The sequence below is a fragment of the Psammomys obesus genome, unplaced genomic scaffold (genome assembly GCF_907164565.1).
Source record: "Psammomys obesus unplaced genomic scaffold, mPsaObe1.curated_primary_1811, whole genome shotgun sequence".
Lineage (NCBI taxonomy): Eukaryota > Metazoa > Chordata > Mammalia > Rodentia > Muridae > Psammomys > Psammomys obesus.
Genome location: NW_026587216.1, coordinates 24,440,441 through 24,511,443, shown reverse-complemented (window position 1 = coordinate 24,511,443; position 71,003 = coordinate 24,440,441). Strand labels below are relative to the sequence as shown.

At 44.3% G+C, this 71,003-nt stretch overlaps 3 protein-coding genes across 3 annotated transcripts; 1 reads left to right on the top strand and 2 right to left on the bottom strand.

Moving 5' to 3' along the window:
- Window positions 1–8,275: 8,275 nt before the first annotated feature.
- Window positions 8,276–17,452, bottom strand: CUNH8orf89 (chromosome unknown C8orf89 homolog). Its single transcript, XM_055603613.1, has 4 exons — window positions 17,326–17,452; window positions 14,832–14,964; window positions 9,609–9,664; window positions 8,276–8,545 (listed from the first exon to the last, which is right to left on the bottom strand). Exons 1-4 carry the CDS (start codon window positions 17,450–17,452, stop codon window positions 8,397–8,399), a joined length of 465 nt encoding a protein of 154 aa, XP_055459588.1. The 3' UTR covers window positions 8,276–8,396.
- Window positions 17,453–36,818: 19,366 nt separating this feature from the next.
- Window positions 36,819–39,700, bottom strand: Rpl7 (ribosomal protein L7). Its single transcript, XM_055603208.1, has 7 exons — window positions 39,622–39,700; window positions 38,879–38,987; window positions 38,602–38,768; window positions 38,216–38,353; window positions 38,008–38,117; window positions 37,250–37,459; window positions 36,819–36,895 (listed from the first exon to the last, which is right to left on the bottom strand). The coding sequence occupies exons 1-6, from the start codon at window positions 39,633–39,635 to the stop codon at window positions 37,251–37,253; spliced, it is 747 nt and encodes a 248-aa protein (XP_055459183.1). The 5' UTR covers window positions 39,636–39,700; the 3' UTR covers window positions 36,819–36,895; window position 37,250.
- Window positions 39,701–41,330: 1,630 nt separating this feature from the next.
- On the top strand, window positions 41,331–68,834 carry Rdh10 (retinol dehydrogenase 10). The gene is made up of 6 exons (XM_055603207.1): window positions 41,331–41,621; window positions 43,134–43,369; window positions 64,252–64,350; window positions 65,404–65,549; window positions 67,312–67,443; window positions 67,525–68,834. The coding sequence occupies exons 1-6, from the start codon at window positions 41,333–41,335 to the stop codon at window positions 67,646–67,648; spliced, it is 1,026 nt and encodes a 341-aa protein (XP_055459182.1). The 5' UTR covers window positions 41,331–41,332; the 3' UTR covers window positions 67,649–68,834.
- Window positions 68,835–71,003: the final 2,169 nt, after the last annotated feature.

The following is a 71,003-nucleotide window of genomic DNA, read 5'->3' as shown; positions in this document are numbered from 1 at the left end:
AAGTAAACTTCCTGTCCGCTCAGCTCCAACTTGGAGCCCGGTTCGGTTCTACTGTGACTCTATCCTTAGACTATTCGCTTCTGACTGAAAACCAGAAAGTGCTCTCTCAACTCCATGCTGTTAGTCTTTAAAGACGGAGCCTGCCGGTTAAGACCAGATTCCTTCTGCCAGGCCACGAACCAAATCCGGCTGCTGACTTCATCTTCTTGGGTCTCCCATCTCTTTCTCACTCCTCAGAAAACACGCTGGCAGCTCCTGTCTCTTTCATGTTATTCAGAGCTCAGAGTCTCTGGTCTGAACTGTGTCGTTATCAATGGCCTTCCAGCTTGGACATTTTGTGAAAAATAATAAAACTCTTCTCCATTCACACTATGCACTAAGCATAACAGTGAGTATACAGTGAGAATGCAGAGATAAACAGTCATTAGGGTCTGCCTTTGAGGAGTTCAAATCCCAGGCATACCACTTAACAAAGCTCTGTAGAAGCATTGGAGAAGGGACCAGAAGGCAGAGAGAATAATAATGCCTGGAAGCACTCCCCTTTTGCTCCTAGAAGAAGGAAGGCGAGATCGGAGATAGCAAATGCCCCTTTGGTTGGTCAAGTATGACAACTCTCACTTGCTTGGCGACAGGTCGGGTATCAGAAAGCGTGTCAGGGGCTGTTTTAGTGATGTAGTTGAAATGAGTTGTAAGAGAAAGGAGGCTGAGTCAAAGAAGCAGAGGCCGTACATGGGTGAGACACTTAAGTTTTGCTGTAAAGGAAAACATACAGGAGAGCCTCACAAGTGTTGTGTTGTGCTTGCTCAAGACAGGTGCATTGCTGCACCACAGGAGCTGTGCGTGCATGTCAAGACAGGAGGAAAAACTGTGGAACTGGGAGGATGGCTTAGAAGTGTTTACTGTAGGCTAGAGAGATGGCTCAACTGTTAAAGGCTAGGCTCGCAACCATAAATATAAGTGTTTACTGCTCTTGCAGAAGACCTGTATTCAGCAACCAGCATCTGCGGTGAGGTTCACAGCCCTCTGTAAATCCAGTTCCTTCTGGCCTCTGCAGGTTCCTGCACATGGTAAATTCACTCTTGCACACACTTGAGCACATGCTCATGCTCTGGTGCAAACACCTGATCACACACACATACACACACACACACCATGACTTTTTCCACATGTTTTAGAGACAGAGTTTCTCTGTGTAGCCCTGACTGTCCTGGAACCCTCTCTGTAGACCAGATCTGCCTTCCTCTACCTCCTGAGTGCTGGGATTAAAGGCTTGCACCACCACCCCCCTCGATAAATCCTTAGGAGAAGATAATGATGGTTTAGGGTATGGCTGCTGGAGAGAAGCTAGATATGCAGATGAGGTTTTCTTCAGACCATTAACTGAACACACAGATGAGCCCAGGGGAATGTGGTTTCATAGCTTAGGAAAATGGAAATTTTTGTACTGCTTCTGCTTTTGAAATAAAATAAGAAGGGTCATAGTCTTGGAATGAGAGGTTGGAGAAGGCATTTGCCTGTAGGTATGAAGAGAGAAGGAGAGAAGAGAGAGGAGATGAGCTGTTGGGAAGATTCAGTAAGACACGAGATGAAAAGCACTTTGCACAGTGTCCTGTACCTAATGAGCATTTAAAAAGAAATGGTATGAATTAAATCAACCTGGAAACGATCACAACGCCACTTCAGAGGCATCCACACCCAGGAAAAAATTGTTAACCAACCCTAGAGGCAGGGAATTGAAAGTCGGTCTTAAAGAGGTGGAAGAGGAACATTCTAGCAATTACTGAATGAACACTATGTGCTAAACTGTTCTACAATTAGGAATAAATTAGACTTTTTTGTAAATAAAATTTTGTCAGCACACAGTCATACCTATCAATTGACAGATGACCTGCAACAGCTTTCTTGCTGCAATGGTTCCTTCCAGATTGTACAGCTCGTCAACCCTACAGTACTTAGGGTCCGGGCTTCACAAAGAGTGGATGGCCAATCTCTGCACATAGAATTAGATAAAGAGTGACCTAAAAACACATAAATTGAAAACAGGAATAATACCATTACAAATTAATAATTAAAAACATCAAGGAAGCAGAGCTGGAGGCTAGATTGCTGACCTAAAACAATGCTAAAATAATCAACATCCAGGAACAAAAAGCCCACAGATTAAAGCAATCAGAAAGAAAATACAAAATATTCACAAATTCCTATTCACCACCTCCAGATATTTTGAACAGATGATGATGATCCCAAATAAGGATATTCTTGTGTCCCTGGAAAAAAGAGGACTTAAAACCACAGAACAGAAAGAGTTAGAATTTCAAGGATTCAAAAAAAAAAGCTCCCCAAACTGAAGAAAGTATTGAAATCGTGGCCTTGAAATAATCCACTGTGTTTCAGGAGAAACTAGCTACCATGAAACATTTCTGATTCAGTTTTAAGGATCAAGAAAGTCTTCAGACATCCAAGCAGGCTTGACAAATAATTAACAAGAGATTACAGGACATAATTTACTCCTTATGAGGAGTTTGATGTGATATCATATGCCTGTAATCCCAGCATTTGGGAAGTTGAGGCGGAAGGACTGTGGTTCAAGGTCATCCTCAACCACGTAGTAACAATTTCATCTCAAAACAAAAACAAAAACAAGCAGACATTCTGGGAAATCCCAATCAGTGCCTGTGGAGTCCAAAACCAACAGACCCAACCAGGAGGGAAAACCATGGAGTGAGCCTTATTACTGCCTAAGAAAATGACAACACTGATTCCCAAGGCAGCAAGGCAGCATGAGGAAAAGAAGAAGAGGGATTTGTTGTCATACCTTTCTCTTTTAACTCTTTTGTTTATGTTTCTTATATCTTTTTCTCCCTACTCCACCCCAATCCCTTCCAACACCCCGACACAAGATAGGAGAAAGGGTTAGTGGGAGAAGGGCACAGTTCTCTTTTGTAGCTGCTTCCTGCTGGTTACGGTCGTCATTGGGTTCCTTGGAGCCAGTCCAATCCTTGTTTCAGGAGATCTCCAACATCAAGATGTCTCACAACAGCAACCAGGAGCAGCAAGAGAAAAGCAGGAGCAGCCTTATTCTTCGAGCTCTACACTCTCTGACTCTGGCATTTATCCTCTTTCCAGAGTTCTTAGATTTAAACTATCTGTGGCAGGCAAAGAGCTCCTCTCAGAGCCCTCATGAAGCAAATAGTCTGCTGCTGTGGAACATCTGAATCAGCCCCATATCCCACACCTGGGACCAAAAGGAATTGTACTAGGAAACTTGCTGTTTTATGCCAGGGAGGTGACTCCCTGGGAGTGTCTCAGTTGGAGATCATGCTTCTTCATACATATAAGAATGACAGAGAACTTAGTATTTTAACAGTTACAAGGAGAGCATGTCACTGTAGTTGGGAGACAAGATTAGGTCAGAGTGACTCCTTGTAGTTTTCGATTGACAGCCTGACCTGAAACATCAGCAACTTCAGAGAATCTCAGCGGTCATTAAAGGGACAGCCAGCATCCCCTTAGGAGCAGACGGGCTTTCCCCCAGACTTCCCAGCTAGCAACTGACAGCATCAGAAGACAAGAAACAGCATCCATGGAGTTCTGAAGGAGAGAACCATGCTTAGGGAAGAAAAGGGCTTATTTCAGTCCTAAATGTTTTCCATAATTTCTCTACCTCTAAGGTATTCTCATACCTAGATACATGCATATGGTACACCCACACACACATACACACTCATGCCAGCACACACATACACACAAAAGCAACGAAATAGTATGTTGTGAGGGAGGAAAATCTGATAATTAAGAGCTACAGCTGCTGGAGAGGAAATGGAGCTGCAAAGGGGGTTTGCCTCAAGATAGGGGTCACATATGGATGATCACAGGGACAGGAAGAGCTTTTTTAAGTCACCCATGTCCAAGAGGCACCCCAAACCAATTAGATCAGATTCTGTGGGATAGTGCCTGAATGGCGGTAGCTTGCAAAAGTTCACCCCATGACCCCGGATGCAAGAGTTGCTGGCAAAATGCTACTCATCGAAAAGGTGGTCCATCCAGTGACTCTAAGTGCAGGCCATGCTAGTGCAAGGCTACTGACATGGTCCATGATCGGCACCCTTAGCATCACCCGGTAGCTTTTCAGCATCACAGACTCTCCATCCCGACTGCTACATGAATGTGTAGTGCAAGAAGTTCTCTGGAGCCGGGCGTGGTTGTGCAGCCCTGCAATCGAAGCACGCAGGGAGGCAGAGGCAGGCGGATCTCTGTGAGTTCAAGGCCAGCCTGGATTACAGAGCTAGTTTCAGGACAGTCAGGGATACACAAAGAAACCCTGTCTCAAAAAGAGAGAGAGAGAGAGAGAGAGAGAAAAGAAAAAGAAAAAAAAAGAAATAAAGGCCTATATTAAGAGGTAACTCTAAAGATAGAGCCAGATGTAGATCTAATTTAAATAGGCAACGATAGTTATGATAATTTTAGTTAATACTTGAATCTAAACAATTCATGAGTTTCATGAATTATTATTATTTCATGAGTTATTATTATCTCAAGAAGAATTAAATTGAGTAACATAACTTTATTTAAGTGCAGCATACATAGAATTTTTTTTATTTTCACTTATTTGTACTGATGCAGATGTTTACCTGATTTTATTTATGACTGGTGAGATGAGGCAGTCTTCTGATCTCCTGTTTGTACTTTTTCTGTGCTTCTGAAACACTCTAAAATGCATTATTTTTCTAAAAGAACTGGTGATTATAAGTACTAGTGGCTAAAGTACTTTAGAAAGAAAGGATTTCTTAGAAAGAAAATCCTGGGACTAGGAATGAAGTTCAGTGGTAGAACATCCGCCTCACATGAGCTGAAGCAAGGCCCAGGACTTGGTTTCTAGCTCTGGGAGGGTGGTGGGATGGACCTGCATTTCAAGAATTTAACTACAGGGCTGGAATCTGTGTGTCCATTCACACTGACTAAATTCAGAAAGATGGTAAAACAAGGCAAACACACTATTTTCCAGGCATTGTGGCACATGCCTTTACTTCCAATACTCAGGAGACAGAGGCAGGCAGATCACTGTGAATTCAAGTCCAGGTTGCTCTACGTAATGAGTTCCAGGCCTACACAGTAGGGCTACATAGTAAAAACCCTGTCTAAGAAAGAAAGGAAGAAATGGAGGGAGGGAGAGAATAAATTCAGTTAGCATAGCCATTCTAAATCCAAGATATTTTATCTAGAGAAAGTAGTGTTTTTCAGAGGACATGTTTTTGAGAAATCTGAATTACATACAAGGAAGCTGCTTGACTTTGAAAGGATTAGAGAGAAGAAATAATTAGGAAAAAAATAATAATTTGGAATCATCGACTAGGAATTTGTCCTCTGATGGAGTAACTCTTTTGTGTAAAGGACTTTTTCTTGGGCTGAAGAGCACAAACTGCTCTGTCAGATGACCAGAGACCCGTATCAGGTGACTTACAGTTGTAAGTCCAGCTCCAGAGGGTCCTCCATGGCCACTGACCTCATATAAGCAAAAACCCCAAACTCCGCGCGCGCGCGCACACACACACACACACACATACACACACACACACACACACACACACACTTAAAACACTTTTTCTTTTTCTTTTTTTTAATTTTAAATTGGTTTTTATTACGGAGATAAACGATACACTAACTTTCTACATTTGAAGGTGTTTCCTATTAACCCGATGATATGCTAGATTACGTGTTGTTTTGTTTACTATTTGAGGTACTGGTGATTTGCTGTTGGCCAACTACACTGAAAGTGAACTTTTCCTCCAGTATAATAAAACCAAAGAGTGCTGCCACGATGTGTCTCCAGGTAGGCACGTCTGAACTCTGTGCCGGTTAAGTGAGGATGAATGGTTCTGCTTTCGAACTACAGACTCTCTGCATGCTTGGATGGGAATGGTCACCAGACAGTGAAATAGTTGAATGCTGGTCATTAGGGAGTGGAACTACTTGAGAGAGATGATGATGTGTGGCCTTGTTGGAGGAAGTGTCTCACTGTGGGGTGGGCTTTGGGGTTTCAGAAGCTCAAGCCAGAGAGATGGTATAGCGGCTGTCTTTCTCTTTTTCTGTTGCCAATGGCTACCTCAGCTACCTCTCTAGCACTGTCGGCCTGCACACTCCCATGCTTAACACCGTGACCATAACGGATTAAACCTCTGAAAATGTAAGCAAGGCCCAGTTAAGTGCTTTCTTCCATATCATTGCCATGGCTGTGGTGCCCCTTCACAGAAAAGGACACTAAGGCTGGAAGGTTGCATGAAATTTAGATTCTCGTTTCTTATGAAAAGCTGGGCTATCTGGCAGCTGTGGCACAAGAACTGAAAGTAAGCGTCTAGGCCCTTTCAAATGAATTTACTAGCGCCTCTACCTGACGGGACCGCACAACTTGAGAGTGACTTGAGGACTGTGGGCACGTGAGTTGATGATGCCTGCTCATAGTGCCGATGTGTGCCATCCACGACTGCAGAGTACACCTTCGCTGATGCTTTCCCACTTCTCTAGAAAGACCTCTCTTCCACATTGCCCATTTTTCTTTCCTTTTTTAAATTAATTAATTCTATTTACATCTCAGTCACAGAGCTCTCCCTCCTCTCCTCCCAGTCCCACCCTTCCTCCCTCATCCCCCTCCTCTATTCCTCAGAATAGGGAGCCCCCCTACCCAGACACCCCAGCTCATCTGTTCACATGAAGACTGAGTTCGTCTTCCTCTCCTGTGGCCTGGGAGGGAAGTCCCATTGGGGGAAGTGATCAAAAAGCAGGCAGCAGAGTCCATGTCACAATATCCCCCACTCCTCCCACTAATGGGCCCACATGAGGCCTAAGATCCCCATCGGACTTACCTTGTTGGGGTCTGTGCATTGTAGTTTGTCTATCCTGTGCTATATGACTGAGATCTGCTTATACGTGAGTATATACCATGTGTGTCTTTCTGGGTCTGTGTTACCTCACGCAGGATGATCTTTTCTAGTTCCATCCATTTTTCTTCAAGGCTCATTTCAAACACTACATCTTCCACAAGGCTCTCTCCAGCTGAGGGTTACTTATTGCCCGATTTCAAAACTCCGAGGAGACTCCATGATCCTCACTCTCCTGAACCAACTGTCGGTATCCTAGAGTGTTTCGTTGGAAAATCTTCCAATATATCAACACTAGCAACTAACTGGAAGCCAGCTACTGGATGGGCTGCAAAAAACTAGAAGTTCAAACTGGAGCTGGCTTCGATGTGGGTTAAATCTTTTTCACCCTCCTTCCCCCTCATAGGTCTGTCTATCTACACCATGGGGAGGCTGTTCTGCCTGGCAGTAAAGGTCTGGGGTGACCAAGGTAGGGGGTACTACTGTGTTCACTTGTGCCATTCTAAAGCTCAGTATCGGAAGGTCCACTGTTGTCTCACCGGCAAAGGCTGGATTACCCACCCAGGCTTCATCAGCAAACTAATCCAACGTTTCCTCTTTATCTGGCTGAATATTTATTTCACAGTGGTCTCCAAACATAAAAAAAAAAAAAAAAAAAAAAAAAACCTTTCATTGACCTTTTCTTCTTTAAATAAAAGGTTTCATTTTGCTTTTTAATTTTGCATGGGTGTGTGGCACAGCTATGGCAGAGCCCATGGAGGGAGCCAAATCCCCTGGACTTGGAGATATGGGTGTTTTGTAAGCAACCTGGTGTGAGTGCTGAACATGGGTCATTGGGAAGGGAAGCAGCTGAGCCATCTCTCCAACCCTGCTGGTCCCTTCTAACGCCAACAAGCACTCATTTCCCTTCAGTTGGTTTTGTTTGGTTGTTTTGTTTTGAGACAGGGCCTCACTAACAGTTTAGACTCCAAAATCCTTTTGCTTTAGCCTCCTGAATGATGAGATTGAAGATGTATGACACCATTTCTGGATTCTTCTTGAACCTTCTGCAACAACTAGCAAACTCTATTGAAAAGATAAGCCCTCAAAAGCATTTATCAAATAAATGGGCATAAAATTTATGGAATGTGATTTCTATCATGCATATGTTATTTTAATTCAAATGTTTCTGGGGGGGGGGCATTGCTCAGTAGATCTAGAACTCACCTATCACACATAAAGATTTGGGGTCAATCCCCAATACCATTTTTATTTAAAAAGTAAAATCATCTGTTTTAATAATAAAATATTCATTTCAAGACAAAAAGTAAAGTCAAAATAAAATAAAAAAAATTAAATGCCATGTTAACAAAAATGTAGATTTTACATACATAATATAAAATATTTATTTGCTATTTACATTTCCGTTTGTATGTATATCATATCACATATCAAAAATAATGAAAAAAAAAAAAAGAAAAAGAAACATGACAAGTGTGAAGTACAAACCCAGGGAAGAAAGCGTCGCATGGCTGGGGGTTATTAGCAGTCTCGGAGATCCCGCTTCTTGCCTCTTGTTGATTTCTTGCATGTTTCCTGCCGAATAGTGTCATACTCCAGGATGGCCAGTTTGGAAAGTCTCTGTAAGAACTGAGAGGGCGCCCCTGTGAAAGGGTCGCTGAAGACATAACCTGTGAGGAACACAGAAACCAGCTGTTACAGCTCGACTCAGAAGGCATGGGTGACGTTTGACAGATCTGCCCACAAAACACTGCCAAGTCTTCGCCCACATACCTTCAACTTCCAGAAAGGCCAATGCCTGCCTTGACATAATGCACCCCCCCACACACACACACACACACTGTAGATACCAGAGTGACTAGAAAATTCTCTGCAGTCTTGTAGATATCATTAAGTTACCTGACTCAGAAGAGTTTTTAGTGTCTACTCTCAAAATTCAAAATTCGTCAAGCGTGAGTAGGGAGTTGGGGATGTCTGATTTTAAAAGCTTCGAGGAACAAACTGTCCCTCCAAATATGGGAGAAATACTCAATGTTGAGAGCCAGTTTGGGGCTCTAAAACGTTTGTAATATAGATAGATTCTATAGTGAAATGTGTTCAGTACACATAATTTATTTATTTTTTTTTTTGAAAAAAAAATAGGAAGAAGAAGATAAGCATAAGAGGCTGGATCAACGACCCTGAAGTTAAGAGCACCGGCTGCTGTTCCAGAGGTCCCATGTTGATTCCCAGCATCCACACGACCGCTCCCAACCATCTGCAACCCCACTTGCGGGGATCCAACGCTCTCTTCTGGCCTCTGAGTGTACCACACACACACACACACACACACACACACACACACACACACACACAGTGTATAGTACTACAGCACAAACACACATGCAAGCAGAAGCACCATACACATAGTTTAAGGGGAAAAAAAAAAGATAAAACTAGAATGGACCATTTGGGGAAGGTGGTTAGGTGTTCAGTGCTGAGCCCACGTTTCAGTCTGTGGTGATGGGGAGGAGCTTCTTTGAAGAGGGCAACACTGTGATTAGGGGTCGAGGATGCATGTTCGGCTGCCATGTTGAATAACAAGCTATGCTTGGGGCTTGGAAGTGTCATGGCGGCTCTCGGGAGGCCAGGGCAGGGGGATTACCTTGAGTTTGAGGCCAGCCTTGGCTGTGTAGTTAAACCCTACGCGAAGAAGGAAAGGTTTGGGGAGGAACCGGTGAAGCCACAAAGTACCTTTTGACTTCTCCTGAAGTGCTGTCATGCTGCACGACCCTCTGGTCTTCTTTACCCTAGAGATTGTGGTCACAAAAGAGCATATATCAGCCCTCAGTCTTTGGACTTTGAAAATCACAAGAGCCGAACAGCATAGGCTCAGGGACGACGTTCCTTTGGCTCCTTCTGTTTGGTTTGTTCCTGAGCTGGGGCTATACACCCTGCCATCTTGCATCTGGCAAGCATGTGCTCCACCGCAGCTCACCTTGTTAAATGACATCACAAAGCGGTAAAAGTGAAAGTACAGGAGAGAAACCGCGCCTTCCTCCTTAGCCCCATCAGTAGTGGAAACGGGCCAACCCGATGGTGACGGTAACCTTTCGCCAGTGGCTAAGCACTCTGTGTGGCTCTGCGCAGGCTTTTGTAGTGAGTCTAAGCAGTCCGGACTGAACCAGTGCTGAGAGGTGGGCTAACATGTCTGGATGTGTTAGATGCAGGTGCCCGGACGCCGTATTTTTGTGCTATCATTCACCACGATCTGAAGTTTTGCTACAATTAGCTCTTGTCCCTAAAGGCGTAGACCCGCATAACAAATTACTAAGGGAAATGGGTAAGGTGATCCATCGAAAGGATTCCACATTTCACATAATTACAATAAATTAAGTCTTTATCTCTACAATGCTGTTGTCAGTTACATTCCTAATGTGGTGTGAGAGTCACTGAAAATTTCTGATCCTCACTAAGAAAACTTGAGAAAATATCAGCCATTTACCAGGGTTTTAGAATCGAATATGCACATATGGAGGGGATAAAAATAAGGTAAAGAGTTGTGCACAAAACAAACAAACAAGAGCAGTTCCCTGCTTTGCCGAAATTGGTCTTTCACAGAACGACGTGCAACATGCAGAGGGGAATAAAATACCCGGAGGCAGCTTGGTATGTTCTCACTGGACTAGCTGACATAAAGGCGCTTCCGTCAAAGGCAGGGAAAGGACTAACATTTACGTCTGTGTATCAGTTCAGACACATCACGTTGCTCAGTCCCCGCCACTCCGCTTTAACCATGAAGAGTGCCAGCCAGAGTGTGAACAAAGGCAGCCACATGACCCTGCCACGGGAAGCAAATTCACAGCCGTCCATGTAAGGTCTCAACATGAGTAAAAGAGTTTTTAAGAAGTGCACCCACATATGTACGTATCATTACTAGTCATACATATTATATATATATATATATATATATATATATATATATATATATATATATCTTCCTTCTTCTTTGACACACTTGCCCTACTAGCAACTCACTATTTTGTCTTTTACGCTTTCCGTTTCTGCCTTTTTGTTCTGAAATTATTGTCTTATGTAGTTCATGTAACTGCATTACTGAGGATGACCTTGAACTTCTGGTTTCCCCGCCTCGACTTCTTCCTGAGTGCTGGGATGACAAGGATGCCCTATCACACCCAGTTTATACAGTGCTGGTCGTCTCAGTCAGGACTTCCTGCTTGATGGGCAAGCACTCTGCCTACCGTGCTATGTCCCCAGCTCCACTTGTTACATCTTGATGCTTGGAAATCTGTCTTCAGAAAAATATTAAAAGTGAAAAAAAATATATATATATATATATATATATATATATATATATATATATGTAGGATGTTTTCCAAAACCAAATATGTCACAGGAACTTAAAAGTCTAAAATAGGAAATGGTTAGGGAAGCCGCAGAGCAAAGTGTAGACAACAGTGTGGCTAGCAAGACTGTAAAATGAAGATTGTGTGACATTGTGTGACATAGTAAGTGTCAAATTCAGGGGTCTGGGGGAGAGTTATTGAGTTTGGATTTGTGGTGGTGGTGGTGGTGGATCTCTTTTACTTTATTTTGTTGAGACAGGATCTTATACTATGCAACCCTTGCTGGCCTGGAACTCACTTTGTAGACCAGGCTGGACTTGAACTCATAGGTATCTGCCTCCCTCTGCCTCCCAAGGGCTGGGGTTAAAGACGTGTAACACAATGCCTGGCCAACATTAAGTTTTAAACAGCTGGAGAGATAGTTCAACAGTGAAGGGCAAATAGTGTTCTCCCCCATCCCCAAGCCACCCTCACACGCCTGCATGTGCTGGTATCAACACCGAGGGCCTTCTTGGGCACCTGAACTCACATGCACATAAGATTGGCCGACTTTTCATTAACATGTTCTATTCATCTACTTACGTTACCACAGCCAATTGAGAGTACCTAACAGCAATCCTATTTAGTAAACTCAAGAAATGAAGCTGAGGCTGAAAGGTGGCTCTGCAGTCAAGAGCACTTGCTGGTCTTGCAAGAGGACCTGGGTTTGGTTCCCCGGCATCTCCATGGGAGCTCGTAACTGTAACTCCAATGCCAGGGAATCTGACTCCATCTCCTGGCTTCTGCAGGCACCAGTTGTGCGTGTGGTATACATACATATATGGAGGGAAAACGTTCATGCACATAAAATAAGTTTGTTTGTTTGCTTGTTTGTTTTTGAGATAGGATTTCACTGTGCAGCTTTGGCTGTCCTGGAACTCAGGATGTAGGCCAGGCAGCCCTTAAACTCAAAGATCTGCCTGCCTCCACCTCCCAAGTCACGGGATTAAAGTTGTGTGCCAAAACACCCAATTAAAATATTTTTTAAGGTGAAAAAAAAAAAGTGTGATCCACTATAAGCATGTGTGACCACATGCTTATAGTCCCAGAACTTGACAGAAGATAGATCAGGAGTCCAGATAATGTTCTGCTACATTTTGGGTTCGAGGCCAGCCTGGGCTACATGAGACCCTGTCTAAAACAAAATAATAAAGATAGGGTTGGGAATGTGGCTCAGTGGTGGATTGATAGAATGGCATTCACAGAGCCCTGGCCTCAGTCTTCAGCAGAGCAAATATACAAACAGCCCTAGGCACAGTGTCTAATGTCCTTAATCCCAGCTCTGGGAAGGCAGAGGCAGGAGGAGCTCTGTGAGTGCAAAGCCAACCTGGTCTACAGAGTGTGTTCCAAGCCAGTTGGGACTACAAAGTGAGACACCCCCCCCCATCCCAAAGACGACTAAAGAAATAAGTCTGAAAGTGTAGCTCCCAGTCTTGTACGCACTCTATGGTGAATGACTTTAGAGTGCACCGTAGCAGCAAGATCATACGGAAATCTAAGTCTGCCAAGCATGGTGGCTCATGCCTATAATCCAGCACCAAACAAACAAACAAACAAACAAACAAAAACTCACCCAGTTACATACCCGCATACTTATATACCTCCCTAAAAGTTACATCTCACATCTATCTTTCTTTCTTTCTTTCTTTCTTTCTTTCTTTCTTTCTTTCTTTCTTTCTTTCTTTCAAAGATGGATAAATGAACAAATTCTAGAATGTGGTGCCTAATCTTGGTTCTCAAAGAGACACACCTGGGAAGAAGGAACCCTGGCTGAAGGATTTCCTCATCAGGCTAGACCTGTCCATTAATTGCTAATTGATACGGAAGAGCAGCCCACTGTGGGCGGTACCAACCCTAGACAGGCATCCCTGGGCTGTATCAGAAAGGCTACACAGGAGGCTGAAGACATACCTAGGAGGTTAAGAGTACTGGCTGCTCTTCCAGAGAACCTGGGGGAAATTCCCAGCACCCACATGGAGGCTTAAAACCATCTGTAACTCCCATTCCAGGAGGTCCAGTTCCCTCTTCTGGCTTGAAGATACCAGGCATGCATGTGGCACACAGACATACATGCGGGCAAAACACCCAGATACATAAAATAAAATAATAAGCTTTTAAAAGAAAAGTAGCTGATTGCGAGCCGGAGAGGTAGTTGGTACTCAGCGGTCCTCCATGGTTGTGGCTTCAAGCTCCTGCCTTGAGATTCTGCTCTGACTTCCCTCCGTGATAGATCATGGCCTAGAAGCGTAAAAGGGAAAAACTCAACCCACCCCCACCACCACCACCCACACACACCCAAGTTGCTTTTGTTCGTGGTGTTTATCACACAAACAGAAACACAAACTAGGGCGTAAATGTTCAACAGTTAATAAAGCAGAAGCCTAGAGGAAGATGAGGCCCATAGACACTCCTTTTGTTTCACCTTTGGTTTTGGGTTTTCTTCTAATATTTATTTGTAATTGTGTGTGTGAGTATGTGTGTGTGTGTGTGTGTGTGTGTGTGTGTGTGTGTGTGTATCTGCATAGGCCAGGGGCATCTGATCCGCTAAATCTGGAGTCACAGGCAGCTATGTAAGCTGCCTGAGGTGGGTGCTGGGGGTCAAATTCTAGCTCCCTGGAACATCGTTGCATACTCCTAACCTCTGAGCCGCCTCTCAAGCCTGGGGGGTGGTTTTTGTTTCTTTGGTTGGTTGGTTTGCTGGTTTGCTTTGTTTTGTTTTATTGCTTGAGACAAGAGCTTGCCATGTAGCTCAGGCTAGCCTTTAAATTCATGCTGTAGCCCAGGATGGCCTCACCCTCATAGCAGGGCTGCCATGTCCCCCAAGAGCACTGGAGGCCCACACTAATCCAATTCTTTGTAGAAAGGTGGTTTCTTTGTTTAGAAAAGGCCTCTTCTTTGACTACTATGTCAGAGTTATATTAGAAAAGCAGGGTTCTCTCTTTTTTTTTTTTTTTTTAAGGAGACAAGAACTCCTTGTGTAACCTAGGCTAGCCTTAGAACTAGAAATTCTCCTACCTCCTGCTTCTGAGTGCTGAAATTGTAGATATGCACATATAACTAAGATTTTTTTTTTTCTCCCCAGCACTGGAGATAAAACTCGGGACCTAGACGGCCCTGTAAGCTTTGACCCACTAGGTCTTGAACAAGGAAAGGCTTTTAGCGGCAGTGTTAGTGGGTGACTGGGCTGAAACTCCTTCCTGACAGCACAAGGTTTTATTAGCCCCGAACCTCATCTTCGGTCTCCCAAAACCTGCAGGCTGCAGAGCAAAAAACCTTTGTAAATAATCACTCCCATGCTCTCATGCATTTGAAGTAGGTTCGGACAATCAATATTCTAAGGGGCCCTTTAATCCTTTAACCCAACACCGCTTGAAAAGAGAGAGAGGTGCCCATTTGTCAGCCTGAATGAAACGGCTGACTTCCATGCAAATATCTAAAACTAAAACTTCAATCATATACGGAAAAAATTCAATAAGCAAGGATCAGATTCATTAGTCCAGAAAGCCCTCTACCTTCAGCATCTTTTCTTACAAACATTTCAACAAAAGAGAGTTAAACACAAATCACCTACCTGATCGGAGGGATCCCAGTCTCAGAGCGCAGCAGCCGTTTATGAATCTCTAGCGGAGTTGAACTTAAGCTCTTTGGCAATTCTGGTAAATGTGGCATTTTGAAACATTCTTTGGGCTCTTCCATACCAAATGCTATGATGTGTCGTGATTCAAAAAAAAAAAAAAAAAAGTTGTAATCATCTTGGTTAAATGCATGTTTTTTTTTTTGTTTTTTTTTTTAATCACACACTTAAAACGCACAGTATGGCAAAGCAGATCAGCCACTAAGGAAAAAAAATGAAGCTACTGTCACTGTATCTCCCAGGAGAATGACTTTCAAACTCAGCCAGATTGACCACAGGGAAGAGATTTTGAAGGTGGATAAGAAGTGGAACAAGGGGCTGGAGAGATGGCTCAGAGGGATGGCTAGGAGGTTAAGAACACTGGCTGTTCTTCCAAAGGTCCCAGAGTTCAATTCCCAGCAACCACATGGTGGCCCATAACCATCTATAGTGAGATCTGGTGCCCTCTTCTGGCCTGCTGACACACATGCAGGCAGAATGGTGTAGAAATAATACATCTTCTTTGGAAAAAAAAAAAAAAAAGAATTGGAATGAGTGGGGCATGTTGGTTCTCATGCCTGTAATGCCAGTGCTTAGGAAACTGAGGCAGGAGAACCATAAATTCAACCCCAGCCTGGGCTATAATTGACAATTTCATGACACTGGGTCTGAAAATAAAAAGCACAAAGGGATCTGAAAGCAGCTCAAAAACAGAGGGTTCATTCATCCAGTGTATTGGAGGCCCTAAGTGCCATTCCTAAGAACTACCTTCCCCCACCCCCACCCCTACCCAGCACCAGAACAAACACAAGAACAACAGCAGCAAAGGGAAAGGGTAAGCTTTGCCATTCCGCTGGCTTCTTGGCTTTATTTAATTCCACTTCCCACAACATTAGCACCATGTTGGATAAACCGCTACCTGCTACTTGAACCCATCCTGCATTTGTGTAAATGATCACAAAGTACAAATTAGGATCCCCCGAAGCCCTACCCTTGCTTGGCATTGATTTGAATTTTCTCTTTACAAAGTTCATAGCAACAGACTGTAAACACCAACATGAAGTATCCAGATTGTGTGTATTGATTTCACATTTTGCCAACCCTTTTGGTTTGGGTTTAGGGTTCGCTTTGGTCTATTGTGGTCTGTCGCTTGGGGTTTTGAGACTAGGCCTCTCTCTATGTAGATCAAGCTGGATTTGGACTTGCCACAATTTTTCTGCCTCCCAAGAGCTGAAGCACAAGTGTGCTCCACTATACTTGGCTGCAAGTTGTTTTGCTATCTTTTAGCGTGTGTATGTCTGTGTGTGTATGTGCCTGTGTTTGTCTGGGTGTGTGTTTGTGTATATACGCATGGGGAAGCTCAAGATTGGCTGTAGGTGCCTTCATCAATCCCTTTCACCTCACATATTAAAGGAGAATCCAGAGGTGTCATGTTAAGATAGTTTGGCTAGCCAGCTTATTCTGGGAAGTACCTTTCTCTTCCCCTGTGTGATGGGTGGAGAAGAGCTGCTGTGAAATTGCCTGCTGGTTAAGTGTTTTACTGGCTGAGTCCTTTCCTCAACTCCAAGTTAAAAAGTCTAGAGGCTAGGGAGATGGCCCAGAGGTGTAGCACTTGCTGCTCTTCCAGAGGAACAGGGTTCGATTCCCAGTACCCACATGGTAGCTCATAACTGCTGTAACTGCAGTTCCGGGGGATTATTACATACCTTTTTCTGGCCTCCATAGGTACCAGGGACCATATGGTATACATACATGCAAGCAAAACACTCATATACATAAAATAAAGATGACAAACATCTTAAAAAGCAATCTTTAAAGGGCATTAAATAGAAGGTAGATAGAGACTACAAGCTTAAAAAGTCATAGTACACAAGCCTGTACTCTAGGCAGATGAAGGAATTAAAGGGCCAGCATAGACTACATGGTGAGTTCAAGGTTAGCCTGAGTATGTAAAGTCCTTTTAGAAGAAAAAAAAAAAATAGGGGAAAAAATAATTGTTTAAACTTTGTAGCTGAACACTACAATGCATGCTCATTACACCAGCACTAGAGAGGCAGAAGTGAGAGGATTCCACAGGTTCAAGGTGAGCCCAGGCTACATGGCAAGTTCCAGTCCGGCCAGAACCACAGAGTGAGCCTGTCTCAAAAAGCAAAACAAAACAAAACAAAAAACAAAAACCCAACAGCTTAAAAATATAAGTAAGAAATAAAACAGTTTTGAAATATAGTAAATAAAACGTGTTTTTATCGCTCACAGAATATTAACCTTAACTCGTTCCCATTTCCCCTTTCTATAAACTTAGAAACATTCCCCTTTCTATATACTAAGACCAATGGGAATGTTATAGGAGTTATATAATGTCTCTTGACTGCTTAAGGGAAAAAAAAATTATGTAAATTCCAGGCATCCCTTCTATGTTTCTCCAAGAGAATAAGAACTGAAATGAAGTTACCTTTCCTCATCTTCTGTGTTTCTGAAAGCGCTTTCCTCCAGCTGCTCTCAAACAGAAAGCAGTTGTCCAAGGAGCTTCCAGTGACTTTGGAAGTCTCAAATTTGATCTCGGGAGATAGCATTGACATTTTCTCTCTTTTCAATAGCCTGGATTAGAAATATGCATTTTTAAGGTTTTATTTTGTTTACTGAAAGTCTCCCTAGATAGCCCCTGACTATGTAAACTAGGCTGGCCTTGAACTCAGGGATATGGCTGCCTCTGCCTTGAAGTGCTAGGATTAAAGGCATGTGCCACCATGCCCAGCATATTCTTGAGATTCTAAAGCTAGACAGTTTTTTAAATTAAGCTTGTTGTGTATTAAGAATTTTAATTAACCTCTTCATTTGGTTGGTGTTATCTAAGTAACCTAAGCTAAGCAGAACTCTCCAAAGATGGCCTTGGATGTCTGATCCTCCTGTCTTCACCTTCCCGGAGCTGGGAGAACAGAAAGGCACCACAACTCCAAGCACTTTGATATCCTTGGACCCAACTTTGATATTGCTGAAGTGTGTTTTCTGTCATAAAATTTATACCTAAAATTTTGAAGACTGAATAAGTCACAATCACGAAAATAACCTTAAAATGAAATACAAAGTAACTGATGATTTCCAAAATCTTAAAAAAGGCTTTTAGTTATATAGGCATAGTGGTACACACCTTTAGTCCCAGCACTCAGGAGAGACAAGCTCATCATCTCTATGAGTTCAAGGCCAGCCTGATCTATATAGTGAGCTCCTGGACAGTTGGAGCAACATAGTGAAACCCTAGCTTGAAAAAAAAAAGAAAGAAAGAAAGAAAGAAAGAAAGAAAGAAAGAAAGAAAGAAAGAAAGAAGACTCTTAGAATCCAGACTCCATTCTAAGAACTTCCTTTTCATCTATAGAAGTAGAGAGTACTAGGTAACTTTCAACTTCAAGACAGTCTCTGGCTCCCCCTTCTAACAGGCCCAGGTCAGGATCGGCCAGTTATCTCTGTTTGGTTAACTAAAAAGCTGATCAGCCAGTGACTGGGCAGAGGAGACAGGAGGCAGGACTTCGGTTCCCAGTCAGCAGGTTCCAAGAGAGCTGCCGAGGCTACGGAGAAGGAGAGTCCACATGATGAGAGATGAGATAAACAAGCAGTTCTTGTGCGTATGCTGTGGTAGAGCACTGGGGTGGGTTCAGACGTGTAAGAACTTGAAGGTCGTCCATGGCTGCTTAGCGAGTGTGAGGCCAGCCTGGGCACTGCCACACTGTCTTGAAAAGCTTTGTTGTTGCTGTTGTTTGGTTGGTTTTGGGTTTGTTTTATTTTTATTTTTATTTTTTGTAAGAAAGAAAAGAAAATTTAGAAATACAGATTAAAAAATAATAAATAGTACACATTTGCAAGTGAATACATCTTCAAGAATGGATAGCTGTGATAACTACCTTTATTAGTTAGTACACCTTTAATCCCAGCGCTTTGGAAGCAGACACAGGTCTCTGTGAACTCAAGGCCAGCCTGGTCTACATAGTGAGTTCCAAGACAGCTAGGTCTATGTAGAGAAATCCTGTCTCAAAAAAAAAAAGGAAAAAGAGCCAGGTGTATGCCTTTAATCCCAGCTCTTGGGAGGCAGAGGGAGGCTAATCTCTGAGTTGAAGGCCAGCCTGATCTACAAAGTCAGTTCCAGGACAGTCAAGGCTACACAGAGACACCCTATCTCAGAAAACTAAAGGGGGGCGGGAGGGAATGTTCCACACCTCTTTCTCTCTAGAGAGAAAGAGAAACTTGTGGGAATTGGTTCTCTCCTTCCACTCGTAGATTCCCTGGTATCAAATCTAGGTCATCAAGCATCTTTATCTGCTAATCCATGTCACTGGCGCCAAGCCAAACATTTTTTCAAATTTGGACCGTTTCACTCAAGTGTATTCCCAGTGTATCTGATATGAAAAAACTGAAGGGCCATTCACACCAGAACTGGTTTTGGGTGCGTGTACAGTAAGGCAAAACTGTTTTCTAGTACCTTTAGAGAGGATCTCCTACTTACCATCCTATGCATAGTTATGTATGCTTAAGACTAAAACCAAGTGCATTGTGGGAAAGGGCATGCCTGTAAGGTCACGGTCTGGTGCTTTGTATTTGATTATTAACTATTTTGCTCCAATGGCGGCGCTTGCTGTCTTTTAGGAGCAGACACTCACGTACCCAAAATGACGTTTGTAATCCTTGCCTCCAGGTTCTCCCCGGACTGGCTGAATGGGCGCCCGCCCACACATCTGGGCAGGGCAGAAGTGAGGTTAGGTGTGGCCAAGGATTAAGGGCTTGGAGAACCGAAGGATGGCAGGAAAGAGAGATGGGTATGAGAGAGAAGGAGGAAGAGTTGACCTCCTTGGGTTAGTGAAAAGAAGAACCACATGGCCGGGAGGAATTTACTCTGAGGATGAGCGTGGCTGGATAAAAGCAGCCCAGATGAAAAGACTGAGCAAGTATTTAGATTATTTTGGGTGGGAAGTAGCCCAGATAGGAATGTTTAGAGCAAATGGCATGGAATGTGGGATTGGGAGATAAGGAGGTGGTTAGGGGGTTAATATCTGCCCACTCCAGGAGAAATAAGGCTTGTTAAAGTTTTATCAGATGTCTGTGTCTTTTATTAATATAACAGGTTAATATTAACCACCTAAATAATTATGTGGTTTGATAATAAATATTGGCTATTAATAACAAACAGTAATAGCTGGGCGTGGTGGCACACGCCTTTAATCCCTGTACTCGGGGAGGCACTGTGAGTTCCAGGCCAGCCTGGTCTACAAAGCTAAGCCAAAGCTACACAGAAATACTCCATCTCAAAAAAACAAAAATGAAATGAAATAAACAGTAATAGCCCTAATATTTTCTACAACACATGCCCAATGGGGAAATTATTATATAATTTATCAATCAACGCTTTCTTTTGAGCCCCTTAAAAGGGGGCTCCGTACAATAGTCAGGGCCCTTAAGTATCCTCACTCATGTTGCCCAGGTCAGTCTTGACAGTGTTTATCTCTATTCCCTTCACTGTTGCTTTGCTCCAAATAAAGTCTTCTCAGTTTTGCAAATACACATGAGCCCTTACATTTAATTCTTGGATAGGAGACCAAGAACCTGGTTAAACCAGACCCAGGTTTAATGTGATGGTCTTTACCGTCCATTCCCTGCAAACGACAGCATTTCATTCTGTGTGTCTGTTTAACACTCTAACATGCCACGTTTTTTTTTCTTTTTGCATTCAGCCACTGGTAGGTTGCAGGCCGATTTAGTAACCTGGCTGGCTGAACAGTACAGTAATCAGTAATGTGTCTCTGTTAAATGCTGCCTTTGATTCCTTCAGCTATATACCAGGTGTGGGTAGATGTGTGCACAGCCATGTTGAGGACCATAATTCCTCAGACCCACAGGAATGGCAAGGCCTTCCCCTGATCCTCGTGTGGATGTTGACATGTGATCACAGCTACTTCCTCCCAGATGACTGACCCCGGGACTGCTTCCCTCCAGAGACCCCCTCCCATGGAGATTAGCAAAGCCACTCATCCAGGCGTGTGTACTAAACTCGCTGCTGGTCGGTCTCACACAGCCCACCCTATTCCAGCTTCTCTATATGTGTCTCTCTTTCTTCATTCACTGTTACCCCAATAAGGTCAATCCTGGCAGGTGGACCCTATGATAGTTCCATTTTAGGTTTACTGAAAAATTCCTGGTAAACCTCCTAAGTTTCCATCATCTATGTCATTATAATATCTTGTTCTCTCTATCGGTGTATGTCTTCTTTCTTTTGGTTGGTTGGGCTAACGTTTTATCAGTCTTGCTAACCTACTTATAGAGCCAGCTCTTTGTCTTACTGGCTCTTTGTTCTGTTCTCCTGCCGTCCATTGCACTGATTTTGACTCTGAGCTGTGTTCCTCCTTCTATCCTACTGGGTTTTGGTTTGTTCTTTTTTTTTTTTTTCTAAGACCTTGAGATACATTAGCAAGCCATCTGAGGGCTCTGATTTTTCCAATGTAGGCACTCATAGCTGTACTTTTCTCACAACTGCCTTTGCTGTATTTCTTGTGTTCCGATAGATTGTGTCCACATTCAAAGTTTGATTCCGGTAGCTTTTTAATTTACTCCCCTATATCTTCCATGGCCTACTCACTGTCCAAAAAGGTATTATTCATTGTTTATGTGCTTTTATGTACTTTCTGTAGTAAATGTTGCTGTTATTTTTAATTTCATTTCTCTCTGATCTAATAATGTGTCAGGAATTATTTCAAGTGTTTTAAATTTCTTAAGACTTGCTTTACAGCCTAAAAATAACAATTTCAGAAATCTATTTTTGAGAAAATTTCTATAAAATATGTGAGAAAAAAATGTGTGTGCTGCAGTTGTTAGATGAAGATTGATAGAGTCTGTTAATTCCATTAACCTATCATATAGTTCATCTCTGAAGTTCCTTTAATATTTTTGGGGGATGTGGAGTAGTGTTCCTGGGCCACCACCCTATTTGTGAAAATAGGGTGTTAAAGTCACCCACTATAATTATACTGGGGTCTCTATGTCCCTTTATGTCCAGTAATTTTTGTTTTATTTTTATTTTAATTTTGTTTTGTAATGTTTTATAAAATTGGGTACATCAACATTTGGTGCATTATATTATACTACACATTATATCCTCCTGATGATTTCCCTGTATTAATATGGAATGATCTTCTTTGTCTCTTCTAATTTTTGCCTTGCCTTGAAGTCTGCTTTATTAAATATGAGCACAGTTAATTTTGTTTCCTTCCTGATTCCATGTGCTTGGAGTATCATCTTCTCTTCTTCTTCTTCTTCTTCTTCTTCTTCTTCTTCTTCTTCTTCTTCCTCTTCCTCTTCCTGCTGAAGACAGGGCTTCTCTGTGTAGGCCTGGCTGTCCTGGAACTCTATAGATCAGGCTTGCCTCGAATTCAGAGACTGGCCTGCCTCTGCCTCCCAAGTGCTGGGATCAAAGGCATGCACCACCTCAGCCAGCAAGAATCATTTTCTATTCTTTCAGCCTGGGCATGTCTTTGCTGGTGAGGTGTGTTTCTTACAGATGACAAATAGTTGGGTATTGTTTTTCAGTCTAATTAATGAGTTTAAATAGAGAAATAAAACCATTTACACTTAAGGTTATAATATAAATGTATATTCTAGCTCCTATCAATTTTTTTTTTTTCTGATACAAGGTTTCAGTGTAGTTCTAGCTGTCCTGGAGCTCACTTTGTAGACCAGGATGACCTCGAACTCATAGAATTACAGATAGCTGTGAACTGCCATGTGGGTGCTGGGATTTGAACCTGGGTCCTTTGGAAGAGCAAGCAGTGCTTTTAACCATTGAGCCATCTCTCTAGCTCCCAAATTTTTCCATCTTGATTTCCTCTATTGGTGAAGCTTTTTACTAGTTTTAATTTTCACATACTTGTTTTTCATACCTGTGTTCGCTTTTCAAATATTCATCTTTATTGAACTTCTTGCTCATATCCTGTATTATCTTCCTTAATCAGGTCAGTGCCACACCTCCCTTGGAATTCGTTGATGTTTTACTTTTTTACATTTACTTATTCATTTGGATGTGGAAGTGGGTAACATAGAACCCATGTGGAAGGAAGTCAGAGGATGACTGGCATGAATCAGATCTCTCCTTCTACTACATGGCTTCCAGGAACCAAACTCATGTCATCAGACGTGATATCAAATGCTTTACCTGCTGAGCCAGCTTTCCAGCTTTCATTGGTCTTAAAAAAAATAATTTGAGGGAGGGAGGAATGGAGGGTGGGATTGGGAGGGAAAGAAGGAGGGGGCTACAGCTGGGATACAAGTGAATGACCTGTGATTAAAATAAAATAAAATTTTAAAAAAATCATTATTCTGAGGTTTTAGGTTCATCCATTTCAATAGCTTTGGAGGCAGTTTCTATAGAGTTACAAACTTTCGGGGAAGTTTTCTTCCCTGTTTCTTCATGCTTCTTTTAGTTCTATGTTGGATGGATATATTTCCATTTTATGTGGTACCCAACAGAGGTGCTGGGAAACAAACTTAAATCCTCTGGAAAAGCAGTTAACACTCTTAAGTGCTGGGCCAGCTAGCCTCTGCTTTTTATTTTGAGTCAGGGAGAACATTCCCTTATTGATACAGCCTATGATCTGAGAATGTTGAAATGGTGAATATATTTCCTAATGGACTTAATAGCATAATTTTCCTGTTTATTTCTTGTGTTTTCAAACAGTGCATACTACGTAGAAAGCTGATGGTCTGCTTTCTCTTTAGGTCTCACAAGAGTGGATCCAGAAAATGTAAACACTGGAATATATAGGGCCCTCCTACTGCAATTACTCTTCTATCTCGGTTAGGAAGCACAGCCTGTGCTGTGGTTCCTCATAGTGCATGGTCCCTAGACTTATCACTGTTTTTCTGAAGAGCGCTGAAGAGAAGGCCTTCTACACAATTGTGATGGCTAAAAACACTCCATTTTATGCCAGGTATCTATCATGGTACTCACTAGCCATTGTATCTGACTCCAGTCCCTGGAGGGTAAGTTCCCAGGGACCTTGACTTAGTGACACCCACCCAGGAATGTCTGGCTGTGACCATCTACTGGTGATGTTCCGACTGTTTTCTGGTTTCTGTAATCTGTTGATGCAGACCTTCAGGACACCTTGAATCTTGGCAGAGCAAAACAGCTCTCGGCATGCTTGTGCAGGCGCTCAGGGTCTTGTGTGTTTTGCCTTTAGAGATCCTTCCCTCGCTCCCATCTCAAGTTTGGATCAGAGACTGTTGTCCTGTAATCTATAACCCCTTTGATTATTATTGGATTGACTCTATGGTCTTCTCCCATGGGTCAGGAACTCCATAACCACGTGTACGCATGTGAGCGGGCGCACACACACACACTCACACACACACACACACACACACACACAAGCTGTGATTACAAAGAGTACTTGCAGAAGTTTGAGCCAGGATGGATAGCATGTGCTGACTGTTGGTGGGCTGGGTGTGAAACTCAGCAGCATGCACACAGCACCGACACAGCACTTTCCACGTGTGTGCCCAGTCTCAGTTGTGGACAGGAGAAAACCAAAACAGTAACAGCACATGAAGAAATAAAGCAAAAACCAAGAACCAATGACATCACCCACAAGTCCAAGAACGCAACAGCAACTGGGGGGGAAGTAATATAAACCAAAGGGTGACTATAACAGGGTTCTATTTTATTATGATAGGACACCGTTAAAGAGAGGTAAAGACAAAAATTATAATGTTCAAAAAGAAAAGGCGGAAAGTAAGAGGTTTGATCATGAGAAGGAAGGAGGGAGAGAAAGAGAAACAGTTGAGGGATAGCTGTAAGAGAGAGATTCGAGAGAGTTTCACCAGGAGAGGAAGAGAAGGGTAATGAGAGAATAAAAAGAAAAATACTTACATAGAAATTAAACACAGACCGACCAGTTAATCAGCCAGCATATGCAAAACACAAACATACCCCACAGTCTTAGCGTGAAAAAAAGAATAGGAAAGAAAAGGAGGACCCCCTTCCGCCGGAGCACCCACTCAGGGAAGGGCAGACTTCCACTCTGCTAGTCTGCATTCGGGCTTCCAACTCCTTGGAAAGAAGCTTGGTCCAGGATCGCTTCCTGGGACCTTCTCAAGATGGCCCCCACGGCAGTGGCCCCTTGCACTTGGAGAAGCATGACACTTCTCCAGTGCCAGCACGCTGTGCAGCTCCCAGACCTGGTGGACCCAGACACCCTTTCTGCTTCACACTGGGTCCCGTGCCAGCTCCTCCGCACGTGTCTCCTTTAATTATCTCAGCGGTGTTGCAGGCCTCTTCAGCACAGAGGTACATGCAGGCGAAACATTACAGCAGTCCACTGAGAGAATGAGACTGACAATGGGCTGGACACTGAAGTTCCGACAGGAAGGTGAGGGTGGCTGCCTACTGGGCATGAGAAGCCGACCAAGTCTAGCAATACCTAGAGTCCAAAGAGCCTGAGCCAGTGTGGAGGCCGGCAGGTAATGAGAAACACTGTCTTAACATAAAACAAGTACAGTGGGTCATCAGTGGCTACACACAATCTCAACAGTAGGGATGGAGGGTAAGTAATCTGGACATAAAAAAGTTAATTATTTACAGGTGAGAATTAAGACCAGAAACTTTACTAAAGTCAGCAAAAGAGATTTGAGAAAGAGAAGAAAGCTAGAATATCCTCTAAGATGTACACTGGGGTGCTGGGTATGAAGATGAAGAAAAGGTGAAGGATGAGTAACTAAAGAGACAGCACAGACCATTATGGAGGCAAGGGACCATGTCTCGGTGTACCAGACTTAGTGGAGAAAAGCCTTAACACTTAATGCTCAAACTACCAATGAGATGATTGCCAGCCAGCGGCTGAGCAAGGCTTTAAACCCTACAAAGACACAACACTAGAGTAAGGTGAACCTGGATTTTAGTCTTGACTTTGTCCTCTGATAGTTACATAATCGTAGGCTCATGCCACCGACTGGCAAGTAGACTGAATTTTTAAAGCATCTTTAAGCGTCCAGCAGGGAGTAACATGTGCTAAGCACTCTGCAAACAGAAGCTATGATTTAAGTTATTTTTAAGTAATAATAATCCTGTCTCCCTCGCCACAGCCTGCCGATGGAAACGTAAATCAGACCCTGCGTGATGGGAGGTAATGGGGAGGGGTCAGTTCAAGCTACACAGTGAGTTCAAGGTTAGCCTGGACTTCATGAGACTGTCTCCCCCCCCCCCCGAAGAAAATGCAAATCAATACAAAAATTTTAAATGCAAAATTTCTAACATGCACACACCTGACCCAGTAGTTGTGTTTATTTTTTCTCCTGTCTGGAGGGGTAGGGGTCAGGCACATATGCCTCAGCGTGCGTGTGGAGCTCAGAGGACAACCCTGTGGAGCTGGTTCTCTCCTTCAGCCTCTGTGTGAGTTCTGAGCCAAGCCTTGGAGGCTGTGCTGCCAAGGAAGCCTGCCCTTGCCGAGCTGTTTCCCAGCCCCACCCCCACCACAGCAGCTCTGTTTCAGGGGATTTGGTCCACAGAACTGCTTCTTTGGGTAAGAATGGTCATTACTGTGTTGTTTGTAAAAGGCAAAACCTGGACCAGTTTCATTTAGGAATGTATAGGTTATACCATCCATGGACAAAAAAAAAAAAAAAAAAAAAAAAAAAAAGAAAGAAAGAAAAGAAAAGATGGAGAAACCAGTAGGTGTATTAAAAAGTAAAGGAAGTGGTAGAAAATCAGCCTTTGCCTCTCTGCGCGGAATCAATGAAGCGCACCAACGTGTAATTTCAAAACCACGGAGAACCTCCTGAAAAGAAACTTTACGAAACATTATTCTAACATTTCCTGAACAGCGATTACACACGCACGCTCGCAGACAGGCAGTCCAAGGCCTGAGGTTCTTTCGCTTCAAGGGACACAACAGCCCTTGCCAAGTTTGTTTGCCAAGTTGTTTGCATTTGTCCCTATGGTTTCCCTGACGTTTATGCCTCCAAAAAGGCTAGATGACCAGTATGGATGACCAGTAAAGAAAACCGTCTACCTGACCAGCGTAATTATTTCCTGGTATCTTTAGATTCTAGTGAAAATATATATATATATATACACCCACAAATATGAGCACATCAGAAATGGTGAAAAAAGAGAAAAACAGAACTGGCAACAACATATCGGAGCTCTGATTCATCTGGTTGAGCCCATGGGGGATAAAGGGTGACACATGAAGGCCATGAATCTAAGCACATCTCTGCTCCCAGCTTTAGCTTTAAGCTCCGGCGGAGAGGTGGAGGGTGAACCCGTACGTAATTAACCTAAGAGGCGTGGAGAGAATATTTAGGGTTTCCCCCTCGCTTCCTGCCGTCTGAGCCCACAAACGGAGCAGGCTCGGCCAAGTCTTGAGGCTCAAGCCTAAGTACCTCGAGGGCAGCTTTAAAGTGTCCCACGTGGCTCTCTAGACATCATTCCCTTTCTTGAAGAGAGTCCCGCTTCCCCGCACTCACCGTCCCCGCAGCTGCACAGAGGAGCTGGGTTTCTTCAGGTGCCCGAACCACGGCACCAGGGAGGGCGGCTCGGCCAGGGGGGGCAGCGGGTAGCGCGGCAACCAGCGGCGGCCAGACGGGGACGCGAGCCCTCGGTCCAGGCTGTCCATGTCGCCAGGCTGTCCGCCGCGGCGGGGTGGAACGGCAGGTAACCTGCTCGCACTGGCACCACTCTCTGGGCGAGCATGCTCGGCGGCCGGCAGCCCGGCGACTCTCTCTGCTCGGCCGGGTCTAGCGGAGGACCCGCCAGCCTGGTGCGCCGTTGGTTGCTAGGCGCCCATAGCTGGGGGGAGCCGCCCCGCCGAGCTCGGCCGGTACAGCAGCGAAGGGATGCCGGGCCAGGGTGGATGCTGGGATGGCTAGGAGAGCAGGGAAGGGACCCCACTCCGCGTCAGGGTGCCAAGCCAGGGGTGATGCCCGGATGGTTAGGGGATCGCTTACACGGTTGCAGCCTTTGTGGAAAAAGGCTGGGTGACAGCGGTCCTGATACTCCTCCAAGGGTAAGAGAGAGAGTTGGAAATTGGACAAGGAGAGGAGTTTGGCTTCCCAGGCCTCCGGCACATCAGCTGGTATCAGCTCATTTTTCAGATTCAATGTAACTAGACCTTTTCTAGTATTTTGTGGGAAGTGTGTCCCTTTCATACCTTGGAAGTCTAGCACCCGCACCTCAGTACGATCGATCTCAACCTCAGTGAACCTCACACTGCTCAACACACAACACCAGTCCTGAGGTCTTCTGGTTAAGAAAGCCAACTCACGTTAGATCCGGACTGTAATACGAGGGTAGAGAACGCTAACCCCTGAACTAAAACTAGGGACAAATAGAGCCTTTGGTGGAGTGTTTTCCAAGCACTATGTTTTCCTGGGTTTGGTGCTTAGCATTACATGAAAGAGGGCATGATGGCATATCACCCATAATCCCAAACCATGGGCATGATGAAGACAGGAGGATCAGTTCAAGGTCTTCACAGTGAGTTCAAGGTCAGTCTAGGATACATGAGATCCCACCTCCAATTAAAACATGTGTATGTATACTTTATATAAGTAAAAGAATCCACGGTAAAAAAAAAATAAATAAGTATAATGAGACACATACGGGATTAGGCTGCATGTTAACTGGCAGCACTTGACGAGGGTGGAAATTAAGAGAAAATATGTCTGGAATCTATCTCAAAACCAATTATTGGGGGCTTCCCCTTTTCTGAGAAGAAGGAGAGGGTAAGTGGAGAGGTGTGAGGCTGGGACTGGGAGGAGAGGAGGTGGGGGCTGGGATCAGCCTGTAAAGTGAACAAACAAATCCATAAATAAATAAAAGCAATTATAAACTCAGTTCTGGGGCTGCAACTTGGAGAACCACATACAAGAGATCCATGGATTAAACAGTTTAGCAGCATCCAAACATTTATGATTGAAAGGTTTTCTTTCATATGCCCATTCCTGCACCCTACAAATTTTGCCTTTCCCCAAGGGCTGGGTGTCTAGAACTGTACCTTGCATGCCTTTCACTCTTATTTTGTCTTTCTCCTGAAATTCTACTGCTGAGAGATCCAAGATTGTTGCTATAATGTCCTTGTGCACTGTATGCAGTTTACCCTTGTTCATTTAAATGCTGATTTCTTTGCCTCACTACCTGGTTTCAATCCGGACATTGCATATAAGCATCACCTGTCTCAAGTCTGTGTAAACATGTTACCACTGGTTCTTTGTATTGACAATAAAAACAAGCAGCCAATGTTGAGCAATGTAGAGAATAGGGTGGGACATCCTGATCCGGTGAGGACAGAAGAAGGAAGAGGAGAATAGGAGAGAGGAGATAGATGAACTGGAGGAGAAGAAGGAGGAGGAGGAGGAGGCCACCATGGGTTAGTGTGGAGAGAAAAAATGTGGGACTGGAGAAGGGACTCTGATGATAGCATGGAAAGGCCCAGATAAAGAATAAAAGCAAGTGCCATGGGATTATGGATGAAAGCTAGTCCAATTTAGGACTATTAAGGTGGATGGCATTGGATGGAGGCTGGGAGATGGATGGTAAGGATATTGACACAGTTGTAAGTAAAATATCTGCCTGGTCCAAGGTAAATAAGGCAATTCTAAATATAACAGGTATATATTTATGATAGATGGTTAAATAATACTGCCGTGATAATCTTAGGGCTAATAATAAACATAAGATAGCCAAACACACTTTTTAATTTACTACAAGATGAAGAGTTATACGCAAGTCTCCCAGACCCCAAAGACCACCAAGGAGCTGATTCTGATGCAAACACAGTAGGGTCTTTTATTACAAGCTCGAGCTCCAGCCCACACCATCACAGATGCAGTGGTTCTCCAGTGTAGAACCCTGAGCTCTGGGGGAAGACGGTTTTTATTGGGTTACAGCAAGCTTTGGGAAATTTCAGCTTAGCAGTTTTATGATTGATTGACATTTAGCAAATATCGAATGTTCAGAGGAAATTGTGTACCTGGAGGGCTAAAACATAATTGTTTGTCTGGAGGGCCAAACAGTAATTGTTTTACTCAAGCTATTGTAAAGAGCACCTGGGTAAAGTCCAGGTATCCACTGATTAGACATTGCTAGGGGTGTGGCTTAATATTAACAGGGGTGAGTGGTCAAAGCACTTTTTTTTTTTTTTTTTTGTGGGTTTTTCTCCTTTTTGAAACTGGAGTTTATGCCTTAGTCATTTGCCCTTAAGATGGAGTTTCTTTTTCAGTGGAGTTACACAGGCCACACAGAAGGTGAGAGCTCTGACCCACACAGGGTCAGAGCTTTGTGAGGGTACAATATTTTCTTTCAGGAAGATTCTTGAACTGTGCACCTCACAGAAAGACAAATGCCACATGAAGAAGGGCAAAAAGAGGCCTCCCATACTAGCCCCAGCCAGTTAATAAGGCTGATCCCATCCCTGAGGGTGATGTTCTCAACCTAATCACAACCAATCCTATTGGACCTCTTAATGCTGAGCATTAAGTTTTAACATGAACACAAATATTCGAAACAGTAAAGACAAAGAGGGAACCAAGTCTAGAAAATGTGGCTCATACTACTTACTAGTGACATAATAAAGTCCAGGGAGGCCACCTTATTTTACTATCTCTCCTTAAAGTCTGTGTGTGTGTGTGTGTGTGTGTGTGTGTGTGTATTGAGACAGGGCTTCACTGTGTAGCCCTGGCTGGCCTTAGAACTCACAGAGATCTGCGTGCCTTTGCCTCCCTAGTACTGGGATTAAAGGCATGCACCATCCCCACCCACAACCATGGCTGTTGTCCACTTTGTTTAAGACAAGGTCTGTGTTGTTTACAACAAATGTCTATGTTAGACTAGATAGCCCTCAAGGTGCTGTGGACACTACTAAGTTTGCCTTCTTTGTAGGAGCAAAGGGATTGCAGACACACTGTATCACATCCAGCTTTTATGGGGGTTCTGATGTGTCCAGGCCTCACACGTGGACAGCAGGCAATTAACCCACTGAGCCATCACAAGTCTTTACATTCCAGCCAGAAGAAATGACAATGGGCAAATGCGAAAATAATGCACATAAAAAAGGGCAAGCTCACTCATTTATTTAGACTTATTTGTTGTTTTTTTTTTTTTTTTTGAGGCAGGGTTTCTCTGTGTAGACTTGGCTGTCCTGGACTCACTTTGTAGACTAGGCAGGCCTTGAACTCAGTGATCCATCTGCCTCTGCCTCCTGAGTGCTGGGATTAAAGGCATGTGCCACCATGCCCAGCTTGCTTAAACTTTTAACTGAACGGAAAATGCCATTAAATTTTTCTAGCCAAAAAGGTTCTTCTCATTTATAAACAAAAGTGGCTCTGTGTAAAAGGTAAAGGGTACCTAATACCTTCCATGTACAGCTGCTATAAATACCCTAACAATTACTAATGTTACATTTGATGGCGACTTACCGATGGTACAGACGTGTAATTTCAAGGCCAAGTCTGGGTTACACTTTTTTTAAACTAAGAGATGGAGAGATGGCTCATTAGTTAGAAGTGGTTTTCAAGGCCCGATGACCTGAGTTCCATCCATTGGTGATCCCACAAGATGGCCCAAAAGGATTCCTAGGGGTTTTCCTCTGACCTCCAAGGGTACACTGTGGTATGTGCACGCACACACACTAAACACAGTATTTAAATAAATAAGTTAGGGGGGGCAGCATATGGGTGAAAGTGCTTTAGATTCAGGCCTGACGATCTGAGTTTAATTCCTGGAATCCTCATAAAGGTGAAAGGAGAGACGCAACTACACAAGGTTGTCCTCTTACTTCCCCAGCTGTACCCAGGTGTGCGCGCACACACACACACACACACACACACTCGAACACCGGCATGCACTCATGTACATGCACCTGCGTGCGTAACACAGTAATTTAAATTTTAAAAATTTAACTGACTTAATGGAAAATACTACCTATTGAGGCTAAGCAGCTCACAAATATTTCACCTCATGTCTTGGAGACATGAGTATTAATAGAAAACTATCTCTAACTTCCTTCGTAAAATTTTCCAATCTATATTACCTGAATTGTGTTTTCATAACATGTTTTATTACACACCATCTCCCCTATGTAACTCTGCCCTACAGCTTTCTATATATCTATAAATACGTACATACACGTGTCCACACATCCATACTTCATGCTCCACTTCTTATTATCCCCTACCACCAAATACCCAATACCTACAGACTGCCAGTTACTGGAGTTTTGGCATCTGAAATGCTACTGTTCTCCAGAGCAGTGGCTTCATCGGATTGTTGGGAGGCACCGTGAGCTTCCAGTGCCGTGGCCACTTGGAGGCCTCAAGAAGGCAGTCCCATGTACATGGCTTGGTCTAGTCCGTGCTAGTGCCAAGCACCCACATGCTGCTTTTGAGGGACAAATGAAGGCGTTCAAGAATTTGGGGATATCTTGAATCTGTTTGGGAAGCAGTACGAACCAAGACAGAAGGCAGATGAGGAAACATTGGATGCTTCGGTGCTTAGACTGGGACTGGAAATGGTTTCTTCTTGGCAAAAAGAAAATTAGGGGCAAGACAGTGGTAACTGCTTCAGCGATTCAGCTTTATAAAGATTGTTTGGTTTTTGAGACAGCCTTGGCTATCTTGGACTCGATTTGTAGACCAGGCTGGCCTGGAACTCAGAAATCCGCATGTGTCTGCCTCCCTGAGTACTTGGATTACAGGTGTGTGACATCACATCTGGCTTTTTAAAGATTTATAAAAGAACAGTGTTTACTTGAAGTCGTTTCACAAAGCTGTCTGAATTTCCTATGTATTAACAAAGTTTGTTTTAAAACTACTTCTTTGCGTGCACATGCGCATGTGTGAGGGTCAGAGGACAACTTTCAGGAGTTGATGGGTTCTCTCCTTCTACTATGGGTTCAGGGGAACACATTGAGGGCATCAGGCTTGGTAACATGAGACCATGCCGAGCCAACTATTGATGTCATGCCTTAATCCTGACAGCGCAATGAAGAGGAAGTAATGTGTGAAATCTCTTTGGACTCTTCAAAGTACAGAGGCCTTTTCCTTTCTTTTGAGATAGCGTTTCTCTGTGTAGCCCTGGCTTTGTAGACCAGGCTGGCCTCAAACTCAGACCTCTGCCTCCAGAGTGCTAGGATTAAAGGCATGTACCATCACACTCAGTAAAAGACTTATTTTCTAACCTCATGTGATTGGACCACGGCAGACTTGTCAGATTGAACTTTTCCAAGAGTGGTCAATACCCTTGTTCTGCTTCAGGGTACAGCAGCATCAGTTTTCAAAAAACAAAACAAAAAAACCCTAAGACATGTTTGGACAAAGTGAGTTGACAGCACTCTAGCTCATGTACAATAAAGTAAACGCTGACAGAAAAAAGTGCAAATGGTTCTAAGTACTCCTCTATGCATATACTAAATGCACATGAAGAACTGTGGGCATGTGACGCAGCTGGCTTTTAGGAATAGAATCAAAATAACCTTAAGGTTCCTTTTGTATTTGTAGTATATGGTCTTAGTGTTTCCACTGCAGTAACAAGCACAATGATCAAAAGCAACATGGGGAGGAAAGGGTTTCTATCAGGCGGGAACTGGTGCCGAGCTCATGGAGGAATGCTGCTCACTGGCTTACTCAGCCCTATCAAAGTATAAAAAACATCCAGGACAAGTGCCACAGGAGGGCACTGCCCACAGTGACCTAGGCTTTCCCAAATCTATCAAGGAAAATGCATCACAGGCTTGCCCAAGGACCAGTCTGGTTGAGGGAGAGTCATTTTTCTTGTTTTTTCAGTTGAGGATACCTAATTCTAAAAATGGCTAGTGTCAAGTTGACAAAAAACTAAACAGGACATAAATTTTCCTTTTCATTTTTTTTAAGATTTATTTATTATGTACACAGTGTTCTGCCTGCATGTCAGAAGAGGGCACCAGATCTCATTATGTTTGTAAGCCACATGTGGCTGCTGGGAATTGAACTCAGGACCTCTGGAAGAGCACTGTGCTCTTAACCTCTGAGCCATCTCTCTAAGCCCATAAGTTTTTCTTAGAACTTCCGTATTTGGTAATTCATAGGAGTGTCTGTGTGAAGTAGCTACAAGGCACCAGGATCTTTTATGCTACTTTAGAGTGGCTGAAGAGTCAAGCCTTACACTGAGTGGGCTAGGAAGAGCAAGTTTCAGATGTGAGAAGGGGTTCAACGTTGTATTTGAAGGCCTAAGCTTCAGACTCAAGCTTACAACTGACAAGGCAGTTTGGGAGTTAAGTAGAGATCAATTTCCCTTGTGAGATTCCCATGCTTCAAATCCTAGAGCCCGTGAAGACCATACAGAACGAGATTGCAGATGTGCTAAATTAAGGACCTTGAGATGGAGAAATTATCTCCACTGGCCGTGTCACCACAGGACTCTTAAGGGAAGTAGGGTCTAGTGAAATGTATCAGAGATATGCCACCAACCCTGATGAACTAAGTTCAACTACTCTGACCCCATAATCACAAAATAGTGGCAACTTTAAATTCTTATTTACATGTGTGGTTGTCTGTCCATATACCACACGCATGCTTGGTGGCCTCCAAAAGACCCCAAGACTGTAGTTACAGATGGTTGTGAGCTCCTGTATGAGCAGTGAGAACTGCACCAGTCCTCCGGAAGAACAGCCAGTGCTGTTTACCTGAGCCACGTCTTCTGTCCTCTTTAAGAAAGTATGGACCAGTGTTCATGTTAAAGGCAACTTTTTCCCTCAGAAGGACCATGGGTCTGACGCCCTGAAATGACCTGGTGAAGAAACCTACTCTGCACTTCTGATAAACTGATCTTCAGACCAGTTTATGTTAAATGGATGTACAAGAGCAGAAGCTATCTTCTATTCTTTACTGTTGGGCAAGGTAATTTTGTCTACACTACCAAGTAGCTTTCTAGATAACCAGAAACACAACCTTCAGTAACAGTATTTTTCCCATTTGACAAGGGACTTTTAAAACATTTGTACAGTGAGTGCAAGCTTTGCAATAGCACATGTGGAACCTCGTGGTGTCCTGTTTGCCTCTGTAGCTGGGGGGGGGGGGGGTCTCCTGCCTTTCTTGTGGCAGGAGTACTGAGGTTGCGTGCACAATTACACACGGGTTTCTGACAACTTAGTAGTCAGGTCAGTGCTGTGCCACACATAAGCTCTTTAACCTACTGCGATACCTCCCAGGCCCCAGACTTTTCTAAAGCCCCATCTGTGTGGAGATGAGGTATGAACCCATGAGGTCCCATTAAAAAATTCAGTACAACCACACATGACCTTCAAAAATGTACTAGGAATACTGGTTAAATCCAGAAAATGCAAAAACATCACAAAAAAAAACAAAACAAACAAAAAACAAACAAACAAACCAGAAAGACAGCCTGAAGTACTTCCTAGATGACTGTATTCTCTGCATCTTAGTCCAGGTCTGTAGCAATCCCACTTTTCTGCAGATCTTCCCACTCTCTAGATCTAAGTGTCTGACTTTAACCCCACCAACAAACACTGTCTGCAAAAGGAATGTAGCCATTCTCTTTGTCTTTCTTCACCCAAGGCATTCCTACATACCTACCTTGCTAAGATTTCTAATCTTGGTGATAAAAAGTACACCATTATGATGGTAGCAGTTTCTGTAAACATGTTAAGTTCTCTAGAAACACTTTAGCTGCAAATGGTGGCATCCACCTGTAAAACAGCACTTTTAGAAAAATATAAAAAATTAGTTCAAGTCTGGACTACACAAGTTCCAGGAAAGGAGCACACAAACACAGCCCTAACACTGATAAAGGCCAACACCAATAGTATTCTTTATTCTAATTCTCAGAGGCAATTATCATCACTATTCCCCTAAGGCTTGAAAATCAGAGAGGTGCATCAAACAGCTGAGATATGCCTACTCTTCAAGGTAGTAGACATGCAAGACAGGCCACATTTCTAAACTCTGGCAGATGGCTTAGAGCAAGCACTGACCGCCTGCTCTTTACAGAGGACCCAGGTTCAGTTCTCAGTACCCAGCATGCTGCTGACAAGCACACATACAGACTTCATTGTGCAGCCCTAGCCAGAATAGAATTCAGAGATTCACCTTCCTCTGGAGTGCTGGGATTAAAGGTGCATAGCATCACACCTAGCAAAACTCAAGACTCTCAATTCAGAAAAATTATCTTCTAGGACCAACAGTAAAATTTGTAACACATGATAAGAACTTTTCAACTACTTTAAAAAAAAAATTTCTCAAACAGTGCCCCCAAATCGAAGTCATCGATTTTGACACTGCACTCAAGACTTTTGGCACAGCTAACAAAAAACAGTTACTGTCTTAAGTTACACTCTGAGGTATGTAGGTAGTGGTTGCTAGGGAATGGAAAGTCTTATCCCTTAGTGGTGTGCCATTTCAGTCAGGACAAATAAGGTTACCTGTGCTCAGGCAGGTCACCTAAGTGTACAAAGTAACACAAAAAGACATGAAAGCACAAGGACTTGTTATAAAGGGGTTCAGAGGGAGGGGATGAGACATCTTTAAACAAAACCAAATACTCTTAGGTTTTGCTCAATCTCACCGCAACTGCTTATGATGTTCTGAAATAAGTATATAATATACATTAAAAAGTACTTGTAACTCATCTACCTAAGATCAAATATCAAAACAGAAGGGCAAGAGATGGCTCAACAGTTAAGCAGTGGCTGCTCTTCTAGAGAACCTAAGTCAACACCTACACGGTGCCTCATAATCATAGCAACCCCAAGTTCCACATGTGATCCATGCACAGAAATAGAAGACCAATATATCGTTTTTCAAAAATATGAACTAGAACTGGTTTTGCTGTCATGCATAGGCTTTTGATCTGAATTTTATCATATTCAAGGATTTACTACTACAGTGATATGCCAAAGGCAGGCCAACAAAGACGCCAACACATTTCATCTTGCCAAGCTGTGACTGTTTATTAACTGACCAGATTACAAAAAATGTCATAGATAACTCCTGGGCAGCACCTGAAAGGAGGAAAAAAAAACATATACAAGTTAGAAACTGCCCTTCAAGCTACAAGTCAACATCAGCTGTAAAGGAGCATACCATCAAAGACAGATTTTCTCCACATTAAAATTCAATGATACACCCAATTAACATTTAACAGGAAATATTCAAGATCACAGGTCCTCCCTGAAAACTAGTTCTTGGCCAAGCATGAATGGCGCATGCCTTTAATCTGAGCACTTGCAAAGTAGAGGTAGGCAGATCTTTGTGACCTCAAAGCCAGCTTGCTTGGTCTACACAGTAAGTTTTCTGACCGACAGATATATATATTGTCTCAAAAAAACAAAAACAAACAAAACTAATTCTCTCACCTTAGTTCATCCGTCTAATAAGCCTGTTTATCTGGTCTTCCCTGTTGCCAGCATCTCCACCTTCCACAAAGTGAGTTGTCTTTTTCTTCATTCCACCTCGTGGAGATGACAGTTTGAAGGGCCACAGGAAGTTATTTGCTTCCTTGAAGTGTTTTCCAACTGTATAGATCTCATGAATTAGATCCTCCATGCAGATGATGCCAAATTTACCTGGGGGGAAAAAAGTACCCGATGAACACAATCATAGGCAGAATTAAAACCTCAGATCAAATGAAAAAGGACAAGACAGGCATGGTGGCACATGCCTTTAATCCTATCAGATGGGACGGAAGGCAATCTGAGTTCCAGGCCAGAAATAAAGAGATAAAAAAATAAATAAACCCCATCTCACAATTAGGGATGTGTAGCCTCTTTAAGCAGCAAAGATGTGGGGAACACATAAAAGATCTGTCCTAAGTGAAACCAGGCTAGGGAAATGGCTCGGGAGATGACAGTGTTTGCAGGACTTCATCCAATAAAGAACCCTCACACAAAATGGACATGGTGTCCTGCCTGTCATGTCAGCCCATGAAAAGATGGAAAAGCTAGGGTGGAACATAATTTTGAATTTCAAGAATCTAGCCCCACCCTGTGACACCTGACATCACCTTTGGGCCATCACCCACATGTATACAAAGCAAAAACAAAAAGTAAAACTGTGGCCAGAAAACAGGACCTTGCTTTAGCATCAACCCCTCACCCCGAAAAGCATAACCTACCAAGAGAACGAGCAATCAAGGAATTATCTGTCAAGGCAATTCGCTTCTTATTGATCTTGCCATAGCCACGCTTGTAGATGAGCTCATTCACAGACTTCAGGTTGGGGTACCTGCAACACGAAAACCAGGTAAGCCATCAAATAAGGACACAGCCTAACTACCTAACTTCACCTTGTCATAAAACTAACCTACCAAACAGAAAACTTACCCCCATGCAATGTACGGCTCCACAATCCTCAGCATGTTAATCGAAGCCTTGTTGAGCTTGACAAAGGTGCCATTGAAGATCTGCCGAAGGCGAAGAAGCTGCAACACCTTGCGAACCTTTGGGCTTACACCATTGATACTGCCAAAGAGACCAGAAGACGGTAATCCGGATTTTACCATCATTTTAAATAACAATAAACAGTATGAAAGCCCCAACTGAGTAGCACTACTACCAACTTGATTCATAACCTGTTACATTTTAAGCTCTTAGACTACTGCAGGATACCGAACCATGCAATCACAGCTTAGGCACACAGGTCTTAAAATAAGCCCTCAACTAATTCCCAGTCTCCCTAGCTACAGCCACAGCTGTCAATGTCAACTTACCCTCGGATTCTGATGACAAACGCCAGTTTTGGTTCTGCAGGGACGTAAAAGTTTCCAGCTTTCCTTGCCATCCTGGCCATCCGAATCTCCGTCCGGTACATCTGCCTGTACTCCTTGTGATAGCGCTTGGCCTTCTCATAGATGAGCTTCCTCCGTGCCTTTCGCAGCTGAAAACCAAGGGCCAGTAATTAGTCATAAGTCTCTGATCCCATACAGACAGCACAACATCAGCTGCCCCCCTCACCCCCATCCCAAAGGGCCTCCAAAGCTTACTTACCGTCTTGAGGGCAAATCTCTTCCGCAGGCGCTTCACCTTCAACTCTGCGAAATTCCTTCGCTTCTTCTGAAGGGTTTCTGGCACGGCAGGAACCTTCTTTTTCTTCTCTCTGTCATTAGCAGGTAATATTGGTAACAGGTCAAAACCTCCCGGTGCTGTAAAAAAAACTATCACCCACTCTAACCACCAGCATCTTGGCTGTTCCCGCATGCTCCTCCATGCCCACAGCCTCCACCTTTTATACAGGCCTTACTTAAAGGCAAACACGCATGGCATTGAAGGACTCTTACGCCTATTTCCGGTCATCAGTCCTGGACTCTTAGCAGAAAATAGTGTAGAGAAATTGCTACACATACTACCGCTTAAGGCTCCGGGACTTGACTACCCTTCGGTCAAGTCGCAAGCACCGCATGTTGTAGGTGGCCTGGCCGGTCGGCAGACGCCCAAGCCAACTTTAACCATGAAGGAACTCCATTCCAGGATCCCTCGGAATACATTCCACAGAATGGACCTCCTCCGCCCAAGTGGCCGGCTCAGTACCGGCTGCACTCAGTTTGCTCCTGGTATTCCCGAGGCCTCCGCGCCTGGGCCACCCGCACATCCTCTTAGACACACACAACGTCACAAACACACAGACAGGCAGGCAGCGGTGCAGGCTACACTTAGATACAGGAAAAGTGAAACAAAACGTCGCCAGTCTCGGGGATGGAGGAGGATTCCGGAGAAGAGGAGAATCTACTTACGGTACGGCCTCCATGGTGGCAGCCGGTAAAAAAAAAAAAAAAAGGAAGCTGGTGCATGCGCAGTGGCTCCTTAAAGGTCTGCGAGCGCGAGGCCCCCACGACTAATAGTCGTCTTAAGATAAGCCGGAAAAGAATCTAGAATTGAGAGCTCACTTTGCAGGCGCAAAATTAACAAGTTTGTCTTGGTCACAGCCAATCAGCTTTAGAGTAAAACTCATAAGAAAACAAATGCACTGAGTACATTTTTTTTTTTTTTTTTTTTAATCAAGAGAGCGAGAACACCTTGTAAGCTCAGGGCTTAATTGCCTCGGGTGGCGTCGACTACGTCAGGCTCCAGCCCTGCGGAATTCTTGGAACCAAAAGGCACGTTCATGGAGTGGGAACTACAAGTCCCAGCATGCACCACTCCATAGCCCGCGATCTGGAGGGCGACATTGACCCGGACTCTGGGCACCCTTCGCGGCCGCGTTTCCCGTTAGGCTCACTAGCGCCTAGGGCTTCACGTCTCCAGCGGCTAGCTGAGATTCGGGGTCACCGTCGGCCACTTTTGCGGGCTCTCTGCCGCCCGTGGCCACGCAGCCCCGCGGCCACACCTCGGCGGCGCTGCCGAGGTCCTAGTTCCGCCCGACTGCGGGGCTGTCTTCGGCAGCGCCTGATCGCAGGCGGCGGACCACAGTCCGTCTCGGCTGCCGAAGAGTGGCGAGACCGGGAAGAGCGATGGCCGGACGGTCCGAGGAAGATGGGGGGTGCCCTGCCGGCCACGGGAGCCGGCAGGAGCAAGCCTCGGAGACCCACGGCAGGGGGCGTGAGCCGTCAAGGGGAGGCGCGACGAGGGGGGCGGGAGGCTCCGACCGCGGTCGTGGGGAGAGAGAGGAGCTGCCCCGCGCCGGGGTGGCCGGCGGAGCGGGGAGGGGGGCTGGGCCGGGGGCGGGGTGCGCCCGGGGGGCGGGGAGGGCCGAGCGGAGGGAGGGCCGATGCCGCTGCAGCGGCCAGCGCTTCCCGGTGGCGGGTTATATAGCGCGGGGTGCGAAGCGAGCTCAGAGCCGGCTGGGAGCGCTCCGACCCTCGGGCTCGGCTACGCTGCGGAGGAAGTCCCCCCGTGCCCGAGTGACAGCGGCGCGAGTGCAGGGCAGGGGACCCGAGCCGCGCCGGCAGCTCGAGCGGTTGGGCAGCCCTCGCGTGCGCCCCGCAGGTCGCCCACTTCCCGGGCGCTGCCCGCACCCTCCCGCAACTTGAGTCAAGTTGACAACTCCCGCGACCCCGAGCCACCCGCCCGGAGCACCCCTGCCCCGGGAGGAGAGGGAGCCGCTTGCAGCGGCGCCGGGGACGTTCGGGGGGCGGCGGCGGTGGCGGTGGCGGCGGCTTGGCCATGAGGGCAGCGCGCGTCGCCTAACTCGGCGGCTGTCACCGCCGCTGCAGCCGGGGCGGCCGGGGGCTGTGGGACGAGCGGGCGGCCGCCAGCAGGAGGCGCCGAGCCGGGCGGCGGCGGCGGCAAGCGGCAGGCGCAGCCCGGGGCCACCGCGCCGAGCCCGGGCGGGACTGGCCCCCCGCGCACTTTCAGCCCCGCGGCACCTCGGGGCGCAAGGCTTCGCGTCCCGAGAGCGGTGACAAGCTCCCCCGGGGCAGGGTGCTGGGCTGTCTGGCTCAGGGAGGGGTAAGGACACGGTGCTGGGCTCGTGAGGGGCCCGGGAAGGGGGGGGGGGGCGTCGCGATGAACATCGTGGTGGAGTTCTTCGTGGTCACTTTCAAAGTGCTGTGGGCGTTCGTGCTGGCCGCGGCGCGCTGGCTGGTGCGGCCCAAGGAGAAGAGCGTGGCCGGCCAGGTGTGCCTCATCACGGGCGCGGGCAGCGGCCTGGGCCGCCTCTTTGCCCTGGAGTTCGCCCGGCGCCGGGCGCTGCTGGTTCTCTGGGACATCAACACGCAGAGCAATGAGGAGACCGCAGGCATGGTGCGCCACATCTACCGGGACCTGGAGGCAGCCGACGCCGCCGCTCTGCAAGGTAACTGACCCGTGCATTGTTGGGTCAAACACCTCCCCATCCCGGAGGGTCTCCACACACCGGCCCGTCTTGGGCAGCCTCGCTCTCCAGGAAAAAAAAGAAAAAGAGAAAAAGAACAAACAAACAAACCACCTCATTGGTCTTCTGGAAGGCCAGTGGAATTTGCCCCTTGATAAGAGAGCACGGTTTTCTTACTGTGTTAGAATACTGAAAGTCAGTCACATAGGAGATCCTGTTTCTTCGGGCCCCACGCTGGGCTTTCCTAAACTCTGTGAGGAGTGTAAGGCAGGGAGGACTTGCTACCCGGGTTTGGATCCGAAAGCAGTTTCTCAGTCTGACTTGCATGTGGCATGACGGGAACCTGAAGTGTCTTTGGGAAGTTGTTACCATAGTGGACTGGAAGCAGTTATCTGTTTTCTGTTTCTGTGAGGTCTGAGCCGCCTACACTAGGGCCCTATGGATGGTTTCACTATAACTTTAGCCCCGGGAAAATAATTACATTGTTTTCCCAGCCTCAAGTGCTTTGGTTACCAACCCTGAGTAAAGGAGAGCGCTTCCTTTCCTCCTGAGAAAGTGCTTCAATGATTTCAGTCGTTTTGTAAAATTCTTTCATGGTTTGGGGGCTCCCCAATCTGCATCTTATGTGCTTAACAACGTGTGCATCTGAACCTTTTTTTAAAAGCCTAAGTGGAGATCATAAGCAACTGTCCCTATTGGTCTAGGAGATCTGATGGCTCGATTGACTTGGGCTCTATCTTCCTCCTGTCATTTGTTACCAAACTTACTGAACCTGTGTTCTTTATGCAAGGTTCAAAATGTTACGTTTTCAAAGCTAGTATGGAGAGGCTACCTGCCCAAACCTAAAAGAAAGCAACGCTCATTTTTAGGGAAGGGACTTTGATTTTGATGCTGCTTGGACTCTAATGTGGTAAACGTGCACATTATTAATCTCTACATTTCATCTGTGAGAATAATTCTTAGGGGACTCAGTTTTAAGACAGACCAGTGGCCTGCATTCTTTCATTAGAAACTTGTCATTCATTTCTTGGCTTTGAGTGAGTTCAGATTGTTGCTTATAGTTTGGATTTGGGAGCCTTGAAGGGAATTTCTGACTTCAGGGCAGAGCTCTTTCTAGCCACCGGCTTCCTCCCCACCCCCATCTGAAAACAGGAATGTGTAATGTGTGTTATTCTCTGGGCTGAGATCAGTTCTTTGCAGGTGTCTCGCTCCAGCAAGTTGATCCCATGTGGTCTACTTGCATTGGACTTGCCACAATTACATGACTTTCCCCTAAGCAAGGTTGTCCAGTAAATTGCTGTAATTCCCAAAGACTTGCAGGGGAGGAAGGCAGCTGTAAGCTGAATTATTGGCAAGCATGACAGTGTTAGAAATTTGAAGCTCACTGTAGTATTTTTGCTTTGTATGATTTTTGTCCTACTGACGGCCATGTGGCTCATGTTCTGCACCCCTCCTTTCTTCCTTTCTTCCCCTCATCTGGACTTCTGCGGACAGCTGGGAATGGTGAGGAGGAAATCCTGCCCCCATGTAACTTGCAGGTTTTTACCTACACTTGTGACGTGGGAAAGAGGGAGAATGTCTACCTGACAGCTGAAAGAGTCCGAAAGGAGGTTGGTGAGGTCTCAGTCCTGGTCAATAATGCCGGTGTGGTTTCTGGACATCACCTTCTGGAATGCCCTGATGAGCTCATCGAGAGAACCATGATGGTCAACTGCCATGCACACTTCTGGGTAAGTATAAGCGTCTTTGTCTCTAAAGTTCCCGGGCCCTCCTCAGTGAGAAGGCTGGGAGAGAGAGGCCTGTGTGCCAGCATGAAAGCTGTCTGCACCCTTCCACACGAGAGGTCTGTCTATGAGCTGTTCCCACATGGTGGATTACAGTGTCTGGTGGTTATTTGAAACTGCTCCCCTTTAGTAGTTCTTAAGGAGGTAGAAATTGACTATGAGGAACTAGTTTGAAAGACTGCTGTAAAAATAACAAGGAGTATAAGCCCTGGCTTTGTTTATTTAGCTTTCTGTTGAGTTTATAAAACCGGGTTCTTATGAATTCGTAAAGTCAGGGGTTAGGCTTCCAAACTACTGCTCAGCCACATTTTAGAAAGTGCCAGAAATTCTGAGATCAGCATTTGTGGTTCACTGGGAGTGGTCAGGCCACCCTGGCAGCTACTTAACATCCATCAGCCATCTACATTGTTCAGCTGGTGGACATCTCAGGACTTTGTAAGTTTATCCAGTACTTCTCAAATGAGGAATCATCTTGAAAGGACCATGGAGAGGGGAAGGGCATTTATGAGGCCTGGTGAGTCAGGGACCCAGACTATGTCTGCTTTTAGCTATTGGAGATCCTGCAACATCCAAGGAAGGGGAGACGTCTTCTGTGCCCAGAGGGCCACCATACACCACAGTGTTTTAGCTAAATATTCAATAAAGGCAGAGGTGACAGTCTTCCCTCTAATTCTGCGCCTGCAGTGTTAGTACATTTTGTACTTTTTTTCTCTGTATTATCTCTTTACTTACATAGACAGAAGTAATCCAGTCAAGGGGGATAAGGTGGCCTGGGGTAGCTAACTGGTGGAGTGCTAACTGAGCATGTGCAAGGCCTTGGGTTACATCCCCAGCACCAAGGGGAAAGGGAAGAAAGGGTAAGAAGATAGGACTTTACCCCCGCAGGCAGAGATGCCTTCTAACAGAACTCAACAAAGAACTGTTTCTCCTAAATAGGTCACATTAAACCTCATTAATTTCTTAGCAACTGCTTAAAAACTTAATCTGGCTTCAGGAGTGTTCAGATATTGCTTATCCAGTATCAAGCCTGTTCTCCGGTCCTGGATGAAGCTTACCTTAATGTTTTATTTGGAAGCATGAGCTTTATATAATGTATTTCCAAGCTTCTAGAAATAAACATGTGAATCCGCTGAACTCACTCATCTCGGCATTTTCAACGAGTAAGGAGATCACCATATACAGTTTGGGGGAATGAGCACACGCGTGTACATAGGTGTGTATTAGTCATGTGCAATGGGTGTGAGCAACAGACAAGCTCTTTGCTGCTGCAAGAACAGGCGTCAAATGGCACAATACTGACATGGGTAAGTCAAGGCCAAATGAATGGACTTGGCAGGACAATTGGTCAAGCCTCCTGTATGTTTATAATTATGACTAAAAATAACAGACCTGGCCTGTTCCTGGGACAGACAGGGGAGCACACACCTTTAACCTCTGCACTCAGGAGACAGAGGTAGCTGGATCGTTCTGAATTCAAAGTGAGCCTGGTCTAACACAGTGAGTTCCAGGCCATCCAGGGCTATTTAGCGAGACCCAGTCTCCAAAACAAACAAACAAAAAATAGTATTAGCATTTGAAATAAAAACACATGTATAGCTTCCTTAATTTAAAGGGTGGTTTAGCTGCCACAGAAATTCCAGTTGATTCCAGTTGACTTTTCAGTCTTAAAAAACATACCCAACCTTTGGAAGATTAATATTAACCAGAGACACTGATTTTTTTTTTCCCCTCTCTAACCTTTGTCTGACATGATGCAAGATTTCCTGGCTATAAACTTTTACCTTCATTAAGTTCCCTCAAGTTTCACCATCTTGACTACTCTCTGCATAGCTATTTTGCCAACTTACAAAAACTTAAATATATCCAGGTTTTTAAAGAGCAGCAGCAAATCTTCCTTAGACATTCTATGAAATAAGTGCTGATTTAGCGTGTTAAAGAAAAGCCGCAGGCAGCCTCCTATGAAAGGGCGCATCCGGATGCGAGTATAGCCCTAACTCAAGGACAGAGCTGCATCAGCTCCTGCCAGGACCATGCATCAAGGGAGAGCTGCACCTTCCTCCCCCCATCGCCAAGCTCTGAGAAGTTGCTTCACCACACAATTTAGGGAGTTCTTGGAAGCCTGGTTGGTAATGACATCACTTTGTATTAAACTATGGGAGGCTCCTGAATTCTCCAGCTGTTTTTCCCCTAAGCATCTAAACTTAAGAATTTATTTTCAATATTGAGTCAGAACATTCATTTCAGTGTTGGAATTTCTGACTTTTGGCCAAGACTTAACAAACCTTTGGAGAAGTTGAGAGTTAGCAACTAAAACCTGAAAGAAGGCTACTTTCAGTTTTTATGGTGGTTGCTGGGGCCGGGGGTGGGGGTTAAATAGTATTGCTGAGCACCACTTGAATTCACCTTCCCTTCCCTTCTAGTTTTTCTTCTTGGAAATGTTAGTGGTATGTTTTCAAAGACGTCTTGCCTTGGCTTCTACCATTCTTGTTTCAGAAGAACATAACCAGGGTGTCTCTTGGCTGTGCCTGGGCGGGGAAAAGAAGTTGCCTCATGCAGTTAAAAATGTGGATCTGCTGAGCAGAGAGTACGTTCAGCTCTTTGGACAGATCATCTTGAGCCAGACTTTTAAGTAGTAGTCAGTGTCTGTGTTCATAGAATGATAAGTTGTATGCTTCCCCTGACTAGAGTTCAAGTCATGCTCATGAAGGAGAACTAGAAGAGCACGTGTCTGCCACCCTGAAGGTGCCCGCAGGCTCTAGCTTCTGCTCCTATGGCCCCCTCTTCCTGCCCAGAACACCCTCTCCCTCTGCTCTTTCTCCTCTTAAGGTCTGTTTCAAGATGGTGACGTGAGCTTCCCTCCCACCCCTGCCCTTACTGGTGTTCTTGGATTTGGAAACTGTCAGGAGCCCCAGGACTATCTCATTCAACACCCTGACCCTACACATGCTAGGTGAGCATGCTGAGCTACACCCCCAGCCTGACCCCTTATTTCCCAGGGACGATGCAGTTCAATGAATTACATAAAACTTTTTGTTGTTTATTTTTCCCTTTCCACTAACTATTTTTATGGCATATATTGTCATTTTGTCCTTTGGTGCACAGAAAGTGCTCTTTGGAATAACTTTGTTTACATTGTGCCTTACATAACAAAGTAATGACAAACTGTCTAGTAGTTTGTTATACCTGACCCCCGACACACACACACACACACCCGGAACTGTATTCTAACTTAGGTGATAAATATTTGATCACATGTAACAGCTTCTACTTAAATATTTAGAACATAAGCTATTCAGCGAGCACTCACATGGGTCCATGCTGTGAGTTCTGAAAAAGGAACATCATGCTGGACTAACTCAAGCTGTTGAGACTTCAAATCAGAGTTGGCTTCCACTCATTGTTTGCCTCTCCTTTTGGTCTACCCAAATGTTTTACTCCCCTTGCTCCACCTGTGCCCTCATTTTTCCTTAGTGTACTAAGCCTGCTACTTGGTATAAGGCCCAGGCTCTTAAAAGAGAGTTATTGGTATACCAGTGTGAATCAAACCCAAATTGAATGCATGGCAGCCATCATTCATTTTCTCTGTGACTCAGGCCTCAAGAAGAACACCTGTATTTGCAGCTGCTTCCATCCTGAGCCACCGTATGCTCCTGCAGACCTTGAAGGCTTCTCCATTGCCTCCCATATTTGGCACAGCACTCCAGTCAGCTTTGACACTAACCTTCTGAGTCATTCTGTCACTAACAGATTTCTCAGGAACCTTCTCTTGATCGCCAGTCAGGAAATGAATGATGTGGGGTTAGGCTTTAGTGAGCTGTGGAACAAGACCACTGAGACCAAGGGCACATTAGCATTAAAGTCATTCATGCAGTGCTGTGTCTCAGTGAGAGACAAGAACTTGGAAACCCACCTCTGTTCCACCAAGTGACATAGAAGCCAGGCCTGCATACAGTGACTGCAATCTCACATTTCCCCAGAATATTAACTAGCTTCACTTACTATTTTTCTAGAAAGGGGGGAGAATCTGTTTCTGAACCAGAGTTTATCTGTAGGGTCCTTTTTGACCAAGAAACTGTTTGGCCTTTATCAAAATGGCAAAATGACCCCTGATTACCCAAAAGAGGAAAGCAAAAGCATTCAACCCCAGAGCTTTCATGTGCAGAAGAAATCATCCATGGTGAAGGACTAAATCTGTCAGCTAGCTAGTCAGTAATTTACCTCTATTGACACGGTAGTCAGACAAGATAATTGGGAGTTAATTAATAGACCACTTAACTTAAAAGGTTTCACAGTTTTAAAATACTAATTACTGAATTCAGCATTTATCTATATCCACGTGTCTAAAGTCTATTTAGTTAAAAATCCATCCGAGAAAAGCAAAATCCCACCAGCTAGACCAGAATAAGGTAGCTCTTAAAAGACATTAACACACTACTATCATACCTAATATCTCAAGAATGGTCCCTGATCATTAATTTTGGAGTTCTGATGTGACGTACTGGTTTTTAATCTTATATACAGCATTCCTGTATTCTCAGACTAGAAAAATCTAGTTTGGCTTAAACTCTCTTAGGTTTAGAATTTAATTTTTTTCTAAAGTACTAATAAAATTATTTATCTAAATGTTTTCTCCTCCATAGTATATTATAAAACTAAGTACTTTATAGAATGACTTTTCCTATTTTAGGATAGCTGCTGAAAATGTGGCATTTGTAACGTATTTTAAAAAGTATGCTAGAATTGGCTTGTTATTCAGTTCACATCCTGTGTGTAACAGTGTAAGGATGCTAGAAGTAAAGATGGAGCCTGAGTTGAGGTTCATGTTGGCACACCTTGTCACATTCTTGTGGTATCTGAGAACTGATGAAACGTCTCTCTAGATCAGCAACTGCTTGGAATCTTGTGGCACTGCACTGTGTAGACAGAATGAGATCACATACTCATCACAATTTGGATTTCTGTATTTTATATAGTACATGCTGGACCCAAATCTATTGGTCCTAAAAGTCAGATTTTACAGCACAATACAGTGTACTTTGCAACACTGGTACAAGCAGGGAACAAGATACTCTCTTGTATAAAAAGCATCAGAAATTCCTCTTTAATATAGTGTAATCTTCGTGGCTGTCAGACCTGTTTAGGAAGCACTGCTAGGTAGCTAGTTCCTTAAGTTCTCAACTGTCTGGACAGTTAGCACTGCCTCCTCGATGCCTGACGCAGAGGGAAGCCTGTGTTCTCACAGAATGTGCCCTGACTAACTCCTTGAAATGCAAGGGATTCAGTCCACCTTTCCTGTGGTGGACTTACCTCTTAGCCCTCTGCCTTTAAAAGATTGGCTCCTTAGTGCTGTATGCTCATACCAGCTCTCACTGCCTCTGTTTAACTGAGTGATCTGTTTCAGTTGCCTCACTGTGATTTCTAGGCCATTAGCAAGCTTGTGCTACTCTCTTGGCGGCTCCCCTGTTCTCCACTGATACTAAGGTAACTCCCTCTTTACTCTTTCACTCTGGCTGAGTCACCAAGCTTGACAGCAGTTGTCTATGCTGCCACTCATCAGGCACCAAGTCTTTTCTGGACAGCTCTCCTCTTAATGCTGTGTACCTCTTTCATCACCTCTCACCTGGATTGTAAAGAGCCTCCAGACTTCTTTCCCTGTGTCTATTCCTTGCTGCCCACCAGTGTTATCTAAGTAGTATTGCATTTGAAATGTACCTTCTTAAAGCATGTGTGACCACATTGCTCACAGCAGGAAGCCAAACGCCGTTAGCGTGGTGTCTTGAACCTTCCAAAACTGATTTCTACCTGTCTTCCCAGTTCAGCACCCAGTATGTCCCCTGGTACGATGTCAGTCTCAACTGGACTAGACACCTAACTGCCCTGAGAGAGCCCTGGGTAGCCATGCTTCACAGAAGAGCTTCTGCTACCTGAGAAGAATTTGTTTTATTGAGAGACAACAAAAGTCGAATAGTGTTGTTCACACACACACACACACACACACACACACACACACACGTCAAATATGGTGGCTCATGCCTGTAAGCGAAGGTAGGGGTCTGAGGTAGGATTGTCATGAGTTAGATCTCAATCTAGGCTTCAGAGTGATTCCTTGTCTCAGGGAGAAAAACAGATATGTATCAAAATTGTGAAAGAGAAACAGATTCCAGATGTTTCCATGTGGGGCAAATAGTGTCTTTATCTACAAGATGGGGGGGGGGGTCACTGAGTGACAGTCCTCAAATTCTTGGTTCAAGGAATGGCCTCTTGTTGTTTGATCATGGAGAGACTTATCTCAATTTCTCGAAGCAAAGTTGGTATTTGTTCTCTATTTCTGGGAATTTCTATACCAAGGGCATTTTTCATTATCTGCCCAAGTAGAAACTAACTTAGACAACATGCCAGAGTGGAGCATTCTTCCAGCCATGCTAATGCTAGCACCGAGTAGCTTCCTGAAAAAGGCTGGGCGGAGAGTGCCCCCGGCAGTCTTTAGCCATTCATTGCAGGACTGGTCACTGAACAGGGAGAAGAACTGCAAGTGTGGTTAAACATCCAGCAGCCCACATTCGCTCAATTTATTCTTTTCCCTTAAATTTGGTTTTGCTCCAATTGTCTGGGAGCCGTTCAAGATTTTTGGCAAATTCCAGTGGATTGAGCCAGTGACCTTAATGAATTAATTTAGTGACAGAAAATTACTTGGGAGCACTTTAATAACCTTACTTGAGAATTAGAAGAATTTTAAGTAGGAATCCCTTTTATTTAAAGCTTTTCTTGGGATAAGGAATATTAATAATCACAGAGTCACCTAAATTTCTGCTTCAGTTTTTTTCAGAAACTAAAATTAAGCCTCTTGAACTGAGGCAAGCAGCCAGTTTGCTTCTCTTTAGAGCCCTGCTTTTTGGGTAAATGTGCAGAGGACATGCTTCATTTATTTGCTTGCTTGTTTTTGTTCTGTTCAATGATGAGTAGCAGGCAGGTGACGGTACACAGAGCCCCTGGCCTTGAGAAAGTCCATTCTAACTGTAAGTCCTGAGAAACAAGACCTTTTAATCAGAAACATGAAAGTTCCACACTGACCATGTGATAAGGTCAAAACACAAGCAAAATAATTGTTTGGGCTATGTATATGTGCTGAGTATATATGACAAACTGAAACGAATTTTGTGTTTAGACTTGAGTCCCATCCCCAGGGCACCTCATTATTCATATGCAAAGATGAAAACCATCTGGAACCCTTCTAGTTCCAAGCATTTTGGATTAGGGAGACAACCTGTACCTAAGCCTTCTTTAGACCCCCAAACTGTAGTTTGCTAAAGTTCCACTAGGGGGTGTCATGGCAGGGCTGATTTATATCTTATTTCCTACAAACAACTAGATTTTCCCCAGGAGAAAGAAGCCTTCATTACTAATCTTCAGAATATGGGGGGTGGGGGAAGGTCAGGAACAGAGATCAATTGCCTGCCTCACTTGAGTGAGTTAAGTCCAATGTTTGAGCCTGTAATTCCCAGACTCAGACTAAAATGTGTTAATTTCATTTGGTTTAAGTAGTGATTTCTTATCTCAGAGGGTAAAGCAGTAAGTTAGCTCTTCAGAGAGTCTTGCCTTTCTCACTTCTGTTAGCAGACTTAGAAGTTCCTTTCAGACTGAGCCTTCCATAAGAGCATAATTAGGAATAACTCGAGGAATGAAAGCTCCGGCTTCTTTCTCTGAACATATAAAGTAGGCAGGTAGCACCAGAGTGTCCCTGCTTTGTAACTTAACACTGCTGGCACAGCCTGGCCTCAGGGTTTAGTCACACTTCCCGTGACATAGCTGGCCGACCAGTTTCAGTCACCTGCATCTCTGGGTTTGTGCAGGGCTTACACATCCCCACTTTAGAGAAGGCTTTCACCCACAGGAATGCTGGTATGTTTTACTTGAGGAGTTTCCCAAGTGTGGCCTGTGAATTCCTTTTTCCCTTTTCATTATATTTATCAATTCTCTTAAGACTGAAGTTCACACCTGTCAGGGCCCATTTTCCTAACTGCTCTAAACTAAAATTAAGTGAAGTGCAAGTGGGCGGGGGGGGGGGGAGGGGGAGGGCTGAGTCTCCTCTGGTAACGATCACAAAAGTATCAGCACTGGAGCAAACGCTGCTGGCCTGGTTCACAAGGCAATTAGTGAGGCCAACCGAGTGCTGCCTCATCCTCCCCTCACAATGACAAGGTGCTTAGTACCAAGTCACAGCTGGCAACAAAACGTTACTTGGTCTGTGAAGCTCTCCAAGATCACACAAATGTTCTTGCTGCTTGCATAAAATGTGAATTTCTTGCTTTTCCTACAAATACCATAGTGCTGGATTTTTTGAATATTAACAAGGTTTGGTTTCTTAGTGTTATTCTAAGCAATGAGGCTCAAAATAACACTTCCCAAATCAGTGTAGCTGGGAAAATATTTGTAGTGTAAGTTACATAAACACATGGGTATTTTGAGGACAAGTGAAACTTAAAATTCAAAGCCTGGATTTTCCCACCTGCAAATTGTAATTAGCATACTACCCCCTACTGATTTCTGAAGGATTTTTAAGTGGGATGCTTCTAAGTTCTCTTGGGAAAGAAACATAAAGGTAATTGGTTTAATCAGTTATTTTAAAAATACTTCTGTACAGTCTTGTAGTAAAGTATTCTTAAGCCCGTATTCAAGTATTTTGGTTCATATTTAAAAGTTGTTTTCAGCTCTCAGTTCAAAAGGACTAAAGAAAAGAATTAGAAGAGAGGTGTTACTGTGAAGTGTTTCTGCTGTCTCCCAGCATCCTCTAGGATTCTGGGAGAAAGGGGGAAGGTATGTGAACCAACTGCTCAGCATCATGAGCCACAGGCTTCCTGTGGTGCTCACAGTACTGGGTTTTAACCCAGAGTGTGGGCTGGTGCTGCCTGAGGGCCAGCTGGGGGTGGGGGGTTGGGGGGAGCTGGCAGCTATACATAGTAAGAACCAGGAAGCACAGCAACATGAAGAAGGAAACAAGAAGCAACCCAGCCCAAACTAGACAGCACTCACCCAGAATAACCTACAGAGACACCCTTAAGGAGCCTCTGTCCACTCACTGTACCTTTCATATGGCATTTAAAGTGGCAGAGTCTTCATAAACACTCACCCTCCGTTTGAGCCTTGAAGCAAGTTTGCCTTAAGTAGAGCCATTATCCCTTCATTGGTGGATTAGGCAGCAGGCTTAAGGTGGATCATGTGACTTTCTTATACAAGGCAGGCGGGCAGTAGGACCCAGACCCTCAGCCGAGGGTAAAGTAGTTACCCAGACTAAATGTTCAGAGCTCTTGTACAATAGATTTTCCTGTGACTCACTTACAGATTTTGCCCTGTGGTGTAATGTAAGAGTCTTCAGATGTGATTTTTTTTTTACTAGCGTGGTAAATTTAGCAATAACTGATTAACCCTAGCTAATATCCCCTGAAAGTTTGCTCGATAAATTAGACACGCGTGTAAAGTTCTAGCTTGAAGAAGCAATGTCACACTGGGATTTTATTACCAAAGTCCAGCTCTGGGCTTTTCTGTGCCCTTTCTGTAATCTCCCATGGTTTATATTGGAGGTGGCCAACATCTTGGAGAATCAGTATGGTTGTGTCCTTGGTCACACAGCCTCTTTCCTTCACTTTCTGCTTTATGTCATTGCTGACTGGACCTGAGAGGACAGCACCTGAGAACGGCAGATGAACAAGGTCCTCTAAGTGCTTGGAGCACAGTTCTAGTGGCATGGCTTGAGTTTGTTCTGTTTGCTTAGCTCCTGAGAAATGTGGAGATCTTCATTCTGTTACATAAGCATGTTAGGGCATCAGAATCCCCGATCACTCTGTCAGGTTCCTCTTTAAAAATCTTAATCGTGGATTTTCAAAATCTCGCAGTTCCTGGCACTGTTGCCCAGTCATCTGACTGGTACAGGGGTAATCTTAGGTGGAGCTTTCTCATGGGCTGACTTGCTCCAGGAAAAGCTAGAAAGTGGGAGAGGTACTGAACTGGTCAGGTCCCCCTTGTCCTGACAGCCAAACCTTGAGCTTGTCAGTGGATTTTGAAGTCTGTTGGGTCTCTTTGGGATCTTGTTCTAATGGAAATGCAGAAAATGGTTCCAAGGCACAGAACGGACCTCTTAACTCATGTCTCCATACGAGGCACTGGAGGTTCTTTCCCTGGAAAATGGTGGCGCCCAGGGGCTGCAAGAACAGCGCTGGGCAGCATGTGTGTCCCCACTCTCCTGGATAACTAGAAGTAGGTTCACAGTCACTGAAGTCTACCTTGGCTGCTGGGCCAGAGCATTGGCAGCATTTGAGTCAGAAGGACAGAGTCCCCAACTACCCACTGGAAATGTGCATCTGACCAGTCCTATGCTGTGTTCCTCTCTGTTTGAAGAGAAGCAGCTAGCTCTTGCAGCTATATCACCCCAATCAAGGTTTATTTCTTTAAGCAGAAAAAAATCTGTGTCTCCCCCTCTCCCTCCCTTCCTCCCTCTCCCGTGTGTGTGTGTGTGTGTGTGTGTGTGTGTGTGTGTGTACAGATACACACATTCCACAGCTTATTAGTGCCCTCATGGAGATCAGAGGACAACCTTGAGTGTCTGTCCTCACCTTCTACCCTGTCTGAGATAGGTATTGTTCACCACTGGATATGCCAAGCTGGCTGGCCTGTGAGCTTGTGACGCTACTCCAAGTGTCCTTGTTGCCATAGGAGCCTAGGGATTACAGACACACTACTGCGCCCAGTTTTACTTAGGGTCTCATAATTCAAACTAGGGCCTTCACACGCACACAACAAGCAATTTATCCACTGAGCCCACCGACCCAAGAGTCATTATCTATTTTCAGATAAAGTCTTGCTATACACACACACACACACACACACACACACACACACACACACACACGGCCTAGGTTAGCCTCAGGCCTTGAGTCTGAGATCCAGAAAAATACCACCACACCCAGCTAGGTTTGTTTGTTTGTTTGTTTGTTTGTTTGTTTAAATTTAGGTTCAGATCTAGAGTCTGAAAAGACATATCTAGGGTGTCCACATTCTCTCCTGTCTCTAAGTCACTGTTGCCCTCTGCTGTAATCTGTATGGCAAGAAAATGAAGAGCTTTGTTCTTTTTCTTAGAACTGAAATGAACCTTGGCCATGGTTTGCTGGATGGAGGGCAGATCTTGAGCCCAAGCTCCCAGCCTAGGGCCTGGCACTTTGTGGTCATTCAGAAGTGTTGAAGGAGGGGTGTCTCACATATATTTGGTACACTTAGAAGGCCATTTTCTTGTTCAGAGTTGACAATTTAGTAACAGCATTTGGGGTAGGTTAGCCAGAGCTGACTAATGTGATCATTCCTGTTGCCTTTCAGTGCTGTTCTTTGGTAAGGGATGTGACTCAGTAGTAAACATTTGCCTAGTGTGCATGGGATTGAACTTCAGCACTACACAAGGGGGAAAACAACCTTACTATTGTGTTCCCCGCTGTATCATCCTCAGCATTACTGTCCTACAGAGATTCCTTACTTAGTAAAGGGGTAGTGTAACGCAACAGAGCTGAAAGTGGTGGCGTACTGAGCACAAATTTGTAAGTTTGCTTTCAATACAGAATGTGTCCCTAACCTTAAGAGAAAATCATTATATAGAACTGTGTTGTATAGAGAACAGCTTCTAAGAGGCAGCTTTACCTTTGTGGGCATGAACAACCTTTGGAAACATTGTTCTTGCTGGCTTGGTGAAGCTGGCATCTAGTGAGCATGTTGCTTCAGCACCCCAAGGTGGCCCCTAAAACACTAAACTTCCTGTGGTCCTGAGTCTGGGACACTCTGTGCTGGAGCACCAGATCCTTTGCTGCTGCTTCTGCAGTCACCCGAGGAATATGCCCCCATGGGAATGCTGGGATAGCTGGTGGTATATGAACTGGACAACAGGAGAAAGCTTACCAGATGATGCTAGTGTATAGCTGGATTTGAGAACCACTGTTTTATAGGAGAAGGTGGCTTCTATAATTCTGAAAGTTTCTTGAGTCACAGTGTTTATTTTTGTTTTCTTTTTAGTAGCATCTAACTCAGCACAGGTACCATAGGTATTTCAGAATTAACCCCTTGATTATACCTACCCTGTGTTAAATAAAGACTTCATTTAAAAGACTTCTTATAAGCACACTAGAAAGCAGTGAAGAATTTCAACTATTTGCACTTGTGAATTACAAGGGCTGATAGTCATGCAACCTTTGGAACAGGCAAAGACATCCAGCTGCTTGCAGTGGCCAGAACAGCAGCCATGGTGATATGCATGTACTTGTGGCTTCTGGATGTGGTTCCTGGTCTCTAGTGCAGAACCACAGTGTCTGCCTTTCAGAAGAGCTGTCTCATCATTCCTGGGAAGGGGTACAAGTGTGAGACACAGGGACTGGCCATAGCCTGCCATTCATCTGATACAGCTGCAGTTTTCTGAGTTATTTTCGTTATTCCATAAGAGTTATCAAATAGATGAGAGGGCTAAGCCCAAGAGCTCTTGCATATCCTTTGACCATCCAGGGAGCAGTGAGGAGTGGGAAATCAAGAGAAACAGCTTTTCAAAACCCATGTTCATTAACACATGGGACTTCCACAGGCTCAAGTAAAACAAAACAAAACAAAAAAAAAACCAAGTGTTTCTCACAGGTAATTTGTATGAGTGCATGTTAAACTATGCGAAAAGGTACAGCCACAGCAACAAATAAATATTTAATGGGTGGATCACCAGGTGCTGGCAGCTGCAATAATAGAGTTGATTCCTTATTGAGTCATTTACGAGAGGCTTAGGCAAGGAATGTGTGAAGACCTGTGTTATGAGTGCTCAGTGCTGAGGGATGGATGGAGGAATTTGTGAACATAACGCATAAATCCTGGAGATCTTCTTTTGTCTCACAAATGAGTTTTATCAAGCTACAGAGAGGGAGGCTAAGTAATTGGCAGTCAGGACTTGTGGGTTCTGGAGTCTAAAGACCAGCGCGCTTTCCCAATAGATGGAGTGCCACGTCAGTCACCCCCTTCCCATCCTTCTGCCTAGCAAGTGTGAAGTGTTAGTATCGTGCTTCCGCCCTGGGCCGGATTCGGCCCATCTTTAACAATGGGAATTCGAGCTAATGAAGCATTTATTTTTGCTGAATAACTAATGGTGTCATCATCTAGGTGTTCATTTGCAAAGCTGAGCTTTTATTAGCTTCTTGGTTGCGGGCAACTGTAGGAGTCTTGCAGTGCATGTGTGTCAAGGCCTAACTGCTGATGCTGTTCAGATTTAAGCCACTGCCTAGAGCAGAGCTCCACAGTCAGAAGTGCTTTAAAGGCTCTGCAGTGCAACACCGGGACAAACGGGACGGTCGTGACACGTTCTTTATTCCCTCCTGTAATTAAAATGAACATCGTGTCTCAGTTTATTGGAAATTAAGACGTGCGTTCTGTTAAGCCTAAAAGAATAGCAGTTCCGGGCTCCAATGCCTTGGGGCTCTGTTGCACAATTATTCGGAGACCTTTCTGCCTCTGCAAATGTGCCCAGCTGGGGCAGGCGGCACAGGCTGTCCTGCAGCTACATGGGCAGCAGGACCTGTCAACATACTTAAAAGAATTAATTATACATTCCTAGCACATCTACTTTATCTCCCCAAAATAAAAGTATTTTTGTAATAAAGATTGCTTTCATCAAATAACACTATCCATGCCAGAGATTTAAAGCTTGATCATTATATTTATTAAACAGATACCTTCAAATCTGTAAAATGCAAAGTAGTTATCCATGTATTCCTTATACAGAATACAGTGTGTCAGCACTTGTACTCTTCGAGCATATCAGTGATTTAGCCTATCAGTCTTCCTAACACAATTAACTGCATTTCCAGTGCCTCATAAAATTTTCACCAGTTGCTAGGAAGATGGTTCAGGTGGCAAAGTGCTTTTAAGGACCCAAGTTCAATGCTCATCATGTGCATAAAAAGACCAGGTGTGTCCGCACATTTGCAATCCCAGCAGTGGGGAGATGTAGATCCCTGAAACTCACTGGCTGGCTGGCCTAGCCTTCTTTGTGAGATCCAGACCCCAGGAAGGAGCCTTGTCTGGAAAAAAAACAAAAAACAAACAAACAAAAAACCAGGTGGATGGCTCCTGAGGATAGGAAACACAGGCACACACGAATGCACACACGCATGCACACTTTTCACTGTTGAATCATAGTTTTCCAGGAGCCGTGACTGAGGCCTCACAGAGGGTTGCTACCAGAACCCAGGATAGTCTTGTAAGTAAGCAGAATATTCTTTTGTGGGCCTGATAAGACCTGTGCTAACAATACAGGTAGAATGAGCCGCTAGTAGGAGATAACATTTCCATGTGTGAAATCTTTGCCTGATGGATTCTTAATGGTCACCCTTCCTCCTCTTCCTCTTTTATTTTTCTTTCCCTAAGTAGTATACATGCTGTCATTTGGAGACCTGAAAACTCTGCGTATGTCAGGGCTGTTAATCCATTTCCCACAGTATAATTTATGATCCAGATTAGAAATGAGTTTCTACTCTTCCTTGAATACTCAACTTGGTTGCGGTGGCGCAGGCCTGTAATCCCAGTGCTCGGGGAGGCAGAGCAGGCGGACCTCTGTGAGTCTGAGGCCAGCCTGGTCTACAAAGTGAGTCCAGGACAGCCAAAGCTATACAGAGAAATCCTGTCTCTGGGGGGGAAAAAGAGAGAGAGAGAGAGAGACTAATACTTTGAAATAAATTTTTTAATTTTATTTTATGTGCATTAGTGTAAAGGTGTCAGATCCGTTAGAATTGGCATTACAGACAGTTGTGAGCTGCCATGTGGGTGCTGGGAATTGAACCCAGGTCCTTTGTAAGAACAGACAGTGCTCTTAACCACTGAGCCATCTCTCCAGCCCCCAAAATAAATTTTTTTAAGAGATGGTTTTTCATGCTTCCCCCTGCTGAGGCTGCCTTGCCAGACCACTTTTGGTGGAAGATATGCACAGTCCTGATGCAACTTAAAATGCTGGGGTGGGTTAGTAAGGGGTCCCCTTCCCTGAGGGGTATGGGAAGTGGAGAGGGGGCAAGTGGGAGGGAGGGTGGGGCCAGAAGAAGAGGAGGATGGGACTATGATTGAGATATAAAGTGAACAACTAAAGAAATAAAAGAGAGAGAGAGATGACTTTCTGAAATTGTTCATAGAATGGTCTGGCGAATGCATAAAAAATGTAGCGTGAACCTTTTTTCTACTGATATAAATTAATTTTCCCCTTAGTGTCTGTGAAATAGCTGAAATAGCTCAGATATGAAATACGTTCTGAGGGTCTCACCTGCACCTCCATGGCACGCCGTCTCTCCAGACCTCAGAAGTCAGACTTTGCCAGATCCCACCTTTCTTCACATTCTCTTTGGTTGAACCTAATTTGCCCTGACACTGCAGCTGCAGGCCCCATGCTTCCAGTCTGTCATTAAAAGCACTGAGAGCAGCCTGGACGGCGGGCTGTTGGAGGTTAATCTGGTGTAAATGTAGCTCTCAAAGATTCCTCAAGCTGTGGCATGCCGTACCCCTGTGCAGCCACCTGCTCCTGTTAGGAAGGCTCTGCTCAGAGTATAAACGTGACATTTACAGTTCCTTCCCAAGTGCCCAGAGCTTTGAAGAGGAACCCTGAGGAGCTGTGCAGATAGTAACGTGGAATGCCAGGGTTCATGCAGATGGTCGCCCTCCACCTTTCTTTTTTTCTCTTTTCTTAATCACACTACTATCTTATTCAAGGAAGAGTATAAACTCATTTCCAATCTGGATCATAAATTATATTGTGGTGGGAAATGGATTAACAGCCCTGACATACACAGTTAAGAGTTTTCAAATCTCCAAATGACAGCATGTATACTACTTAGGGAAGAAAAAAATAAAGAAGAGGAGGAAGGGTGACCATCAAGAATCCATCAGGCAAAGATTTCACACATGGAAAAATATTAGCTGCCAGCAAGTTGTGATATTGGAGGCTTGTGATAAAATTAATCACAGAGTATTGAAGTTCTGTCTTTACACTTCACAGTCTGAGTCAATTATTAAAGAGTTCTTATTTTTACAAATGAGGTAGGGGTGCTACAAACTCTCATCAGTCCTAGGTCCGTTCCAACTCTAATACACTGCACATCCTCATTTCAAATAAGAGTTGGTATTGTGACTAATTGTGGCTTCTCTGTGAAATACTAGATTTCTTCCTCTGTTTTTAGACATGAGAACAAGAAGAAAGAAGCAGAGAACAGTTGTCTGAATTTAAGTCAGAATCTAACAAACCTTATCAGCCGCCATGGGCTTTTGCCAGCTAATGAGTCCAACCAGCTACACTGCGTAAAAGACCCCATCTAGATTCTGTCTCTGCAGGTGAATTAACACAGATTTGATGGTCAGTGAGTCTTTTGAGTTAGCCCCTTGAGATCTTAAACAGAACACATGCTTGAGTTCATACCTGAAGTCACTTAGGTATAAGGCTCTAATTTGCCTTGTATGTTCTTCTAACGACTCTTTGAGACAAAGGTAAAGATCATGAACCTTAGCTTGAACTGACTGGTGTCATGGCAACTAGCACTTCACCTTTTGCTGGTCTCCACCTCACACATGCTACAATATTTGTGCACATTAATAATTCATTGCAAAGTGCCAGATTTCTTTGTGCTGTCAGGCTGTGTCAAGGACGGCATACACTGTGCTATCTCAGATGTCATCTAACAGACTGTTGAGGGCAAGAACACTTAGAAAGGAAAACTAGTCGGCTTACCTTAGAACCTTCTTGAAAAATGCCTTGGTTTCTAGTCACCCGTTTGCAGTAGTTTTCTTACTAAGTAAGAGTCAAAGTTTATTTATTAGTGTACCTCATACCTCAGATGAATTTACTTATGGCAAGCTCCAATTGCCCATATCCATTCAGGCAGCACAGAAATAATTAGGAACCTCAGTGTGCAGTCACATGTCCTTGACATCAGGAACACAGGCTTCAGGGACACTGGAGTGACCCTGATGTGGGTGCAATTACCTCAGACCTATCTCTGCTTAGCAAAAGGTGAGGCCTGGTAGGAGTTTTCCGTAAGTGGCAGGAGACCTGCAGGCTGGCCGTGGTCTCAGGTGCCTTCACCTCTTAGTTTCAATAACAGCATGATTGCATGGGCATCATCAGGAGTTGGTGTACTGATTTGTAGCTTCACCTACAGCCGGACACGTTCTAATGTGAAAAGGTAAAATATCCAAAGGCACAGTCCATTTTTTTCATACAGAGGTTTGTGCCTGTTAGGTGAAGAAATCATGTGCTTTATTGAACACTGACCCACCGTTGCTTTAAAGATCAAAGCTAAAAAAAAGGTTCAGATCTTAACAAAACACTCCTCCCCCTGTTAGGGTACTAGCCACTCAAATAATTCTATCCAATAGTGTGCACACATAGGGCTTTAATTATATGGCCATATTTGAATTGTTTTGTTTCTGCCCACCTCCCGTAAGCACAAAGTAGCCTCACTTTCCTGATAGCATTGCAGGTGGGTAGGAAGGACACTGAGGACACCAGAGCAAAATTAGACCCTGACCACATTGTTTTTACACTGTACAGCAACTGTCTAATGTGCAAAACAAACACTAACTGGCTTACATCTGATACACAGGTGAGTGCAGAATTCTGCTCAAAGACAGGAATGGAGGAAAGAGACCGTCTCCTGTCTAACTACTGCTAGGCCAGGTCATTACATAGTACCTGCAAATAGTAGATGCTGAGGAAATACTTATCCCAAGGATGCATTAGTATCACCGGACTCCTTCCTGAAGGCAGGATGGGACATTAATCAGTTTCAGAACTTTACAACAAATTACAGTTGAAACCTAGTTGGGAGCCTGACAACCCACTGTCACCTGCCTATGTTCTGTGCTGTGGGTCTGATGCGAGTTGCTTAACGCCTGTAGCAGGACCTGAGCACATGAAGCCTGTCCCTCACTGGTATCTCACTCACTGTGGCGTATGGGCTTTCCGTCAGCCAGCTGCCGAGCATGGCCACCTAAGCAGGAAGATCAAGATCTCACTAGCATTTTAGACCGTGTGCAGTTGCTTGGCATTTAATATCAACTCCTTGTACTCACCTATGGTAAGAACTTTTAAAATGAAAAGTTAAAAAGGCACTAAATTTATCCTTGTCTTTCAACACGAGGCAAACTTAATATAGACAATCCCTCCAACTCAGAATGCTTTGACTTAGGCTCCTTTGACTTTTGACAATTTGAAATGGTAATATGTTCAGAAGGAACTGTGCCTTGAATTTTGATCTTTCCCCAGGCTGGCGATAGATGCTGTAATTGGTCTACTCTTGTGCCCAGCTATAGGTTGACACAAGGGCTCTGAGTACACTTGAAGTGAGCCAGGATAAGCTGGAGTCTTCAGTAGATTTGGTATAGCAAATGCCGTTTGAACTTACACTTCCTGGTAGGCTCATGAGCCCTTTAGAATGACCTCAGATGAGCGTCAAGAATAAATTTTCCTGGAGCTGGGGAGAGGAGTTGGCAAAGGGCTTACTGCATAAGGTGTGGGCCTGGTTCCCCAGCACCCACATAAAGGCCGAGCATGGTGGTGTGAATCTATGGCCGGCAGGGTGTAAACGGATGGATGGCATTCAGCCTGTCTAGCCAATCAGTAAGCTCTGGATTCAGTGAGAGACCCTGTCTCAAAAACTAACTGGAAAAGCAATAGAGGAAGACACTGGTGTTGACCTCTGGCCTCTGCGTGCATCCATGTGCATCTTAACCAACTCTCCCCCCACCCACCCACACACATACAGAAAACATTCACACATGTACAGTTTTTAAACGAGCAAAGCTGACACATGAGCTTTAGGCTTTCTAGCTGATTGCAAACATTGCTCTTAACTAGATATTCAGAAGATGTAGAACTCTTAAGACTTTATTCTTAAGGATATTCTGTTTTCTAGCTTGGAATGTGTATGCTCCTCTGTAAATTACTGTATTTCAGCTCTGTGGTATAACAATTGCATGTAAGTTATAGACCCTATAAATGACTGGAAGTACTAGTTCTTTTGAGGTATCAGGCTGAACAAAGTAATTATTAGGGTCATAATTGCCCTGCTTCTGTTTACAAAGAAACACTGGAACCAAAACATCAGTGGTTCTGACACAGTAGTATGCTGACCCCATGCAGCACGAGAGGGAGTCTGCCCCAGTATTTGCAAGACTGATTGGTCTATGTTTTTGAGCTTCTCTGGGACAGTCAAACAAGTAAGTATAAAATAAGCAGAATGAAAACACTAAAATATATAATGGTAGGTTAAGGTGAATGATATACACTCGACAACTTTAAGAAATGTAGATAGAGTTAAGCTGGTCTAGAATGATATTCGACAGCATGACCTGGAGCTGTATTTGAGTGGTGTGCATGTTCTATAATGCTCTGGGTTCAATGTCTGATATCACATACACAAAGACGAAGCTATCTTCAATAAAGAATTACAGGAATTTTAAAAATTAGTAAAGACATTGTTGGAGATTGCAGTGGTATGAAACACTTAAAAATCATTTAAAAACTAGATAAACAAGTCATTAATATTATACTTCAGTTTATATAGGACTGGAATGAGGACAGATGAGAATGAGTTTGGCATGGGGGATGGAGTGCTCTCTGACGATCCAAGGGCTAGTCTGGGGAAGACCTTGGCACACTTGACAAAGACTCATCTGGCAACTGCTCCATGAATTTAAGCGTGGAAAGCTTCAAAATTAATGACACCACTGTTTTTGATCTTGTACACACGAGTTATCCAAACACTAGAAATTCATGCTCAGACTGTGATACCTTAGCCAGGAAAGCGTCTGAAATGGAACACAGCTCTTCTTCAAGGAGGCTGTACAGTGTTTTGTCTTCAGCTTCATAAATCAAAGGGACCGGTGCTGGCAGTAGACCATAACTCAACAGTAGACAGATTGCTCTTTGCTGCTTTCTTTTAAGAAGCAGGTTATAAAACCGCTGGGAGCCTGGTGGGATGGTTTATAGGTCATCCTAAGCAATTTGAAGGATCTTTTTGTTTAAATAAAGCCTTGTCTCTTGGAGACAGGAGTTTAGTAAGAAGTTCGTGCCACCTCTGATTTTGCCACCTTGTTGTGGACCTGCCTTGTCGTCTGCCGCCCCAGGTGGACTGTTGCCTTTGTGGGAGAGACCCTGCAAGTGCCCTCAGTGGGCTGTGATCCTTCAGAGAATGCTACAAGGTCCCAGCAGTGCAGCATTCACATCGTGACACGGGTTTTAACCAAAATGGTGTTCTGTACTTTATGAGATTTATGTTCTAAAATACATCACCTACTAGTCCTACTCTGACCATAAATCTTAGGTGCTGTCACAGTGATGGGACGGCTCTTCCCTTGAGCTACAAGGGAACCAACAGTATGGGGCACCTGCTGCTGGGTCGCCTCGCAGTCGCTCACAGACCAGGACACAGCTGAACTGCCCTGGCATGAGCACAAAAGGGCCTCTGACCCAGCAGTGGTTCAGCTCCACAGATCACTGTCCCTTGAAAGGTGATAAAGAGCCTTCTCCGAGCCTTCTCCTAATGACTTTCTTTTCATCTCTGGATGTCATCCCCCAACGTTCTTGAGTTACAGCCTTGTTGGCTTAGCCAGGCAATGACACAGTGCTAAGTTAACCAGACACTTAAAGGAGCGTCTCTTCTTGTTAGATGTAGGATGTTTCTAAATGAACTGGAAAATGTCATTTTTATAGCTCAGAGACTGTTCTGTGGACCTGGCTTGTAGAGGAGATTTGACATGTCAGTTCTAAAGCTTGCATCTTCTTTCAGACCACTAAGGCCTTTCTTCCAACAATGCTGGAAATCAACCATGGCCACATTGTGACGGTCGCGAGCTCCCTGGGACTGTTCAGCACGGCTGGAGTTGAGGTTTGTCAGCTCAAATGCATTTTTTTTTTCATTCACAGAGTTTATTTTCGGCAAACACATCACAAGACTTACTACCACACCTTGTTAGCCAACAGTGCTTCCTTCTAACACAGGACCAGCTGTAGAGGATGGGTCTTCCTCCTCTTCCATAAAATTACCTATCCCAATTTACCAAGTTGTCACAGCACAGAAGAGGACAGGGCAGTCCTCAGAGAGGCATTTTCATCAGCAGCCTTGCTGGATGGTAGTAGGCACAGGTCAAGAATATCCTCATGGAGTCCATAGCAGAGTATGGAGAACAGATGAGTGAGGTCAAAGGCTCACATTCTGTTTTGGTCAACCTGCCAAAAGTGAGCTGCCTGCTGCCAGCTCATTAGATGAGGCACTTATGGCCAGTAGCAGGTGCTGTATAATTAGACAGATCTGAGCTTCTAAACCATTTCCTAACTATTCACATTATAAAGCATCTGCATGCATTGTTCTGTGAAGCTTGGCTTACAGATGCCTAGGAAATTGAAAACACCGCTTTTTGTAAATTTGTAAATGTTTCTTTATCGTATACTCTTAAGTTCTAGTTCAAGTTCAGAAGATGTGGTGCTAATGCCATTTTAACTTCAGATCAATAGTTTATAGCCCAAGTTAGACTTGTCTTTGTTCTTCTTGCAGTAATGTAAACAAACAGGTTTCTTGGTCTCTTCTGCTAAACAAGAGACCCATTTGTAAATTTCCCAGGCACTTCAAAGGGAAGCTCCCTACATTTTTTCACTCCTGCCATTTAGCTTTCATAGAACCCTTTGCAATGTCTTTCCCCAAAGAAACATGACACTTGGTTGATGTGGCAAAAAAGCATTGTTCTGTTTCTGCCATTGCCTGAAAAATGTTTCTCTTCTGAACGACATCAGATATATGTCCTTTAAGACAACTCCCTTCTTTTTGCCTGTAACCTTTTGTAATAAACATCTAAGCAAACAGGACCAGGAAGCTGAGGAAGCTGCAGACTGCTTGGAACGTGTGCATAGACTTGGCATTTCTGTTCTCTCTCGTCTTGCCCAGGATTACTGCGCCAGTAAATTTGGAGTTGTGGGTTTTCACGAATCTCTGAGCCATGAGCTAAAGGCTGCTGAAAAGGATGGAATTAAAACAACTTTGGTTTGCCCTTACCTTGTCGACACAGGCATGTTCAGAGGCTGCCGAATCAGGTCAGTGGGAGTCCACCCTCTTACTGAAACAACATAGGAAGGTGTGTACAGTCCATCTCCAGTCAGCCAGTCTTGAGCTTCAACTGTCAGCAGACAGTCAGCCTCAGCCGAATGTGGTAACACATCTGGAATCACAACAGCACTTCTCAAGGGGCAAGGGCGGGAAAATTGTCACAAGTTGGAAACTAGACTAGTCCACATAATGAATTCCAGGTCCCCCGCGGCTACAGCATGAGACTTAGCTGAAAGAGAAGGAAGGACAGCTAATCTGTAGTTTGCCAGTTAAGGTTTGTAACGTGGCTCTGTAAGATTCACGAGTGAGGGCTCACTGCCATGCTGATAAAAACTTTCTGGGATTAATTCAGAGTACCAGACAGGAATGGGCCTCTCCCTGTCTACACGGAGCACATACGAATATCCAGGATTTTTCTTAGAAGCTACACCCTTAAGAGTCATTTTATTTCTCTACTATTAGTGATGGCTCTAGGAGAAAAGCCCTTAGTGTGACTTTAATCCGGTTATGAAACAATGTCACTGTCCTTTCTTTATAAAAGACGGAAGGTCACACTCCAGATTTCAAAACTTTTTTTTTCCCCCTCCAGCAAGTGTGTATTGCCAGACTCAACCCAACCCGTTTAGATTTGCTAACAATGAAATGGGACCTCCTCACACTTGGGAAGGGAGCATATGGGAGTATAAATACCTCAGCACTAGGCTTTACCTGACAGGTACTCACCAGAACGAACCCCAGAACGAACCCAACTGTGACTCAGCAGGGACACTGTGGAGACTTGCTGATCCTTGCTTGGGTTGAATTTGCAAGGCAAAGGACAATAATCAGGGCAGTTCCCTGTTGGTTGGGGACTATCCTTTAGACTTAATTAGTGACAAGTGATAGTATTTTAAGTTATTCCCTTCTGCAACTGGCTCTGGTCCAGACTGAGAAATTTCTCTAGGGCCTGGGATGTGGCTAAGTGTTGGAGCGTGTGCTTAGCATGTGCAAAGGCCTGGGTTTGATTCCCAGCTCCAAATGAAAAAAGAAAATGAGAGAGAAAGAAAAGACATTGAGTTCCATTCTGCCTGGTATCGTTTAGGTGTGCCTGTGTTGCGCCTGTGCACCTGTGGTGTGCTGCTTTGGTTCTGCGTAGGAATCCATCGCTGGGGGCCCTGTTTCCATTTAGCAAAGGTCAAAAGCTGTGAAAAGACAGAGTAGTAACAAAAAACAAGACGTGGCATTGTGACACATTTAAGATATGATTTAATTAATTAAAATGAACGTGGGTCTCTCACCTCAGAGGCTTTTTAGAACATGGCTCAGCAGCTCTTAGGCAGCATGGTGCGGCGTGGCTCCGCGAGTCTCGCACTAGAAAAGGCTGCCTGCTCACTTATGTACTGGTTAGCCACACCTTACACAGAAAGCGGCACCGCTTATTGGAGTTTACTGTTTGTGACAAGTACCTTTCTATTGAAAGAAAAAAATCAGAATAATTTGAAGTGTATCTTACGAGGCATCTCAACGACCTGATCTCGTTTTACAGAAAAGCCAACTAATTTGGCTTATTTTTCTCCTAATTTGTTTACTAGATGATACAAATGAAGTGTGTTTATAAATAGGAAAATGTGAGGCAAAACAAAAATACCAGGAAGGAAACAGTGTTTCAAAAATCTTGTCCCTCAGTTAATGTCACGGTATTGTGGTGTACTGTTGTCAATCTTTCGTTCTGTGTCAATTCTGAATTTCATCTCTGAATATAAATTTCAGAAAAGAAATTGAGCCCTTTTTGCCCCCTCTGAAGCCCGATTACTGTGTGAAGCAGGCTATGAAGGCCATCCTCACCGACCAGCCCATGATCTGCACCCCCCGCCTTATGTACATCGTGACCTTCATGAAGAGGTAACTTAGGGGCCCTGTCTGCCGCCTGCCCTGAGTGAGTGTGAGGCCTGCCCTCTGCTAACTGTACCTTTTTCTTTGCAGCATCCTTCCTTTCGAAGCAGTTGTGTGCATGTATCGATTTCTAGGAGCGGACAAGTGCATGTATCCCTTTATTGCGCAAAGAAAACAAGCCACAAACAATAATGAAGCGAAAAATGGAATCTGAGTGTCTCTGTACCGCGCGCCCCTCGTATCAGGATGGCTCAGTGTGTGTACTTCAGCAGTACTGACAGTCTGGATTCTAACCCATGTCAACTCTTTTTTTTTTTTCTAATCAACTTTTTAAAAAAATAATAAAGTGTAAATTAACTGACTACAGTGCTTGAAAAATGTGAGCTTGGGTTTTTGCCAATGGGGTCTTTTTTTTAGACAGGGCCCTAAAACTGAGTCCAATATTTAGACAAACACTATGTGACATCATTTTTTTTTAATGAACAGAAAGTCTAGAAATGATGACTACAGTGTGTTTCATGTGTGTGCTTCTTCTGAATTCCCACAGAACTGATTCATTCATGTCGGGAAAGTCTAGCCAGCTGGCACCCTTACGAATTCAAGGACTGACAGGGCTATGTTTTGTCCTGTGTCCTGGGCTCTTCTCATCCGAGTCTGGGCGGTTCGCTCATGGTGTCTGTGGGTTCAGCTCGCATAAAGACGAAGTTTTGATGTCAGTTTGAGAAAGTACAGCCTGAGAATCACTGCAGAGGCCGTGGGTCTCTTCCTTAAGCTTACAGTGACTAAAATATTAGGTGTTTTTTAAATTTGATCTCAGAAATACTAAATTAAGTGCTTAGAGACCTGGTTGAACAAAATGACTGAACAGTTTCTACCTGTGAGCTGTGCTGCGTGTGGAAAGTGCTCTTTCCTCAGGGAGCTGCAGGGTCGTGTTAAAAGGAGTGGAGGGGAGGAACCTTGTCTACAGAACACAGCAGCTCTCCAAAGGAAATGGGAACTTTCTGCATCAAAAAGTCCCCGTATTTGTGCCAACCTTAATCAGTGTGGGGAACAAATCTTGTGTGGAGTTCTGTGGAAGGGTGTGAAGATTTCTCTGAAAGGGTTATTCACATTGTAGAACATCAGATGACATTTTTACAGTATTTTTTTGTAAAGCAGACTATTTTGTGCCTTGAATTTGGTATATGTGTATTAGTGGACCATTGTAAAAGCGAATGGCTACCTCTGTATCTACATGAGTACCACCCCCTGTAAATTACTATGGACTGTTATGTGATTGCTTCTGTTTGTCTTAGGATGTCTTGTTTAAATAGTGACCAATGTCTGAGGCTGTTAAAATAAGCCAACTTTTACTAACGGAGAAGTTTTCTAAAGGACCGATTAAATACTTACCTAACCGACTGTGTGGTTGTTGGCTATCGGCAGCATCCTAAGGGAAGACACCGAGTTTTTCTCCGGCCCATCCATCCTGGTTACTCAAAACAAAAGTATTTGAGTCTCCAGTCTCCCCATCCACCCACAGCGTGCACTTCATCAAGAGCTTGCTTTAAAAAACGGGGAAAGAAAACTCCACGGCCTGCATCAGGGCAGGTGTGTCACTGTTGAGAAGCCCCACAGTATGCAAGGGTCCCGGCGCACTGCTGATCTTTATTGTACATTCGGATTTCTCTTTTTTTTTTTTGTTTTTTTTTTGTTTTTTTTTGGGTTTTTTTACCTTGTTTTGTTTTTGTTTTTGTTTTTTTCCAGAGCTGAGGACCGAACCCAGGGCCTTGCGCTTGCTAGGCAAGCGCTCTACCACTGAGCTAAATCCCCAACCTCGGATTTCTCTTTATGAACGACAGCCAGCCACACCTTGAGGCATTGTAACAGTAGATTTACTGGCTGCTGCTTAATTTTCAATGATGGATTTAAATGAGCACTTTGAAGTAGTGTTCTAGCAGTGTTGGGTGGAGACATCTGTCTTCAAGTTATCCAGATCTTTCCGCAGCTGCCCAAGGTACACAGTACCATCCTGGAGAAACCTCTGCTGATTCAACAGCTTGTTCATCAGCCTTAAAGCCCAGGAGAGTCCTCGTCCCATTTAATTTTGTTCTCGTGTGTTGGAGTCTATACCTATTTTTGTTTGGTTTTGCCTTTACAAAGTGGTCCGTCTCCAAGTTCAGTACTCCTAATTCGTTTAACTTTTTTGTCTTTCATTTCCATGGCCCCTCCTATTTTAATTCCTTCTGAGCTCAACTGAATTGTCTATCTGTCTTTCCCAAGGTTGGCTCCAGGTTGATGCCGATTGGAAACTGTAGATTCCCATGCTGTATGTCTTCGCCTAGCACTATAGTCAAGTAATGACTTGAACCCATTTGTGCATCTGTGTTGTTCCCCCTCAGCGTGAGATGGCTTCCACCTAAGCCTCCATTCTTACACTGATCACTGTTATGATTGCAAGGCTATTTCTCTGGCTGGCTGAACATCTGTACCCAGGTCCCACCCCAACTCCCATCCCCCTTGCTCCCTTCCCCTGACTTGCACCTTGCCAATATCCTGACTCTTGAGTTCTCTTTCTCTCACGTGGCTGGATCATGTGAGTGCTCAGGGCCACAGGGCTCCAGGCTGACCCCTTGGGGAGCCCACTTCTGTCCCTAGCCAGTACTGGCCCCATCTTCTCTAATTTTTCAACCAGTTTAGTGATAATCATATTGAGTAGGGCTCAGAAATCAAAAGTTTCAAAGCTGACAAAGATAAATTCCAACTATTGTCATTCCCTTGGTCTGCTGGGTCTGCTGCTCTGTCACATAAGATTAGATTAGCTTGATATGATTGACATGATTGAATTACATAAAGCCAGGCTTTGTGGTGTGGTGTGTATGTGTAAGCATCCTGTTTCTTTGAAAGGCTATACCTTTCTAAGTTTTCCCCAAGTTGACAAAAGCAAATTACTTCTTTCTTTCCTTTCTTTTTCTTTCTTTCATGTATCCTTGGCTGTCAGACTCACTTTGCAGACCAGGCTGGCCTTGAACTCACAGAGATCCGCCTGCCTCTGCCTCCCTGAGTGCTGGGATTACAGGTGTGTGCCACCGCACCCAGCTATGAAGCACCTTTTTCAAAGATTGTTTTCCAGCTAGCAGAAATTATTCTAAATTAATGCTGACCTAGATCTTGGAGATGTGCTTTTGCTTCCAAGAAAATCTAAAATCGGTGGGAGTTGGGGGAGGCCGGTAAGTTCTTTCTGTGCCAAATGCATTGCCTGCACTGTACCTACTTTCAAAGATGAGTGGGGAAAGTCAAAGCAAAAGTGGCTAGGACTTAGAGCCAGGGAGTACAAAGGCCAGGTGTATCCACAGATACAGACACCTGCAGACCAAGCACCCGAAGCAGGATGCAGATAGTTAATTTCATTGCCAGTACCTTCATTTATACACACCATGCATGAAGCCTCAGGCTGCAGTGAGGTCTTAGTAAGGTTGGGAGGAAGGCCGTGGCAGCTGACCCAACAGGGAAGCCCCAGAAGTTACATTATATTCAGTGTGGCTAAAACAGAACACAGGGGGGAATGGCCACCACTCTCTGGGGAGGTT

Coding starts and splice junctions, on each gene's coding strand:
- CUNH8orf89 (XM_055603613.1), bottom strand. CDS start 17,452: ATGTCAATGCTATCTCCCGAGATCAAATTTGAGACTTCCAAAGTCACT. Junction 9,665..14,831: donor ACTGGGATCCCTCCGATCAG/GTAGGTGATTTG, acceptor CACAATCTCTAG/GGTAAAGAAGACCAGAGGGT. Junction 8,546..9,608: donor ACTTCAGGAGAAGTCAAAAG/GTACTTTGTGGC, acceptor TGTTCCTCACAG/GTTATGTCTTCAGCGACCCT.
- Rpl7 (XM_055603208.1), bottom strand. Junction 38,354..38,601: donor TTTGTCATCAGAATCCGAGG/GTAAGTTGACAT, acceptor TCTCTTTGGCAG/TATCAATGGTGTAAGCCCAA. Junction 38,118..38,215: donor GAGCCGTACATTGCATGGGG/GTAAGTTTTCTG, acceptor TTCGTGTTGCAG/GTACCCCAACCTGAAGTCTG.
- Rdh10 (XM_055603207.1), top strand. CDS start 41,333: ATGAACATCGTGGTGGAGTTCTTCGTGGTCACTTTCAAAGTGCTGTGG. Junction 64,351..65,403: donor TCAGCACGGCTGGAGTTGAG/GTTTGTCAGCTC, acceptor CGTCTTGCCCAG/GATTACTGCGCCAGTAAATT. Junction 65,550..67,311: donor TTCAGAGGCTGCCGAATCAG/GTCAGTGGGAGT, acceptor TATAAATTTCAG/AAAAGAAATTGAGCCCTTTT.